Source organism: Trifolium pratense, linkage group LG4, assembly GCF_020283565.1.
Source record: "Trifolium pratense cultivar HEN17-A07 linkage group LG4, ARS_RC_1.1, whole genome shotgun sequence".
Lineage (NCBI taxonomy): Eukaryota > Viridiplantae > Streptophyta > Magnoliopsida > Fabales > Fabaceae > Trifolium > Trifolium pratense.
The window spans coordinates 25,327,095-25,387,633 of record NC_060062.1 but is presented as its reverse complement, the minus strand read 5'-3'; the positions used below and the strand labels follow the sequence as shown (position 1 = coordinate 25,387,633).

Here is a 60,539-nt window from a genome sequence, read left to right as displayed (position 1 = left end):
AATCAATTAGACCAGAACAGAAAAAGTATAGAAGAAGAGCCAAAACAGAAGCCAAGGGCTAAGGGCTTAAACCTTCATCATTCAAGTATAGAAGGAAACAGTTGGTTTTAAGCCTTCGTCTCAGTTTCTACAATATGTAGATTCAAGTCATTCTATTTTAAGCTTTCAATATTTACTCAACGGTTCATGATACAGTCACTCCATAGCTTTTAGCTTTTAGCTTTTTGCTTTGATCTAGTGCTAGAAATTTAACTTCAGCATCTTCTCCATAATATTTACAATCTCTTTTTTACTAGATTTAAATACAACTTTATAAGAGCAGAACCAAAGGACACCAAATTATATGTCGTCGCAATTATACAAGCAACAATACAATTAAAAATGAATGCATCAGTACACCCCAAAGAATAAAAAGGCTTCTCTACATTCAATGATTCAATACCATCCATCCAAGTAAAGAATGATTAAAAAGTTTACACTACAATGACTAGGTCTAGGATCAATGATCGATGGCACAAAGATACGATTGCAAAATTTTCACATAACGAGCATCATTTGATCTTAAGGGTCATTGTTTTGAATGAAGTATTCACACATTACAATATCATCTAGTTCAATGGCTCAAATATATCATCCCATAATTTTCATACCCAATAGCTATTGAACTTAAGCGTCACAAGACAACAGTTAACCATATGATTAAAGATTCACATTGCAATATCATCTCATTCCAGGACATCATTAATGGCTTAAAGATGCCATTTCAAATTGTGTGAATACACAGTGAATATAAATTATATTTCATGGTCATTGAGGCTACATTTCCACATATTTTGATAAACTATTCACATATTATAATAGCGTCTAGGTTCAGGGCAACCAATGTCTGAAACATATCATCCAACAATTTGCAAAGTAAATAGCCATTGAACTTGAGGGTATCGAGACAACATTTAACCATCTCATAATTTAAAGGTCATCAAAGTAACATATTACCATCCCATCATTTATGTAGCCAATAGATATTGGACTTGAGGGTTATCGAGGCAACATTTAACAATTTAAGGGTATCGAGCCAACATTTAACCATCTCAGAATTTATATAGCCAAGACAAAAATCAGACTTAAGGGCCATCGAGAAAACATTTAATCATCTCAAAATATAAGAGTCATCCAGGCAACATATAATCATCTCAGAGTTTATATAACCAATAGCATAGAAATTGAACTTAAGGGTCATCGGGACAACATTTAACCATCTCAAAAGTTAAGAGTCATTGAAGCAATCATCTCGGAATTTTTATAGTTCAATAGAAATAAGACTTAAAAATCATCGATGCAACATTTAACCATCTCGGAATTTAAGGATCATCAATGCAACATATAATCATCTCATACTTTATATAGCTAATAGAAATTGGACTTTAGAGTCATCACGACAACATTTAACCATCTCTCATAATATTTATATAGGCAAGGGTCATCAAGGCCACATTTAACATCTCAAAATGTAAGGTTCTTCAGGGAAACATTTAACCATATTTGAAATAGCAAATAGAATTTGAACTTAAGGGTCATCAAGACAACATTTAACCATCTCAGAATTTATATAGCCAATAGAAATTGGATTAAGGGTCATCGATGCAACGTTTAACCATCTCATAATTTAAGAGTCATCAAGATGGACAACGTATAATCATCTCAGAATTTATATAGCCAATAACAATTGGACTTGAGGGTCATCAAGGCAACATTTAAGCATTGGACTTAAGGGTCATCGACAACATTTAACCATCTCAAAAATGTATATAACCAATAGAAATTGGACTCAAGGATTATCGAGACAACGTTTAACGTATCATAATTTAAGAGTCATCAAGGCAACATATAATGATCTTAGAAAGGGTCATCTAGACAACATTTAAGCATTGACTTGAGGGTCATCCAGGCAACATTTAACCATTTCATAATATAAGAGTCGTCAAGGCCGCATATGATATCTCAGAAATGATCATCGATAAAACATTTAAGCATTGTATTTAACCATCCCAATTTTCATTATGAACAAATAATTCACATTGCAATTGCATTTAGTTCCGGGTCATCAATAACTCAAAATACCATCTCAAAAAATTCACATAATGAATAATAACTGGACTTAAGAATCATTGAACTGACATTTAACCACCTCAGTCCGAATTTACACCATACAGATACAAAAGTTTTCAGATATTATGGCTTTAGTCAACAAAGAATAAAATATACCCAGATATTATGAATAGATATTCATAATAACTCACCCAAACAATTTTACAATATGAATATTTAAAGAATTCATATTTCAGTTTCCAAAGAATTGTCAAATTCATCTCATCCACCAATATGGTAATCCCAACAATATTGGTACCAAACTGAGTCTTGAGACACAGAACATTTCCTTAATTAAAGGTTTCTCTTTTTTCTAGCAGAAAATTGAATTTTCTTGAATAAGAATGAAAAAAAATGAGCAATCCCAACAACGTACAGTATCAATCATAAACCAATACATTTGAATGAAAAAATTCCAAAATTATTGTAGCAAACAAAAATCTATCTTTTCAAAATATTTGCGCCAAACAGGGTCTCATGGTCTTGGGACACAGCACATTTGCTCAATTAAGGACCTTTTGTTTTTATAAGATTGAATAATAAGGTTTTTTTAGCAGAAGATTGAATGTTCTTGAATTATCAAGAATGGAGATTTCAGTATCCGGTATCAATTGTAAACCAAATGTTGGAATGAAAACTCAGAAATTACTGTAGCAAACGAGAATCATAGCACGTTTGATGAATGATACCATCGATTCCTCCCATATATGTTGTAAAGAGTACACGACATTAGGGCTTTCTCGTGTGTGTTCCACAACAGTCTCGTTGTCCTGCATGATATGTCAAACAAAGATTGCAAACAAAAGGGATCATACTCAGAGGTTTCGAGAATAGGTGTTTCTTTTTCTTATTGTTAACGACAATGTGTGTTTCTTTGTTATATTGTTGTTCTTGAAGAAAAGAAAAAAGAATGAAACAAATTCAAGCCAACAGATAGCGAAAATTTACCTTAGCTATAGATCACCAGAGAATCCCATCTTATCAAGTAAAAGTAATCTACAAGCAACAAATTGCACATTGTACACCGAAACTCAAATATATTAATGTTGTGTAAGATCATATAAACATTTAACTAATAGGATATCAATTGCAAAAAAAAAAAAAGATATGCAGACAATTTTGACATTGTGGTTTAAAAGAATTAGCATACAAACACCCACCAAATTTAAGTCATTGATCGCACTGTCGCACACCGTTTTTTCCACCGATGAATCCTTCATTTTATCATAAGTCTGCAATCAAAAACATTGTAAGATACTGCCAAGATACTTCTCCCCTTTGTGATCCTACTGAGAATTTGATACTGCGCAAATACAGGTTGTAGGACCAATATACTGTGACTCCATAGAACCTGATTGATAAACTAAGGGGACACATAGATATTAAGTCTCATGATTTATGACGATATCCCCCACTGTTTAGCTGCGCGAGAATTTCTTTAGCCTCAACTCTTTCTAGAGATCAGGATTTTAAAATTCCATGGCTTGTCCTGAAAAAGATTACTATTTTTACCTTATAGAGAATCATGTCTCTTTGATTTCACCATATCATGTTCTTCTCTCTCTAAACTTTTGCCATAATGTATTGCTTAAGCAGTTGAATATAATAGAAAAGCTTTCAGAATTCACTTAGGGCCACCGATGTGACAATTAAGAAATCTTGGTCTGAATTTACACCACGAATACCAAATTACAGTGTGGTACTTCCTGATAGAATTAAATATAGGAGGACATAGGCATGAATGTGCACCTCCGCTGTCTAGGACCCGTCAAGAAACCTCTTAGACTGGAAAATAAAACGTATATACTTAACTGAGTATAGACTAATAATAACAAAACAGCAGCCTAGCTCATCTATTAATCCAGGATACAAAAATGACAGCTGCAAAATTTAGCAAGTATCCATGTGATTATACCATATAAATCAAACTAATTCAGCCAAATCGTATGATCTATTATTCCCGCATATAAAAATGGCATACCATCAGCCAAGTAGCACCATGTACTGTCACTCCATAGAACCATATTGATTAACCAAGAGGACACATAGTGACTGAACTTTCAGCTTTTCGCAAGCTCTTTTTTACTTGATTTAAATGCAACTTTATCATATCCCCATCAAATAGTCCAAATCGTTAAAAACCATTGTGTCTACCAACCCTCCCGTTCTATCATGTGATAAATAAGGATAAACCAGAAGATTGAACTCATGATCAATCACCTCATCAATGGCTTGAAACTAAAGACTAAAATCAGAAGCCATAGTAGCAATTATGGCTTGTGATGAGGGTTCTACTTTTACTTTATTTGGAGCTGACCATAACATTTATCATGAAGGCTAAGTTAGCATCCATATAGCTCTTCTAATTCAAGCCCAACACAAACCTAAGAATCATATCATGGACAAAACTTAATATTTAGTCATCAAAGAATAAAATATACCCAGATATTATGAATAGAAATTCATATTAACTCACCCAAACAATTTAACAATATGAATATTTAAAGAATTCATATTTCGGTTTCCAAAGAATTGTCAAATTCATCTCATCCATTACAGAGAATAAAAAAATGGGTATCAAGTATCAATCATTTCGTAAACCAATATGGGTAATCACAACAATATTGGTACCAAACTGAATTTTGTTGAATAAGAATGAAAAAAATGGGTAATCCCAACAAGGTATCAATCATAAACCAATACATTGGAATGAAAAAATTCCAAAATTACTGTGGCAAACAAAAATCTGTCTTTTCAAAATATTTGCGCCAAACAGGGTCTCGTGGTCAAGGGACATAGCACATTTGCTCAATTAAGGACCTTTTGTTTTTTTAAGATTGAATAATAAGGGTTTTTTTAGCAGAAGATTGAATGTTCTTGAATTATCAAGAATGAAAATTTCAGTATCCAGTATCAATTGTAAACCAAATGTTGGAATGAAAATCCAGAAATTACCGTAGCAAACGAGAATCATAGCACCTTTGATGAATGATACCATCGATTCCTCCCATATATGTTGTAAAGAGTACACGACATTAGGGCTTACTCGTGTGTTCCACAACAGTCTCATTGTCCTAGATGATCAATTCATCAATTGCACTTTGGTACCCACTTGTAAGAGCTCACATGTATTCGGTTACTAAATCCAAGACTTGTATTTACAATTATCAACACAAATATACTGGAGAAAATAGGATAAGCACTGACAATGTAAATTAATTTTACACTATCCTCTAATAACAACTATGTATTCCATCAAATCACCCCACAGAACATATCCATTAAACTCAATATATTGCTATGTGATTGTTATACAAACACCCACCAAATTTAAGCCATTGATCGCACACCGTTTTTTCCACCGATGAATCCCTTATTTTATGATAGGTCTGCAGTCAAAAACATTGTAAGATACTGCCAAGATACTTCTCCCCTTTGTGATCCTACTGAGAATTTGATACTGTGCAAATACATATCACCAATATACTGTCACACCATAGAACCAGATTGATAAACTAAGGGGACACATAGATATTGTTTGTACTTCAGAATCATGAGGCTAAACTTTACCATCTCATTTATACTTTGTGAATAAAGAACTCACATTGCAATTGCATCTAGTTCCGGGATCATCAATGAATAACTCTTAATAATAACCTCAAAGTAGTGAATAACTCTTTCCCTTTCTGCAATGACAGTTCTTTGTGACTAGAACAATAGAAAACAGAATGTTGGCACACTTCTTATAGGTGTCTACTTTTAGAATTAATGGTAGAAGTATGCTCGACAAGATGTTTACTGAGACTGTATGTTTGCTCGACAATATTTTTCCATCAACCATGTCTACGGTTCTACAATCATAGTAGCCAATATTATGCCACTTTATACGATTCGTGACAAATAGAGAAATGCACAGTGAATATACACTATGATGAATAGAATAACACATTAAAATACATACCAGTGATTCCGAATATTCCTCAAACCAGTAGTGCCCAGCATGAACTCCACTGCTGTGAGAACAAAAACACTGCAAATAGAATTAGTGGTGCTTCCTGATATAATTAAATATAGGAGGACTTAGGCATGAGTGTGCACCTCCACTCTGTCTAGGACCCATCAAGAAACCTCTTAGGCTGGAATATAAATACTTGACGGAGTATAGAAGAATAAAAACAAAACAGCAGCCAAGCCCATCTATTAATTAATCCAAGATATAAAAATGATTGGCTGCAAAATTTAACAAGAATTATCCATGTGATTATACCATATAAATCAAACTAATTCAGCCAAATCATATGATCTATTATTCCCGCATATAAAAATGACATACCATCAGCCAAATAGCACCCTGTACTGTCACTCCATAAAACCATATTGATTAACCAAGAGGACACATAGTTACTGAACTTTCAGCTTTTTGTGCTGATCTAGTGCCATAATATTTGCAAGCTCTTTTTTACTTGATATAAATGCAACTTTATCAAATTCCCATCAAATAGTCTAAATCGTTAAAAACCATAGTGTCTACCAACCCTCCCTTTCTATCATGTGATAAATAAGGATAAACCAGAAGATTGAACTCATGATTAGTCACCTCATCAATGGCTTGAAACTAAAGACTAAAATCACAAGCCATAGTAGCTATTATGGCTTGTGACGAGGGTTCTACTTTCACTTTATATGGAGCTGACCATAACTTTTATCATGAAGGCTAAGTTAGCATCCATATAGCTCTTCTAATTCAAGCCCAACACACACCTAAGAATCATATCATGGACAAAGCCTTATGAGCAAAGTTGCTAGTGATTCTATTCAGCTCAAGTAACATTTTGGATAATCAAGGCTCAATCATACCATCTCAATTTTAGATTACAAATAATTGTCATATTATAGCTGCAAATGAATGAAAAGGCTGAAACTTGTATTAATTTTGCATTATGAATTGCATTTCATCAAGGCACATGCCATCCCAAGAATTACATTTTGAATAGATATTGAACTTGAGGGTCATGGAGGTTACACTTTCCATCTCATTTATACTTCGTGAATAAAGAATTCACATTGCGATAGCATCTAAATCCAGGACCATCAATGACTCAAACATACCCTCTGTGAAGAAAAACACAAGCATTTTTGTGCAACTTAATTCACCTGCTCATAGTTATAGCTCATTATACCAAAATTAAACTTAATTTTGTATATAGATGCAATTAAATCACATTATTTATAATGATGATCCCCAATTTTTTAGTTGCATAGTACTTTCTTTAACCTCAATTATTTCAAGAGATCAAAATTTTCAAATTCCAGGACTCATCTTAAAAAGGTTTTTTTTTTGGCTTTTGGAGTAAACCATTTTACTCTGCAAAGAATCATATATCTTTGCTTTCACCATATCATACTCTGCACTTTTTGCACTTTACCATGTAGTACTGATTAAGCAGTTAGATAGAACAAAAAAATCAGTCACTAATACACAATTTGAATTAAAGGAAAGTGCATGCATAGAACTACTTTTTCCTTAGCAGTAGTAAATTGACTTTATGTACTTGGCCAGTTTCCACACGCACAAGGAAAAGGGAAATGGAAAATCATAGGATATTGTTAAACCAAAAAAGAGCAGAACCAAGGGACACCAAATTATATGCCGTCGCAATTATACAAGCAACACACCAATTACAAACTTATGCATCAGTGCACTCCAAAGAATCAAAGGCTTCTCTGCATTCCCTTCATTCAATGACTCAATATCATCCATCCAAATAAAGAACGATTAAAAAGTTTACACTACAAATGCTAGGTTCAGGGTCAACGATCAATGGCACAACGATACCATCTCAAAATTCACATAACGAATATCAATTGGTCTTAAGGGTCATCGAGCCGACATTTAGCCATATCAATTATATGTTTTGAATAAAGTATTACACATTAATAAATCATCTAAGTCAACGGCTCAAACATATCATCCCACAATTTTCATAGCCAATAGCTATTGAATTATCGGAGAACAAATAGCCAATAGCTATTGAACTTAATGGTCACGGCAGCATTTAACCATCCTGAATTTACATAGTTGCCAATAACAATTGGGCTTAACGGTCATCGAGACAACATAATCGAGGCAACATTTAACCACGTACTGAGGCATCATTATATAGTCAATATCAATTGGACTTAATCAAGGCAACATTTAACCACATACTGAGGCAATATTAATAATCAATATCAATTGGACTTAAGGGTCATTAAGGCAACATATACCATCTCAAATTTATATAGCCAATAGTCAAATAGACTTTAAGGTCGTCGAGGCAACATATATCCAACACAGAAATTATATAGTCAATAACAATTGGACTTAATTGAGGCAACATTTAACCACATATTGAGGCAACATTTAACCACATATTGAGGCAACATTATATAGTCAATATCAAAAGTAGACTTGAGGGTCATCAAGGCAACCTATAACCATCTCAAATATTATTTAGCCAATAGTCAACTGGATTTAAGGGTCATCGATGCAACATATATCCATCACAGAATTTATATAACCAATAGCAATTGGATTTAATCGATGCAACATTTAACTTCATATTGAGTCAACATTATATAGTCAATATCAATTGAACTAAGGGTCATCAAAGCAACATATAACATCTCAAGATTTATATAAGCAATAGTTAATTGGACTTAAGGGTATGGAGGCAACAGTTAACCATCATTTATATAGCCAACAATTAGAATTAAGGATGAAAAATTTAACCTTCTCATAATTTATATAGGGTCACTAGGTAGCATTTATCCATCCCAATTTGCAATAGTATCTAATTCGAAGATCATCAATAACTTAAAGATACCATTTCAAAAACTCCAATTATGAATAATAATTGGACTTAAGGGTCATCAAAGCGACGTTTAACCATTTTGGTCCGACTTTCCATCATACAAAAACTTTCAAAAAGCTAGCACACTTAGCAATTGGAAGATTGCATTTGGTTCATAAAGAATAAAATATACCTCCCCACATATTATGAATAGAAATTTAAGTGTCCTGTAAAAATCGTAAACCACTATGGGTTTTTTTTTCAACTAGAAGATTAAATGTTCTTGAATAATCAAGAATGAAAAAATGGGTATCCAAACAAGGTATCAATCGGTATAAATCAGTATGTTGCGATAAAAAATAAATCCAAAATATTGTAGCAAACTAAAAAAATTGTCTTTTCACTATATTAGTGCCAAAAAGGGTCTTGGGACCAATCACATTTTTCTCAAGCAGAAGATTGAATGTTGTTGAACAATAAAAAAAAAATGAGAAAAATGGGTAATTGACCAACATTCATATGAAAAATCATATGAAAATTTTTTCTTTCGTAACATTGGTGTCAAATATTAGGGTTTTGGGACATAACATGTTTCCTCAATTAAAGTGTTCTGTTATTTTGTGCAGAAGATTGAATGTTTTTGAATTATGAAGAATGTAAAAAAAGGGTACCTTTTTGATGCAGAAAATTGAATGTTGTTTCTGTGACATGTGTTTGCTTTGTGTTCCAATCCGCCGCAACTCTTTTCGTCGCATCCCTAGAAGAGCGTGGAAACTAAGATGCATAAATGAAAAGTAACCTAATGATAGAAAGCGTGTACTTATAAGGCTATTTCATGGGCTTTTTTTGTTTTAATGGGCCAACGGCATCGGCCCAGTACTCAGTTAATCATTAATTAAAGCTTTTTTTTTGTTACAAGCCTTTTAATTTTTTTTAATTAATTATCCTTAATAACTACATTACTTTTTTTTGGTCAATACATTAATTATCCTTAAATATAAAGAAAAATGCTAAATAGTGTCATAGGGGCACTTGTTAAATGTTAAGGATTTAAATTTCGAAAGTTTTTTTTGGATATGGTGCAATCAACACAACAAAAATCTAAATTTTGATAAATAAAAAAAAATACACAATTTTTCTTTTACTATTACTATTTTTTTTTGGGGCACTAGTTAGCAAGACCTATATACACACCAATATAAAATCTCATATTTCTAAACAAAACCTTATTATTTTTAACTAGCGGGCCAGACAAGCACGTTCCGCGCCTGCCTGTGTCTAACTTATGTCAAAAAAAAATATGCCTTATTCTATTGTGAGTTTGTTAATAAAATATTTTTGTTGCTACTAAAAAAAATCAAGAGTATTGTTGGTATTATTGTTAAGTGTTATTTCAAATTATAGTAAAGGGCAAAATTGACCAAAGAAAAAGTCAGCACAAACTCCCCTTTATTATTACTAGCGGGCCAGGCAGGCGCGTTCCGCGCCTGCCTGTGTCTAACTTATGTACCCAAAAAAAAGATACGCTTTATGTTATGGTGAGTTTGTTAATAAAAGTTTTTTGTTGCTACTAAAAAAAGCAAGGGTAATGTTGATATTATGAAAATTCTACCCCAAAACTCATGTATTCTTTTTATATATTATAGTATAGAATAGATATAGATGAAAAAACCATAAAAAAAAAAAGAGAGGAAGTTAAGGGCAATTATGAAATAATTAAAAAACCATAAAGGAAGTTAAGGGCAAAATGGACAAAAAAAAAATCCAGCCCATACTCCCTTATCCCCTTTATATATTGTTATAGATATAGTATAGAATAGATATAGATGAAAAAACCATAAAAAAAAAGAGAGGAAGTTAAGGGCAATTATGGAATAATTAAAAAACCATAAAGGAAGTTAAGGGCAAAATGGACCAAAAAAATCCAGCTCAAACTCCCTTATCCCCTTTATATATTGTTATAGATTATGGGAATAACAAAAATCCATACCAAAAACTTGTATCCTATTTATAATAAGTATAACCGTGAGCGGGAGGGGTATTAATGGGAATAACAAAAATCCATACCAAAAACTTGTATCCTATTTATAATAAGTATAACCGTGAGCGGTGTAACCACCCTAACCCAATATTCAATTTATCTTAATAAAAGAATGCTTTTTCAAAACTACGCAGCGGATAAAAATATAACTTTCAAGACTCGGAGTCAAAATGAATTAAAAAAAAATATTGGTTCAAGGTGTTACATTCTTCATTGAAAATTAGTAATCATCACTTATACAAGATTCTTTTATAAAAGATACACCTTTAATTTAAATAAATAAAACAACAAATAAAGACTCTATGAACCCTTCCCCGTGTCACAATCAGAGCGGAGCTTTCACCAACAACTCGAACACCAACAAATATACAACCTGAGAACCTGAACCCCCAACGGTTCAGCACAAACACAAAACAGAGGGTTAGATAACACAATTATTATCAGTGACTGAATATAACGCATACCAGACACTAAATAAAATAAAAGCAACTGAGTAAATTCAACTCAGACATCTCATATACATATTGAACAAATACAGGCATGTATCGGACATACTCAGACATGTATCAGACATAAGCAAACATGTATAAGACATACTTAAACATATTCTTTTATCAATTACTCATCACATTTGAGAAGTAAAAACTCTCGAACAAATAAATCAAATATACAATGTCAAGTACCATTTAATTAACAATTAAGAACGTCACATAATTCCTAATGCATTCTAATGTCACATAGATATGATGTCACCTAGACATATCTATATGTATGTGGTACCAATTCATCATAATCTTGGATAACTTAACCCAAGTGTTTTAGATCATCGTCTCTAAAACATTCTAGATCATCGTCTCTAGAATAACAGTAAACTAGATCATCGTCTCTAGGATACTCATCAATATACACAACTTATGAATGCATGAAATGTGCATATACCAAACATATGGTTTTATCTCAACTATAACATCAACCTAATATGGATAATATAATCCAAATATTCTAAATCATCGTCTTTAGAATAATTCTACTCATGATAAATCATCATTTATCATCATCAATAAATCAACATATTCATTTACAAGTCACTAAAGCCACACATCATCAAGGGTTCACCAATTCCAATTAATTAAGCATACGAAAGTTAATTTAAACTAAAGTAATGCCTAAATATAAGCAATATCATTATCCAAGCATAATCTCAGAAAACGAACTCCGTAATTGGAATATACACGAAAATTTTTTTAAAATGAAGTCTAGGTACATAAACCGTCAAAAAGGTCAAAAGTCAACAAAAGGGGTTGCGCCGGCTAGCCACAACTTAGCATCGTCTACTGTTCATCCTGCAGAATTTTGCAGGTTCGACCTGCTCACTGTATGAGTCGTAATTTGAGTTACGAGCATCTGATTGGGACGCGTAAACATGCGTTGGAAAGCTAAGGAAAATATCTACAACTTTCATGTTTACGACAAGAACCAATTCAGATTTAAAAGGGATCAAAATATACGTTTTCTCTTCAGACTTTTATAAAATGACAGTTTTTTTTTTTACATTATATACTTCAATCTTTGATTTTTCCAAAAATACAAGTTAAATCCCATTAAACCTAAAGTTTCCCCTAATCATCACTTATGATATTTGAACTTTAACAAACATTATTCCAACAATAATTCAACACCAAACATACAAGATTCATTCATCAAAATTCATAGTAATCACATAAAAACACTTATTTCATGGATTTAAGCTCAAAACCACAACTTACCAAAAACAACTCAAATACCATCATCTAACATCAAAGTAAGTATTTTCCCAAGAAAAATCATCCAATAATCATGAACAAACATATAGATTTATGTATCAACACATAAAACTCATAAATAAACATATTCCCAAATCCCACATACAAACCCCCAAATTGAGATGATGAGAGTTTGGGCTAGAGAAAAGGATTTTCTCTCCTCTCATGAATTCATCTCCAATAATTATGTTACTATCCCTCTTACCTTAACAATTTGTTGGAAACTTTGGTCCTTCCTCTTCAATTCTCAAGCTTGTTCTTCCTCTCTTGGTTTTGCTCCTTCTCTAGCTCTTGTTCTTTCTCTGACCCTTTCTCTAGCTCTTATCTATTCTTTTTGTTTTATAATGGTTTCTAGTTTAGAAGTTTAGAGTTACTTAATACCTAGGTTTTCTATCTTTTTCCATTCAGCACCCCCCACTATACTCATCCCACCCCCTTAACTTAATCTAACTCAATAATTATATCACTTCTAACTTAATTTATAATTCTCAACTAATTAATATCTGATTATGACTATTATGCCCTCATAAATAAAATAAACACAAACAATCACATAAATAAAATAATAAATAAATAAATATCAATAATCGAATAATTAAATAAATACTAATAATCGAAATGGGATGTTACAACTCTCCCCCACTTAAAAGAATTTTCGCCCTCGAAAATTATCTAAGTGAAACAAATCCAAATACTACTCCTTCATCCGATTCTCAGAACATAAACACCAAAAACTCCACACACTACAAAGTTTGACAAAACTAGTTTATTCCAATCAACATGATTCCGTCTACTATCAACAAGAGATTAAGGACGGCCAGTTCCTCAATTTGCCAATAAATAGCCAATAATCATAATGATTGCATAAACCAACTTTACCAAACTACAATAGTGTTTTCCTAAGCACGAAATATCCGAAAAGTAACACTCTACAACAAGTACCACTCATTCATTTCACTTCGAAAAGATCTCATCCCTGTTGATAACTTCACAAGTTTCCACAAGTTCCTTCTTTTTCCTTTTAATCTCTTAGTTCCTTTTAATCTGAATATGTCCATATTCAATTCTTATTCAAACCATAGTCTTAAGTTATTCATTGCCTCTATATTGTTAGACTGTCCACGATTACAATATCCGAAATCTTTTATTTTCTCATCACATACTACACTTATGCTAATCATTTCTTCATTACAACAAGTACAATGAATTCAATCTTACTAATCTGCACCGACTTTTTCATACTCAACCTTTTCCGATAAACATTTACTTAACTCGCTCTTATCTCCTAATACTCCAAAGTACTCTCTGGTATTCATTCCAAGTAACGTTTTCCATCCTTTAGATATACGCACACCCACTATTTCATACCACGTGTGAGATAATCCTTTTCACGAATATGCAACTTTACATATGCCACATTTTCTATGTACACCTCCCTTACTTGTTTTTAACACGCCCTTCCAACGATTAACTTTCTTATTACATTCTTCCGTTAATGACACTTATACTTAACCTCATCTTACCTTCCAAAATGTTTTTTTTTTTAAAAAAAAAAAAATCTTGAGCACACACACAACAACCGCAATTCCAAATCATGAATCGGATAACTTCTTCCATGAATCCCCTACTCCCTCGACGCATAAGCCACAACCTGATCATTTGTAGAAGGACACCATTCAACTTATTTTAGTAAACTTTCAATACCTCCGACGGTAACTAGCTAATTCCCGAAAAATTCTAATCTCAATAACCGACTTAGGATTTTCTATTGCACCACGACATCCACTTTTATCTTATGATAACTTGATCTCCAATCTCTCATACTTAACTTAGAAGCACTGATCAACTAATCTATAAACTTGTCTAATGCTATTCTCATCCAATCGCCGAGAATCAACACACCACTCCATATTGTCATCATTCTTCTTACTCAACAATAATGACGCTCTCCACAATAAAACAATCGATCTGACCAACTTCTTCAACGGTCCTCCAGCTGCCCTTCTAGTTCATCCAACTCTGAAACGGACATCACTAACGCCTGAACACTCTCCTTCGGACATCTCTATCTATCTTATTTTCCTACACTCAAACATCTCAGAGGAATATTATCTTCTCCCCCACTTATTTCAAACCCACCTACAACTCCAATTGGAATTCTCAACTCTCATACCTAATTGTAGACTTCTACGGTTCTCTAACTAGCTCTCACAAAAGAAACTAGTATCGACAGCGTTTACACACATGTCGAATACAATGGATAAACTACGAAATACAAAACATGAACATGTACATTAAATTGCACAAAAGCAAAACATAGCATTTCACATAGACATTCAAGAAACATATATCTTCTCTAAATCTCAAAATTGAGAATCGAATCAGTACAAGAAAAGATAAATATTTCACAGCAATGAATTTTAAAAATTCAACAATTCATATTCACATAAGCATAGAATATATCTATCTTAACATGATAACTAACATGACAAAATAAAATAGTCAACTTGTGCAACACATTTATCAAATTCATCTTATAGAAAATAACATTATTTATTCACTATAACTTACAAATAACTAAAACAACAAGTCAACTAGCAATAATCTATCACATATCATGTAAATGAAAACATATGCCAAACATATCATAGAATTCATTTACTCTAAAGAAAACAATTAGATTTTTAACAAGATTCACATCATCAAGAACTAATACTAGTTCTAAAATTATTTTATGTAATAAAGAACTACACAAAAGATACTCATATATACATACATAAGAATTCACATAAACTCTACCACAAATAGTTAATTTAACTATTAATTTCACTAGCATATTCAAGGTCATATTTGATTCTAGATAGTAAAATAAATTTCAACATCCTACACAAGTTCAATTAATACCAAAACAATTACCAACTTCATATCTAGTTTACTCACAATAAATACAAGAAGATAAGAAATCTCATATTCAAGCAACTAGAGCAAAATATCATTTATCATTCAAGTATTAACAAGTTATCACATAAACTATCATCATTTTAGTATTCAATCATGAAGTAAGAATTATAAATTCTAAAGTCAATACCAATTAAAAACACAAGTCTCATGAATCAAATAAAACAACATGCTAACAAAAGAACTACCAACAAAATTCATGAAACTAGTTACACATTCGCAAAACAATTAAATAGTGACTAATGTGCAAGTGTAACTACAAAAATTAATTCACAAAAAATCATAATAGTTACACAAACACGACTGACAACAAGCTCACTCGGTCTGACTGCACAGACCTACTCTGACTGACACATAACTCACACAGTCCGAAGACAACGGGGCTCTGATACCAACTTTGTAACCACCCTAACCCAATATTCAATTTATCTTAATAAAAGAATGCTTTTTCAAAACTACGCAGCGGATAAAAATATAACTTTCAAGACTCGGAGTCAAAATGAATTAAAAAAAAATATTGGTTCAAGGTGTTACATTCTTCATTGAAAATTAGTAATCATCACTTATACAAGATTCTTTTATAAAAGATACACCTTTAATTTAAATAAATAAAACAACAAATAAAGACTCTATGAACCCTTCCCCGTGTCACAATCAGAGCGGAGCTTTCACCAACAACTCGAACACCAACAAATATACAACCTGAGAACCTGAACCCCCAACGGTTCAGCACAAACACAAAACAGAGGGTTAGATAACACAATTATTATCAGTGACTGAATATAACGCATACCAGACACTAAATAAAATAAAAGCAACTGAGTAAATTCAACTCAGACATCTCATATACATATTGAACAAATACAGGCATGTATCGGACATACTCAGACATGTATCAGACATAAGCAAACATGTATAAGACATACTTAAACATATTCTTTTATCAATTACTCATCACATTTGAGAAGTAAAAACTCTCGAACAAATAAATCAAATATACAATGTCAAGTACCATTTAATTAACAATTAAGAACGTCACATAATTCCTAATGCATTCTAATGTCACATAGATATGATGTCACCTAGACATATCTATATGTATGTGGTACCAATTCATCATAATCTTGGATAACTTAACCCAAGTGTTTTAGATCATCGTCTCTAAAACATTCTAGATCATCGTCTCTAGAATAACAGTAAACTAGATCATCGTCTCTAGGATACTCATCAATATACACAACTTATGAATGCATGAAATGTGCATATACCAAACATATGGTTTTATCTCAACTATAACATCAACCTAATATGGATAATATAATCCAAATATTCTAAATCATCGTCTTTAGAATAATTCTACTCATGATAAATCATCATTTATCATCATCAATAAATCAACATATTCATTTACAAGTCACTAAAGCCACACATCATCAAGGGTTCACCAATTCCAATTAATTAAGCATACGAAAGTTAATTTAAACTAAAGTAATGCCTAAATATAAGCAATATCATTATCCAAGCATAATCTCAGAAAACGAACTCCGTAATTGGAATATACACGAAAATTTTTTTAAAATGAAGTCTAGGTACATAAACCGTCAAAAAGGTCAAAAGTCAACAAAAGGGGTTGCGCCGGCTAGCCACAACTTAGCATCGTCTACTGTTCATCCTGCAGAATTTTGCAGGTTCGACCTGCTCACTGTATGAGTCGTAATTTGAGTTACGAGCATCTGATTGGGACGCGTAAACATGCGTTGGAAAGCTAAGGAAAATATCTACAACTTTCATGTTTACGACAAGAACCAATTCAGATTTAAAAGGGATCAAAATATACGTTTTCTCTTCAGACTTTTATAAAATGACAGTTTTTTTTTTTACATTATATACTTCAATCTTTGATTTTTCCAAAAATACAAGTTAAATCCCATTAAACCTAAAGTTTCCCCTAATCATCACTTATGATATTTGAACTTTAACAAACATTATTCCAACAATAATTCAACACCAAACATACAAGATTCATTCATCAAAATTCATAGTAATCACATAAAAACACTTATTTCATGGATTTAAGCTCAAAACCACAACTTACCAAAAACAACTCAAATACCATCATCTAACATCAAAGTAAGTATTTTCCCAAGAAAAATCATCCAATAATCATGAACAAACATATAGATTTATGTATCAACACATAAAACTCATAAATAAACATATTCCCAAATCCCACATACAAACCCCCAAATTGAGATGATGAGAGTTTGGGCTAGAGAAAAGGATTTTCTCTCCTCTCATGAATTCATCTCCAATAATTATGTTACTATCCCTCTTACCTTAACAATTTGTTGGAAACTTTGGTCCTTCCTCTTCAATTCTCAAGCTTGTTCTTCCTCTCTTGGTTTTGCTCCTTCTCTAGCTCTTGTTCTTTCTCTGACCCTTTCTCTAGCTCTTATCTATTCTTTTTGTTTTATAATGGTTTCTAGTTTAGAAGTTTAGAGTTACTTAATACCTAGGTTTTCTATCTTTTTCCATTCAGCACCCCCCACTATACTCATCCCACCCCCTTAACTTAATCTAACTCAATAATTATATCACTTCTAACTTAATTTATAATTCTCAACTAATTAATATCTGATTATGACTATTATGCCCTCATAAATAAAATAAACACAAACAATCACATAAATAAAATAATAAATAAATAAATATCAATAATCGAATAATTAAATAAATACTAATAATCGAAATGGGATGTTACAACTCTCCCCCACTTAAAAGAATTTTCGCCCTCGAAAATTATCTAAGTGAAACAAATCCAAATACTACTCCTTCATCCGATTCTCAGAACATAAACACCAAAAACTCCACACACTACAAAGTTTGACAAAACTAGTTTATTCCAATCAACATGATTCCGTCTACTATCAACAAGAGATTAAGGACGGCCAGTTCCTCAATTTGCCAATAAATAGCCAATAATCATAATGATTGCATAAACCAACTTTACCAAACTACAATAGTGTTTTCCTAAGCACGAAATATCCGAAAAGTAACACTCTACAACAAGTACCACTCATTCATTTCACTTCGAAAAGATCTCATCCCTGTTGATAACTTCACAAGTTTCCACAAGTTCCTTCTTTTTCCTTTTAATCTCTTAGTTCCTTTTAATCTGAATATGTCCATATTCAATTCTTATTCAAACCATAGTCTTAAGTTATTCATTGCCTCTATATTGTTAGACTGTCCACGATTACAATATCCGAAATCTTTTATTTTCTCATCACATACTACACTTATGCTAATCATTTCTTCATTACAACAAGTACAATGAATTCAATCTTACTAATCTGCACCGACTTTTTCATACTCAACCTTTTCCGATAAACATTTACTTAACTCGCTCTTATCTCCTAATACTCCAAAGTACTCTCTGGTATTCATTCCAAGTAACGTTTTCCATCCTTTAGATATACGCACACCCACTATTTCATACCACGTGTGAGATAATCCTTTTCACGAATATGCAACTTTACATATGCCACATTTTCTATGTACACCTCCCTTACTTGTTTTTAACACGCCCTTCCAACGATTAACTTTCTTATTACATTCTTCCGTTAATGACACTTATACTTAACCTCATCTTACCTTCCAAAATGTTTTTTTTTTTAAAAAAAAAAAAATCTTGAGCACACACACAACAACCGCAATTCCAAATCATGAATCGGATAACTTCTTCCATGAATCCCCTACTCCCTCGACGCATAAGCCACAACCTGATCATTTGTAGAAGGACACCATTCAACTTATTTTAGTAAACTTTCAATACCTCCGACGGTAACTAGCTAATTCCCGAAAAATTCTAATCTCAATAACCGACTTAGGATTTTCTATTGCACCACGACATCCACTTTTATCTTATGATAACTTGATCTCCAATCTCTCATACTTAACTTAGAAGCACTGATCAACTAATCTATAAACTTGTCTAATGCTATTCTCATCCAATCGCCGAGAATCAACACACCACTCCATATTGTCATCATTCTTCTTACTCAACAATAATGACGCTCTCCACAATAAAACAATCGATCTGACCAACTTCTTCAACGGTCCTCCAGCTGCCCTTCTAGTTCATCCAACTCTGAAACGGACATCACTAACGCCTGAACACTCTCCTTCGGACATCTCTATCTATCTTATTTTCCTACACTCAAACATCTCAGAGGAATATTATCTTCTCCCCCACTTATTTCAAACCCACCTACAACTCCAATTGGAATTCTCAACTCTCATACCTAATTGTAGACTTCTACGGTTCTCTAACTAGCTCTCACAAAAGAAACTAGTATCGACAGCGTTTACACACATGTCGAATACAATGGATAAACTACGAAATACAAAACATGAACATGTACATTAAATTGCACAAAAGCAAAACATAGCATTTCACATAGACATTCAAGAAACATATATCTTCTCTAAATCTCAAAATTGAGAATCGAATCAGTACAAGAAAAGATAAATATTTCACAGCAATGAATTTTAAAAATTCAACAATTCATATTCACATAAGCATAGAATATATCTATCTTAACATGATAACTAACATGACAAAATAAAATAGTCAACTTGTGCAACACATTTATCAAATTCATCTTATAGAAAATAACATTATTTATTCACTATAACTTACAAATAACTAAAACAACAAGTCAACTAGCAATAATCTATCACATATCATGTAAATGAAAACATATGCCAAACATATCATAGAATTCATTTACTCTAAAGAAAACAATTAGATTTTTAACAAGATTCACATCATCAAGAACTAATACTAGTTCTAAAATTATTTTATGTAATAAAGAACTACACAAAAGATACTCATATATACATACATAAGAATTCACATAAACTCTACCACAAATAGTTAATTTAACTATTAATTTCACTAGCATATTCAAGGTCATATTTGATTCTAGATAGTAAAATAAATTTCAACATCCTACACAAGTTCAATTAATACCAAAACAATTACCAACTTCATATCTAGTTTACTCACAATAAATACAAGAAGATAAGAAATCTCATATTCAAGCAACTAGAGCAAAATATCATTTATCATTCAAGTATTAACAAGTTATCACATAAACTATCATCATTTTAGTATTCAATCATGAAGTAAGAATTATAAATTCTAAAGTCAATACCAATTAAAAACACAAGTCTCATGAATCAAATAAAACAACATGCTAACAAAAGAACTACCAACAAAATTCATGAAACTAGTTACACATTCGCAAAACAATTAAATAGTGACTAATGTGCAAGTGTAACTACAAAAATTAATTCACAAAAAATCATAATAGTTACACAAACACGACTGACAACAAGCTCACTCGGTCTGACTGCACAGACCTACTCTGACTGACACATAACTCACACAGTCCGAAGACAACGGGGCTCTGATACCAACTTTGTAACCACCCTAACCCAATATTCAATTTATCTTAATAAAAGAATGCTTTTTCAAAACTACGCAGCGGATAAAAATATAACTTTCAAGACTCGGAGTCAAAATGAATTAAAAAAAAATATTGGTTCAAGGTGTTACATTCTTCATTGAAAATTAGTAATCATCACTTATACAAGATTCTTTTATAAAAGATACACCTTTAATTTAAATAAATAAAACAACAAATAAAGACTCTATGAACCCTTCCCCGTGTCACAATCAGAGCGGAGCTTTCACCAACAACTCGAACACCAACAAATATACAACCTGAGAACCTGAACCCCCAACGGTTCAGCACAAACACAAAACAGAGGGTTAGATAACACAATTATTATCAGTGACTGAATATAACGCATACCAGACACTAAATAAAATAAAAGCAACTGAGTAAATTCAACTCAGACATCTCATATACATATTGAACAAATACAGGCATGTATCGGACATACTCAGACATGTATCAGACATAAGCAAACATGTATAAGACATACTTAAACATATTCTTTTATCAATTACTCATCACATTTGAGAAGTAAAAACTCTCGAACAAATAAATCAAATATACAATGTCAAGTACCATTTAATTAACAATTAAGAACGTCACATAATTCCTAATGCATTCTAATGTCACATAGATATGATGTCACCTAGACATATCTATATGTATGTGGTACCAATTCATCATAATCTTGGATAACTTAACCCAAGTGTTTTAGATCATCGTCTCTAAAACATTCTAGATCATCGTCTCTAGAATAACAGTAAACTAGATCATCGTCTCTAGGATACTCATCAATATACACAACTTATGAATGCATGAAATGTGCATATACCAAACATATGGTTTTATCTCAACTATAACATCAACCTAATATGGATAATATAATCCAAATATTCTAAATCATCGTCTTTAGAATAATTCTACTCATGATAAATCATCATTTATCATCATCAATAAATCAACATATTCATTTACAAGTCACTAAAGCCACACATCATCAAGGGTTCACCAATTCCAATTAATTAAGCATACGAAAGTTAATTTAAACTAAAGTAATGCCTAAATATAAGCAATATCATTATCCAAGCATAATCTCAGAAAACGAACTCCGTAATTGGAATATACACGAAAATTTTTTTAAAATGAAGTCTAGGTACATAAACCGTCAAAAAGGTCAAAAGTCAACAAAAGGGGTTGCGCCGGCTAGCCACAACTTAGCATCGTCTACTGTTCATCCTGCAGAATTTTGCAGGTTCGACCTGCTCACTGTATGAGTCGTAATTTGAGTTACGAGCATCTGATTGGGACGCGTAAACATGCGTTGGAAAGCTAAGGAAAATATCTACAACTTTCATGTTTACGACAAGAACCAATTCAGATTTAAAAGGGATCAAAATATACGTTTTCTCTTCAGACTTTTATAAAATGACAGTTTTTTTTTTTACATTATATACTTCAATCTTTGATTTTTCCAAAAATACAAGTTAAATCCCATTAAACCTAAAGTTTCCCCTAATCATCACTTATGATATTTGAACTTTAACAAACATTATTCCAACAATAATTCAACACCAAACATACAAGATTCATTCATCAAAATTCATAGTAATCACATAAAAACACTTATTTCATGGATTTAAGCTCAAAATCACAACTTACCAAAAACAACTCAAATACCACCATCTAACATCAAAGTAAGTATTTTCCCAAGAAAAATCATCCAATAATCATGAACAAACATATAGATTTATGTATCAACACATAAAACTCATAAATAAACATATTCCCAAATCCCACATACAAACCCCCAAATTGAGATGATGAGAGTTTGGGCTAGAGAAAAGGATTTTCTCTCCTCTCATGAATTCATCTCCAATAATTATGTTACTATCCCTCTTACCTTAACAATTTGTTGGAAACTTTGGTCCTTCCTCTTCAATTCTCAAGCTTGTTCTTCCTCTCTTGGTTTTGCTCCTTCTCTAGCTCTTGTTCTTTCTCTGACCCTTTCTCTAGCTCTTATCTATTCTTTTTGTTTTATAATGGTTTCTAGTTTAGAAGTTTAGAGTTACTTAATACCTAGGTTTTCTATCTTTTTCCATTCAGCACCCCCCACTATACTCATCCCACCCCCTTAACTTAATCTAACTCAATAATTATATCACTTCTAACTTAATTTATAATTCTCAACTAATTAATATCTGATTATGACTATTATGCCCTCATAAATAAAATAAACACAAACAATCACATAAATAAAATAATAAATAAATAAATATCAATAATCGAATAATTAAATAAATACTAATAATCGAAATGGGATGTTACAACTCTCCCCCACTTAAAAGAATTTTCGCCCTCGAAAATTATCTAAGTGAAACAAATCCAAATACTACTCCTTCATCCGATTCTCAGAACATAAACACCAAAAACTCCACACACTACAAAGTTTGACAAAACTAGTTTATTCCAATCAACATGATTCCGTCTACTATCAACAAGAGATTAAGGACGGCCAGTTCCTCAATTTGCCAATAAATAGCCAATAATCATAATGATTGCATAAACCAACTTTACCAAACTACAATAGTGTTTTCCTAAGCACGAAATATCCGAAAAGTAACACTCTACAACAAGTACCACTCATTCATTTCACTTCGAAAAGATCTCATCCCTGTTGATAACTTCACAAGTTTCCACAAGTTCCTTCTTTTTCCTTTTAATCTCTTAGTTCCTTTTAATCTGAATATGTCCATATTCAATTCTTATTCAAACCATAGTCTTAAGTTATTCATTGCCTCTATATTGTTAGACTGTCCACGATTACAATATCCGAAATCTTTTATTTTCTCATCACATACTACACTTATGCTAATCATTTCTTCATTACAACAAGTACAATGAATTCAATCTTACTAATCTGCACCGACTTTTTCATACTCAACCTTTTCCGATAAACATTTACTTAACTCGCTCTTATCTCCTAATACTCCAAAGTACTCTCTGGTATTCATTCCAAGTAACGTTTTCCATCCTTTAGATATACGCACACCCACTATTTCATACCACGTGTGAGATAATCCTTTTCACGAATATGCAACTTTACATATGCCACATTTTCTATGTACACCTCCCTTACTTGTTTTTAACACGCCCTTCCAACGATTAACTTTCTTATTACATTCTTCCGTTAATGACACTTATACTTAACCTCATCTTACCTTCCAAAATGTTTTTTTTTTAAAAAAAAAAAAAATCTTGAGCACACACACAACAACCGCAATTCCAAATCATGAATCGGATAACTTCTTCCATGAATCCCCTACTCCCTCGACGCATAAGCCACAACCTGATCATTTGTAGAAGGACACCATTCAACTTATTTTAGTAAACTTTCAATACCTCCGACGGTAACTAGCTAATTCCCGAAAAATTCTAATCTCAATAACCGACTTAGGATTTTCTATTGCACCACGACATCCACTTTTATCTTATGATAACTTGATCTCCAATCTCTCATACTTAACTTAGAAGCACTGATCAACTAATCTATAAACTTGTCTAATGCTATTCTCATCCAATCGCCGAGAATCAACACACCACTCCATATTGTCATCATTCTTCTTACTCAACAATAATGACGCTCTCCACAATAAAACAATCGATCTGACCAACTTCTTCAACGGTCCTCCAGCTGCCCTTCTAGTTCATCCAACTCTGAAACGGACATCACTAACGCCTGAACACTCTCCTTCGGACATCTCTATCTATCTTATTTTCCTACACTCAAACATCTCAGAGGAATATTATCTTCTCCCCCACTTATTTCAAACCCACCTACAACTCCAATTGGAATTCTCAACTCTCATACCTAATTGTAGACTTCTACGGTTCTCTAACTAGCTCTCACAAAAGAAACTAGTATCGACAGCGTTTACACACATGTCGAATACAATGGATAAACTACGAAATACAAAACATGAACATGTACATTAAATTGCACAAAAGCAAAACATAGCATTTCACATAGACATTCAAGAAACATATATCTTCTCTAAATCTCAAAATTGAGAATCGAATCAGTACAAGAAAAGATAAATATTTCACAGCAATGAATTTTAAAAATTCAACAATTCATATTCACATAAGCATAGAATATATCTATCTTAACATGATAACTAACATGACAAAATAAAATAGTCAACTTGTGCAACACATTTATCAAATTCATCTTATAGAAAATAACATTATTTATTCACTATAACTTACAAATAACTAAAACAACAAGTCAACTAGCAATAATCTATCACATATCATGTAAATGAAAACATATGCCAAACATATCATAGAATTCATTTACTCTAAAGAAAACAATTAGATTTTTAACAAGATTCACATCATCAAGAACTAATACTAGTTCTAAAATTATTTTATGTAATAAAGAACTACACAAAAGATACTCATATATACATACATAAGAATTCACATAAACTCTACCACAAATAGTTAATTTAACTATTAATTTCACTAGCATATTCAAGGTCATATTTGATTCTAGATAGTAAAATAAATTTCAACATCCTACACAAGTTCAATTAATACCAAAACAATTACCAACTTCATATCTAGTTTACTCACAATAAATACAAGAAGATAAGAAATCTCATATTCAAGCAACTAGAGCAAAATATCATTTATCATTCAAGTATTAACAAGTTATCACATAAACTATCATCATTTTAGTATTCAATCATGAAGTAAGAATTATAAATTCTAAAGTCAATACCAATTAAAAACACAAGTCTCATGAATCAAATAAAACAACATGCTAACAAAAGAACTACCAACAAAATTCATGAAACTAGTTACACATTCGCAAAACAATTAAATAGTGACTAATGTGCAAGTGTAACTACAAAAATTAATTCACAAAAAATCATAATAGTTACACAAACACGACTGACAACAAGCTCACTCGGTCTGACTGCACAGACCTACTCTGACTGACACATAACTCACACAGTCCGAAGACAACGGGGCTCTGATACCAACTTTGTAACCACCCTAACCCAATATTCAATTTATCTTAATAAAAGAATGCTTTTTCAAAACTACGCAGCGGATAAAAATATAACTTTCAAGACTCGGAGTCAAAATGAATTAAAAAAAAATATTGGTTCAAGGTGTTACATTCTTCATTGAAAATTAGTAATCATCACTTATACAAGATTCTTTTATAAAAGATACACCTTTAATTTAAATAAATAAAACAACAAATAAAGACTCTATGAACCCTTCCCCGTGTCACAATCAGAGCGGAGCTTTCACCAACAACTCGAACACCAACAAATATACAACCTGAGAACCTGAACCCCCAACGGTTCAGCACAAACACAAAACAGAGGGTTAGATAACACAATTATTATCAGTGACTGAATATAACGCATACCAGACACTAAATAAAATAAAAGCAACTGAGTAAATTCAACTCAGACATCTCATATACATATTGAACAAATACAGGCATGTATCGGACATACTCAGACATGTATCAGACATAAGCAAACATGTATAAGACATACTTAAACATATTCTTTTATCAATTACTCATCACATTTGAGAAGTAAAAACTCTCGAACAAATAAATCAAATATACAATGTCAAGTACCATTTAATTAACAATTAAGAACGTCACATAATTCCTAATGCATTCTAATGTCACATAGATATGATGTCACCTAGACATATCTATATGTATGTGGTACCAATTCATCATAATCTTGGATAACTTAACCCAAGTGTTTTAGATCATCGTCTCTAAAACATTCTAGATCATCGTCTCTAGAATAACAGTAAACTAGATCATCGTCTCTAGGATACTCATCAATATACACAACTTATGAATGCATGAAATGTGCATATACCAAACATATGGTTTTATCTCAACTATAACATCAACCTAATATGGATAATATAATCCAAATATTCTAAATCATCGTCTTTAGAATAATTCTACTCATGATAAATCATCATTTATCATCATCAATAAATCAACATATTCATTTACAAGTCACTAAAGCCACACATCATCAAGGGTTCACCAATTCCAATTAATTAAGCATACGAAAGTTAATTTAAACTAAAGTAATGCCCAAATATAAGCAATATCATTATCCAAGCATAATCTCAGAAAACGAACTCCGTAATTGGAATATACACGAAAAATTTTTTAAAATGAAGTCTAGGTACATAAACCGTCAAAAAGGTCAAAAGTCAACAAAAGGGGTTGCGCCGGCTAGCCACAACTTAGCATCGTCTACTGTTCATCCTGCAGAATTTTGCAGGTTCGACCTGCTCACTGTATGAGTCGTAATTTGAGTTACGAGCATCTGATTGGGACGCGTAAACATGCGTTGGAAAGCTAAGGAAAATATCTACAACTTTCATGTTTACGACAAGAACCAATTCAGATTTAAAAGGGATCAAAATATACGTTTTCTCTTCAGACTTTTATAAAATGACAGTTTTTTTTTTTACATTATATACTTCAATCTTTGATTTTTCCAAAAATACAAGTTAAATCCCATTAAACCTAAAGTTTCCCCTAATCATCACTTATGATATTTGAACTTTAACAAACATTATTCCAACAATAATTCAACACCAAACATACAAGATTCATTCATCAAAATTCATAGTAATCACATAAAAACACTTATTTCATGGATTTAAGCTCAAAATCACAACTTACCAAAAACAACTCAAATACCATCATCTAACATCAAAGTAAGTATTTTCCCAAGAAAAATCATCCAATAATCATGAACAAACATATAGATTTATGTATCAACACATAAAACTCATAAATAAACATATTCCCAAATCCCACATACAAACCCCCAAATTGAGATGATGAGAGTTTGGGCTAGAGAAAAGGATTTTCTCTCCTCTCATAAATTCATCTCCAATAATTATGTTACTATCCCTCTTACCTTAACAATTTGTTGGAAACTTTGGTCCTTCCTCTTCAATTCTCAAGCTTGTTCTTCCTCTCTTGGTTTTGTTCCTTCTCTAGCTCTTGTTCTTTCTCTGACCCTTTCTCTAGCTCTTATCTATTCTTTTTGTTTTATAATGGTTTCTAGTTTAGAAGTTTAGAGTTACTTAATACCTAGGTTTTCTATCTTTTTCCATTCAGCACCCCCCACTCTACTCATCCCACCCCCTTAACTTAATCTAACTCAATAATTATATCACTTCTAACTTAATTTATAATTCTCAACTAATTAATATCTGATTATGACTATTATGCCCTCATAAATAAAATAAACACAAACAATCACATAAATAAAATTAATAATAAATAAATAAATATCAATAATCGAATAATTAAATAAATACTAATAATCGAAATGGGATGTTACAAGCGGCAGGGGTATTAATGGGAATAACAAAAATCCATACCAAAAACTTGTATCCTATTTATAATAAGTATAGATAACAAAAATTCATACCAAAAACTTGTATCCTATTTATAATAAGTATAACCGTGAGCGGCAGGGGTATTAATGGGAATAACAAAAATCCATACCAAAAACTTGTATCCTATTTATAATAAGTATAACCGTGAGCGGCAGGGGTATTAATGGGAATAACAAAAATCCATACCAAAAACTTGTATCCTATTTATAATAAGTATATAGATTATGGGAATAACAAAAATCCATACCAAAAACTTGTATCCTATTTATAATAAGTATAACCGTGAGCGGGAGGGGTATTAATGGGAATAACAAAAATCCATACCAAAAACTTGTATCCTATTTATAATAAGTATAACCGTGAGCGGCAGGGGTATTAATGGGAATAACAAAAATCCATACCAAAAACTTGTATCCTATTTATAATAAGTATAACCGTGAGCGGCAGGGGTATTAATGGGAATAACAAAAATCCATACCAAAAACTTGTATCCTATTTATAATAAGTATAGATTATTATATTTAGTTTTGAAGGGTAATGTTGTCATTAAGAAAAGTCAACACCATATATGAGAGGGTAAATGTGGAAATAATAAAAATTCACACCAAATTGGAATATCCCATTTATATTATGTATAGATATTTAGTTTTGAAGGGTAGGGTTGGGAATAGGCCAGGCGGCCTACAGGGGCCTTCGGCCTGGCCTATATAAGCCTGGCCTGGCCTGGCCTGGTTATTAAAAATGCCAGGCTTAGGCTTTGAAAACGGCCTGTTTACATAAATAGGCCAGGCTTAGGCTTCTAAAAAGGCCTACGAAGCCTGATAGGCCGGCCTGTTTATAATAATTATTATTTATATAATATTATTATTTATATCTTATAAAAAAAATATTATTTATATAAATATTATTAGCTTTTAATTATTGCGACTTTTCGTAATCGTATTTGTTATTTGATTAGTTTTTAATTATTGTGTTAATCATATTATTAGCTTTTTCTTAATGTTGTAGAAATTATAAAAATTTAAATGTGAACTTTTTAAGGCCTGTTTAGCCTATTTAAAAAAACTATATATAGAAGTTTTAATGTAACACAGGCTTTTAAACATGCTACAAGGCCAGGCCAGGCTTTTAAAAGGCTCAGGCCAGGCCAAAAAAAATATCATTTGATAGGCCATAGGCCAGGCTTAGGCCTGAAAAAAAATCGTAGGCCAGGCTCAGGCCTGTCAAGGCCTGGCCTGGCCTGGCCTGTTCCCAACCCTATTGAAGGGTAATGTTGTCATTAAGAAAAGTCAACACCATATATGAGAGGGTAAATGTGGAAATAATAAAAATCCACACCAAATTGGAATATCCCTTTTATATTATGTATAGATATAGATATAGATATAGATTAAGATTAAAGATAATTATGTTACAATATAATTTAAAAATTATCAATCATTTAATTATATGTGATTTTTTTTTTTTTTTGGTTTTTCACTACTAGTTGAATCTGGTTCGGAGTAAGTTCTTGCATCAAGTGGTTTCATTCTCCTCCGATCGCAGTTGGAGGATCGAACCGCGGTCTTCCCTGCCAAGTTCAACATCAATCACCATTGAACCAACTAACGATTGGTTAATACTAAGTAACTATTATTTTTCATTTATAAAAATATTTTAAATGTGTCTTCTTTCACTGGTATTACTAGTTTAACATAACAATGATATCTATAAGTTCTATTTCAACAGGCAAAACTGTCAAAATTATTAGGCCGGACGTCGTTACTCGGGTTTGAATCCGGAATCTTACAATTATATATGAGTTTAATTTAAGTGAATTATTCCTTCATCTAAGAAAAAAAAAAAACAATGATATCTATAAAAAAAAAATCTTTGTGATTTTGCCATAGTTTTCCATTTAAAGTTGTATATCAAGTGTGGTAATAACAATGATAATGCAAATTAAATTAGGCACGTACGTAACGGCAACAGTTCGATGAATGATGATGGAAATATGGAAGTGCTGCCTAACGATTTATTACTCTACTCCTTTATAAAAACCGCCAAAGTAGGAATACAATAAATGTAGAAATAAACTTTTAGATTTTGTATATTTAATTTAACATTTTATACAAGTGTAATTATCAAATATATAAACGAGGGTCTTAAAATTAAGACAAAATCAAATATAATCTATTAATCTCTTTCTGATGGTTACTGCTCCAATATTGGAGTTTTTTTTTTCTTTTTTCATTCTACTAATTTCCTCACGCGCCCTACGAAAATTTACCAAAATACATTTATTCTCTACTTTTTTATATTCATTTTCAGTGTAAAACTTTAAATTCTTGTGAGTAATAGCACTTTTTGTCAAATATTTTAGATTAGTGTGGCTTATGAAAGCAACCAATACCATTTATGTCTACCGTGAAGCAAATAAAATGGCAAATGCCTTAGCCAAGTGAAATACTCCCTCCGTCCCAAATTATAAGAGAAAATAAAAAAATCACACTTATTAAGAAAAAGTAAAACATGAGAATTTGAAGTATGTTTTTGTGGGTTTTCCTTGGAATAAGTTGCATAGGAAGATGTAAAAACAATTTTTATTGGTTGTTGTTTATTGAGAAAATGAGAGAGAGAAGAAATTAAATGCAATTTGCATTTAATTTTATGAAAATAAGGAAAAAAACATTTTTGAAAATGATTTTTTCTCTTATAATTTGGGACAAAAAAAATGGGTTTTTTTCCCTTATAATTTGGGACGGAGGGAGTATAAATTAAGATACATCAACTCATTATTTTGATATTGTTTCCTAATTTTAGTACTCGTTTTTCTCTAGCCGATAGAGGTTAGTTTGCTTTTACTTTGTCATATCATGCTAATATAACTAAATTGTGAGAAAGGTTAAGTCAAACATATTTTTTAATATTATATGCAATGTACGTTTTTTATAATTTATCTTCTTTAAAAATTAATTTAATTCTGTACAAAAAAAAAATTAATTTAATTCAATCATTTTTATTAGTATACTTTCTTATATTAACATTTTAAAAATAATTAACAATACGATATAAAATTTGTCTGGATAAGGTATAGACATTGATACTTGCAATGGTTGGACCTATTTTTATATGGAGATGAATGATTAAATGAAAAATAATTCATCTTTGGTCATTGGTCAATGATCGCTAATTTGTTAGCATGTGGACACCCAAAGCCGACACAGGATTGAAAAATATTCTATACATCGATGCTGTGGGACAACTCACGAGTATCACGTTGGCTTTTAAATAATTAAATTAATCAATCATCTTATATAGGAGCGGTTAACTTTAATTTTTTGAATTACTACCCAAGAAAATTTAAACTAATTGAAGAACTGGTAATATGTTTAGGGTTGGATATCTCTTTGATCGAAAATGGCTAATAATTGGTTACTCTTCTTGTTCAAAAAATTTGCTACTCTTCCTTTTAAGAATTATATGATCTTGTTTTTTAAATATTAAAAAATAGGTGATTGAATTGTGTTAAGTTAACTCAAAACACCTGTTTTTATTGTATATCATATCTTCAGAGAAGATAATAGTTGTCCAGATAATATTGTTTCTTTTGGACTACGGAGTAATGATTTTGTTTGGTGGGATTCAGTCTATCTTGTATTTTCGGTTTATTTAACTGTAATAAAATAGGGTTTCATGATCATCGTTTATGTTGATATATTTAAGGGTTAATTATGTTGTTTGCTCTACATTCTTTTTTTCTTCAGCATGATCTTATCCCTTTAAGTTTTTCTTACAAATTTTTAACAAGACAGATGTTGTTTATACCCTCAAGTGTATTGCAGTCCTCCGATCTTTATAATTTCTCTTACTTTACTTTTTATTCATTTTTAAAAAGGCATTTGACGTTTAGATTTTTAACCTAAAAGCATTTGAAATGATTAAATATAATAAAAATAACCAAAAATATTTTTGGATTTTTTTTTTATAGTTTTTATAATAAAATTTTTTATGGATATTTAGGACCTACGTACATACTATGAGATTATGTGACATTCCAAGTTCAGATTTCTATTTCGCTTGGTAGCTGGTTGTTGTGTATTTTTTTTGTAGTTGGTTAGTTAAGTAATTTTCTATGGTAGTTTGTTGGTTGGTTAAGTGATTTTCTTTATTTTGAAAGTTTTTAATTGAACAGAAGATTTTATGGTTTAGTTTTTAAAATGCTTTTGTAGTAAATGGTCCTACACTTACTATAAACATGACAAATTACTTACATAAGTATCATTAAGCAAAAAATTAGAGACTACAAAGAGTGTTATTTTATGATAAAATAGATTTTTAAACATCTAGGAATATGATTGTCAAAAAAAAAAATCTAGGAATATAATGATTTTTTTTTTTGAAAGAGGAATATGATGATATTTTAAAATGTTGTATGTATGTTTCCTTCATATTTTAAAATGAGAGATATATTAAATTAGGGATGGCAATTTGACCCATACCCAGAGGGTACCAGCAAAAATTACCCACAACGGGTAGGGTAAAAACCCGCATTTTGGGTACGGGCACGGGTATGGGTAATTACCCGCAAAAATGAACGGGTATGGGTGCGGGTACGGGTACCTTAGTACCCACCCCGCCCCATACCCGCATAATATATATTTATTTATTTTATTTATATTATTATATTATAATATATGTAAATCAATTTAAAACAATACAACTCTACTAAACTATTACATATTTTTAATAAAAATGTTTATTTATAACATAATATAAAAATAATGTGAATATTTAACATAAATATGAACTTTAACATAAGGTTAGTAATAATTTTTTTTATAATTTTCATTGGTCAATATTAAAATCTTTGAAATTTTTTTAATTCTATTAAAATTATATGATATTTTATAATTGATCAATTTATTTTTAGTAAAAATGCGGGTAACTGGTACGGGTATGAGGACCTAGGTACCCATAGGGTATGGGGACGGGGGCAAATGTTGTTACCCACGCGGGTATGAGGATGGGTACGGGTATTTTTTCAATCCGCGGGTATGGAAATGGGTACTATAGTACCCTACCCATTGCCATCCACGTATTAAATATGTTTATTTCATTTTTAACACCATCAAATATATCATTTGTATCTATATGACCATAATCATTCAATAATTTGTAGCACATGCTTAGTTATATGCTTAGTTATTTATAGGGCGTCAAAACTCATTTTTTACTGAATTGATTTTGTAAAAATAATTTAGTTAAAAGTTGATCTTTAATTTACTGAATGATCATGATCGGTGACGCACAGTGGTTCTGAAGAGAATGCACATACAAGTTAATCTAAAACGCTCAAGTCAGCATTTGTGTGAAGTGAAAGATTTGAAAGAGTAAGAATATAATACAAAATACATGACCTTATGTATGAGAAGGATATATAATCTCAAACGTGGAGTCAAGATCATCAATGTGAGGGTAAATCATGACGCATCGACGTTGATGGTTGTCGAAATAACGACTGAATAATCATGATAATTAGTGGCTCATAATCATTTGAGGCCATATACGATGGCTCACCTGACACACCCTATAGGGTCGGGCCTAAATACACACTTAAATAAATGGGGTGATAATTCACGTCAAGTCTCAGAGAGGTGGATTTCTATAATAAACACAAGGTGAAGCGGTCGTTTACTTCAATGGTAAAGTTGTAATCTTGTTCAACTTCAAGTGTTTTTCAATGGACCATTCAAGAGCTATATCAGTACGTACACGGTCACTTATTGTTGCAACCAACGTTAGTACTGGTGGTATGGTAGTAGTACTAGTACTATCTTGCTTGCATAGTGTATTTTAATTTTATTTTATTTTATTTTTTGTTTTGAAGAGGAATTTTTTTTCTGAAGACAATGTTTTGAAGAGGATGGTGTGTGTGTATATATATATATATATATATATATATATATATGTTGCTTACTTGCTTAGCAATTTATCATTAGCTTTATAAAAAAATAAAATTAATATTAAGCATTAATTTCACTCAAGGAAATATTGTGAAATAAACAAAAAAAATAAAATAAAAAATTAAGCCGTAAAGGTTTTGTATCCTACAAGTTATATGTTGGTGGAAACTTCGTATCTATATATTGTAAAAAAAGTATAAATAACAAAAATTTAAATTTAGATTGTGTGGATAAATTAATTTACTAGGAGAGATCAAATTAATTACGACGATGCTGAGTTCCATAAGTGTAAATCAGTTAGTCGCTATTATGGACATTATGAGCGATCGAAGTTCGAGCTCTGAATTTTTCACTTTTCTTTTCCACATTATGAGTCTAGCCATTAAATTACTTAGCACAAAAATAAAATGTGTACCGACATACAACTCAATAATTTTTATCAGATACTATTATAAAAAAAATACTAATATATATCAAATACTTGTACTATAAAATTCAAATTTAATTTTGTTGACGAACTTGAATATTAGCTGAGTAAAAATGCTAAATTATCGTCCCAGTGAGCATAACTCAATTGGCAGGGACATTGGAAATTATTGCAAGGACCGAAGTTCGAACCCTGATTCTCCCACTTTTCACCTTTAAAAGGTGGAATTCTAACTACTAGACTACTTGACAAAAAAAATTGTCAAATTCCACATTGATGGAAAAACAATCATAAAAATATTTGGAAAGAAGCAAAAAATAAACAAAAGCAACTCATAATAAAAAATATTTTTTTTTGTTACAATAGAATCAGAGAGGATCGAACCTATGACCTCCATCATACTACTAAACCCCTCACCACTATACTAAACCTAATGGTTTAATATATTAGTCAATCTATAATTTGAAAAAATGATAAGCAAAATATCGTACAAAATTATATCTACCAAAAAAAAGTCTTACAAAATTATATTTCATGTTTTAAAACTACATCCTTTAATTTCAATCAAAATAGAATTCAGTGAGTTAAAGATTTCCTTAAGAAAATTGCAATTGCAATTATTTAAAAAATATTAATCAAACAAGTTATGGTTTTATATAAGTTTTAAAATACGTTTGAAAAAAAGATAAAATAACCAAACAAGTATTTTCATTCTTTTCATCTCTAAAACAATTTTTAAAAATAAACCATCAGGTTTGATCTAGTGGTGAGGGATTAGGATAGTATCCATAAAGTCCTAAGTTTAATTCTCATTGGCAACATTGTAAACAAAAAAAATTAAAAATAGGATTACCAAACAGTTTTAGAAAATCAAAAAACAAAACACAATCAAACAAGCCCTAAGTGGTTTATGAAATCACTTTTTGTTATCAAATAAGACTAAGATAACTGAAGAAGCCAAGCTGCTCTGCTAGGGTTTTCCCTAAGGTGAACAATTGGGTTCTTCTAAGCTATTATGGCCGACTTCATCTTTTAATTTAAGCAGCACTCGATGCATGTGGTGATGTGGTGGCCGATGGTTGCAATCCATTGGTTTGAAGGATTATGAATTATTCATGAGAGATTGGAAAGTTGCTTGATTCAAGGGTTTTAAATGCCCTTGTTTCATGCTTCAAAAAAAAATGCCCTTGTTTCAAGCAAGAATAATGGTTTTGCATTATTATAAATTGGTATTACACCTATACCAATGGGATGGGAGGAGATCTTGTCCAATGTAGTTTTTCTCTAGTGGCATCACAACTACTCATTTCATTTTTGTAGTGTACTGTTTATATCTACAATAAATATTGGATGGCTGAGATTTACATTGGATCGTCTCCATTAAAACATTCCCTATAGACGATCCAGACCGTCTTTTAATTATGGTAATCGATGGTAATTATTTTGGTGGAGGTATTATGCATAAATAATCCTTGGGAATTTACAAGATCTTCAAGTCAAATTCATGTTCGGATTTGGTATTTGGACTTATGGTCAGAAATGGTTGTGATTGCTTGCTGCTACTTCTAGCAAGTTGTTGGTCGGTGAATTTGTTTTCGTGTTGGTGGTAGGTTCATTCACCATTATCAAACTTTCACGAGTTGCTTTGGTTGACATTCTTATTCTACTCTAATTTTCAATATTTGTTGAGATCTAAAGATTTTGAAGTTTCGGGTTTACCTCCTATTCAATAAGGTTGTTTCATATATGTATCAATTCATTGATTTCGAACTATTTATTATAGTCTCGTCATTGTCCTTTTTTATGTTGGACAACTTGGCTCAAAAGAGTTGTTAATGCTTAATTACATTAGTTAAACGTAGTAGTTATGAAATAGTTAGATAAACTAAATAATGAAATAATTGGTAACAAAAAAAAATTAATGAAATAATTTCCTTTTTTGATAAAGGAAAAACATTTCTTAGAAAAAGTTGATAGATATTTTCTTCATATTCTACTTAGAAAAAGTTGATAAATCTTGACCCAAAAGAAGAAAAGAAAAGTTGATAAATATTTTCTTCATATTCTAAAGTGATAAATAATTTATTTAAAATAAAAAAATGTCAAAGTGACACTTTATAAGGAGAAAATACTAATAAATATCCCATATAAAAGTTAAGGTGGAAAATTAATGTGATTCCAAATTTTCCATTTTTGTAACAGTAAATTTGATAAAATTGATTAGAGAGTAATTTTATAGGACCCACCACCTAACCTTTCACACTCTTTAGAGAGACTCTAAACACAAATAGTATAAAATCAAGTCTTTGGCTCACTTCACATTATCTATCATCATCACTGCCAGCAACAACCGCAACAACAACATTAAACTCATCAAATAGTACATAGTTTATGTTTCTTTAGAATTCACAAAACAGAACCAAATCTAAACTAAACCAAACCAAAAACAATCATCATCATCATCATCGTCATGTCAAAACAAACATATAGTGTATGTTTATGTTGGCGTAGAAGATTCAAATTAGCTTTATCAGAAGCACCACAAGAGATCAAGACCCTTTTCAACAATTACTCAGAAAATGATCTCATGACAGCTACAAACCTTAAAAGATTCTTAATTGAAGTTCAAAAACAAGAACAAGCTACTGAAGAAGAAGCACAAGCTATCATTGATAGTTTCAAACATTTTCATAGAAGGGGTGCTGGACTTAATCTTGAAACTTTTTTCAAGTTTTTGTTTAGTGATAATAATCATCCTCTTTCACCTTCAATTGGGGTAAGTTAAAAATAATAAAAATCAGATTTTTAATTTTTTTACTGTTTTTTTTTTTTGACCCATGTTGTTTTTTTAGTCAACTTAATCTGGATTTGGTTAATTTTCAATTGGGTTGTTCTTAGTGGATTTTGTTACTAGATTAAGTACCTTGTTTATTGACTTTCATTTTCTCACTGTTTTTGTCTTTTATTCACAATTTTGGCAAAAATGATAAATACTAATATTTGCATAAACATGTACCACATAGTAATTCAGGTCAATTTCATGTGAATTTTGATGTTAATTTAGATTCATATTCATGCTATTTGCTAAGTCTATACTTTAGACTCTTAGTCCTCTTAAAAACAATATGTAATTGTAGAGTTGTAGTCATTCATTGTATTTTGTTTATGAAATTGCATTTTAGATTTTTTGTTTTTATTTTATTTTATGAAGTTAAACATTTATCTTGTGAATTTCATTATAGGACAATACCCTTTATTATTGGATATACCATAGTTCTAAATTGTGGTCCACATCCACAATTGTGACTGCAATATAAAGAATTTGGATGTCTCTACAACAACATCGCAATCACAATTGTGACTGCATTTGCCTGCCTTTTACCATAATATCAAAGTTTGCAGCGTAGTTGCAACCGCACTTTAGAACTATGGCATTACATTGGCTTGATGATATGTCCTTAGTGCCTTAATTCTGTATAATTCACCCTCCAATGTAATCTCTTGTATAATTGTACTTGTTTTCTTGTTCTGATCTGTGTTTTTTGTTTTACGTCAGGTGCACCATGACATGACATTACCCTTGTCTCATTATTTCATATATACTGGTCACAATTCCTATCTAACCGGAAATCAGCTGAGCAGCGACTGCAGTGACGTTCCAATCGTGAATGCGTTGAAGAGAGGTGTGAGAGTAATTGAGTTGGACTTATGGCCTAATGCATCAAAGGATGACGTCGATGTTCTTCATGGGAGGTGAGCGTTCGAGTTGAAAAATGTTGACATTTATACTTTAATCGCCTTTTATGATACCATATCAGTATATCATTTTCGAGTATTAAAAAATTAATTGGCAATCATGATTGTTGAACAGGTTATATATAAATGATACTATATAAGTATATCATTTTTACATTGCAAATTAGTGTATGTTGTTTCTCGAAAATTTGAAATATATACTCACGTTTTTTTTTTTTATATAGGACATTGACTACACCTGTAGAGCTCATTAGATGTTTGAGGTCTATTAAGGAACATGCCTTTGTCGCATCCGAATATCCGGTTGTAATAACCCTAGAAGACCATCTTACTCCAGATCTTCAGGCTAAAGTGGCTGAGGTTAGTTAACTGAACTTGTATTGGGATTCAAAATACTTCTTTGTTTGATCAAGCAACTTAATTATGCGCTTATAGCATAAGTGCTTATGTCTGCGCTTATGCATAAACTATTTCTACAACAAAAGATAACATAAAGTTCAAGCTGCTTTCATATAAGCAATAAGCTGTTTTTATAACCTATCTGGAGAACTTATGGAACAAGCTACAAACTGCTTATGGACATAATAACTCACAATTCACAAGTGCTTATGCTACTGGATAAGTTCAAATAACTCAATTCAAACGGGCTCTTACATTCATATAATTGACAATTCTGTTCAAATTTTTAGATGGTTACTCAAACATTTGGAGAGATACTATTTACTCCTGGCTCGGAAAACTTGAAGGAATTTCCTTCTCCCGAATCACTAAAGAAGAGGATTATTATATCAACTAAACCACCTAAGGAGTACCTTGAGGTAAAAGAAGTAAAGGAAAAAGAGGATGATTCACTGCAAGGAAAGGCTTCGGGCGACGATGAAGCTTGGGGGAAGGAGATCGCGAGCTTCAAATGTGGCTCGTTATCCGATTACAAGGTCTGTAACAAAATTAATTGCGCTACAATTAATTTTGTCAGGGAGATTTGTTAACTGATTTTCTGGTTTGCCATCTTTAGGGAAACAACTTGGATAAAGATATTCACGACGAGGAAGATCTTTCCGAATCAGACAAGTCACATCATAATGTAGCTCCGGAATATAAAGGTTTAATTGCCATTCATGCTGGGAAGTCGAAAGGAGGAATAGAGGCATGGTTCAAAGTAGATCCGGATAAAGCCAAGCGTATAAGTTTAAGTGAGCAACAACTTGAAAAGGCTGTTATAACTCATGGAAAAGAAATTGTCAGGTATTGTTAAACCTCTATCTTAGAACATTCTTAATGTGTTAACATCAGTATGATTTGGCATCATGTCCGACTTGAAAAGGTTTTGGTTGTTGCTGTTGAATAAGTTTATGTCTTGTGTGTGCGTGCATGTGTTTGAATAACTTTGTATTAGCTGATTGTTGCCTTGCTATAGGTTTACTCAGCGGAATATTCTGAGGGTGTTTCCAAAAGGTACTCGCATTGACTCGTCAAATTATAACCCGTTAATTGGTTGGATGCACGGTGCTCAAATGGTTGCATTCAACATGCAGGTTTCTATTTCTTCCCCTTCTATTTTTCTTCAAGCTACCAATAGAAAAAAAATGTAAGCTAACTAGATAGAATGCATTTCAGGAAACACCGAAAACAATATTTTGAGATTTTTAGAATTTTTAAAATATCCACTCTATTTTTAAAATGCATTTCTAAAAACTTTCGGAATGCTTTCTGTTATTATATTTTATCAATAGAAAAGGATACTGAAAACACTTAAAAGTATTCTAAAAACTTTCACACTTCTTTCATGTCATAAAATATATTGCTGATTATGATATTGCTTGATCTAAGTTAGTTTTCGTTGTGGTTGGTTCCATTGTAGGGATATGGGAGATCACTTTGGTTGATGCATGGAATGTTTAGAGCCAATGGAGGGTGTGGTTATGTTAAAAAACCAGATTTTCTCTTAAAAACTGATCCAAATAACGAGGTTTTTGATCCTAGAGCTAAGTTACCTGTGAAAACTACCTTGAAGGTAAGAGTTTTCATCAATCAACTACCTCATCCAAGTTTCTTTAATTTAATATTAAGATAGTAAGATATACTTTTTTTTTTTTTTGAAATTATAGTAAGATATACTTGTTCTTAGGTGACTGTGTTTATGGGAGAAGGCTGGTATTACGATTTCAAGCATACACACTTTGATCAATATTCACCTCCGGACTTCTATGCAAGAGTAAGTCAAAATTATCTACTAGGGTGTGTTTGGACTTTGGATTAACTTATTTGAGTTTATGTACCGACATAAGCCGTGACGAGACTATTTGAGAGAAATTATGAAAACAGCTTATGACATGTCCATAAGCTGTTTTCATCTTATTTCCAATAAGTTCTCCAGGATAGCTTATAACTTATGTGAAAACAGTTTCACTTTTTTTTATCTGTTGTTATAGAAAGAGCTTATACATAACGTTTTAATATTTCACTGCCTCATTTGAAATTAATTTGATAATTTATATACAGGTGGGGATTGCTGGTGTCCCTAGTGATAGTATAATGAAAAAAACAAAGGCAATAGAGGATAATTGGTTGCCTACATGGAATGAGACATTTGAGTTCCCGCTTACCGTTCCGGAACTAGCCCTACTTCGTATAGAAGTTCACGAGTATGACATGTCTGAGAAAGATGACTTTGGTGGCCAAACATGCCTTCCTCTTTTGGAGTTAAGAAGCGGCGTTCGAGCAGTTTCACTTCATAGCCAGAAAGGCGATAAATACAATTCTGTCAAGCTTCTTATGCGCTTCGAATTTCTTTGATTATGTTATCATGCTTCTGTTCTACAATATTTGTACTATGTACAGTCATTAAGATTTGTTGGTAAGAGTTTGTTTGTTGCAGATGGATGGAATCATGAATAATGGTTTAAGAAATAAATTGTGTAGTGTATTTGTTTTGTTTGAGAAGGTGTTTATGTTGCAAGTTTGTAAGGCTTAATGGAAATGTGTTTTTTGATTGACAATAACTCATCTTGGCAAATTTTGGATTTTGGTATTATTCTTGTAATTTTAAAAGCATGGTGTTTGTGTTATAATTTCATGATCTTTCAATCCTTAATGTATGACCTTTATAGTTTTGTTTGATGTTGATTCACTCCGAATTTATATTTGTTGGGTTTTATGTGTGAGTAGTTAAGTTTCACACCGACAATGAATAGAAAGAATGTTAGATTTATAAGAGAGTTGATTGATGACCTAATAATCTAACTTCTTAAGGTTTTTGGCAGAGAAATAATGTCTCTCTTATGGTTCTGGAGCATTTGATTTTTTGTTTCTTCCGCACTTCCTCGTACTCTCGACAATATTCATTTATCCTCTTAATTTGTTATGTATACAAAAAGAGAATCTAAGCAAGAAGTTGAAAATAACCAAATTTGAGGAATTTAAGGGACACATGGCATGTGATCCATAAATGACCTCAACTTCATTGGCAAGGAAGGGTGTTCATAATTTGATTTTGATGAGTATTCTCTTAACTTCTCATGATGAGTTGTATCATTGAAGATGTTCTTGCTCGTTTCATGCGCTTATCTACTACAGTGATGGATCAACCATTGCACAATTCTTCATTCCTGCCTTCTTTGTTAGAGAGATTTAAATTTTCATCTAAAATATTTTTAGTTTTTTATTAAATCTAAAATATTGTTAGACACAAGAAAATACACACATAGGATCCATCTTTAGAGTCTGGGTAATAAGTGCCCTTATGATATTACTACTATTCGATTCTTTGTTCATGCGTGTGGAGAAAATTTGGTTAAGAGAAGAGAACCTATATGTTCTCTGATAGAGATTAGTCATTGCTAACGACGGTAGAAACTTCACACAAATATCATGGTAACCCGAAAGTTGTGATAAGATCAAATTATTAAAAAAAAATGTGTAGAAACAATTTTAATGATTTATATTAAAAATAAGAGTAAATTTATAATGTTATACAAGTAAGAAATATAAGTACGGATGTCAATTTGCATCTGTTAATGGAGTTCTCGTAGGTGTAATATCCCAGAAAATAATTATTATATAAGTTTAGGAAAATAATTTATTAGATTATTATGTATGTTGCATAAACATGTTTTTAGGAAAATAATTATTATATAAGTTTAGTGAATGCAATCAAAATATGACTTTATATGTTAAATTTTGCTTCTTCATTAGAATTCAAATATTGAGTGATTTTGGAGATATGTAGTAGTAATACTTTGTGTTGATAAGAAGACATGGTTATTCATATCAAATATATGACCCGTGCGAACGCACAGGCAAGGCGTCTAGTCACATCAGCATGTGTAGTTAAAATACTCAAATTTTAGTATAAGTTAAATTAAAATGGTAGAATGTCATAGAATGAGCTGTTGAGCTTTACTGTAATTGATTAGGAACAATGCTGGGCAGAATGTCTAGGCCCTCTGTTTTTACAGTCGTTAGATTTTGTGGGTTTTAGGCTTGTAAGGGCATTGTAAGTGTTAATCTAATTTCCCTATTTATAATTAGTTTTTGCAATTCTTGGACTATATGAAATGTGACTAAATTATTAATCATAGTTGTAGAGTAATTAGATAAATAGAATAATGCTTATAGACAAGCATTAGTTCCTTAAATTTTGTATTTAAAAGATAAAATAGTGTTAACTCACAAATTGGAACCAACAAAAAAGAGAAAGAAAATTTATTTTAGTTATGCAAATTGTTTTAAAACTATATTTTTGATGCATTATTGGGAATACAAAGTTACCGTTCGCCACCACGAAGAGATAAGGTGATATCCGTTCGCCACAACAAAGAGATAATGTGGTATCCGTTCGCCACAACGAAGAGATAATGTTTTGTCATTTTAAAAATAGGGAAAATAATGTTTTGTCATTTTAAAAATTTTGAACATGCTAGTTATACTATTATAAAAAATTGTATAAGAAGATTTTGGAGAAAATATTACCTTAAAGTGATAATAAGAAAACATAAAATATAGGAAAATGATGTTTAGACGGGAACTGGTTTCTACAAAGTTTAAGGAGAATCACATGTTATTTTATAAGTTTCCGAGAAAATCGCAGTCTCTTGAAAAACATATTACATCTCATACTCCAATTTCCTAATTTTAATTTTCCATGTTAATCAATCTCCTTTTTATAAGTTTTACCACTATTCTTGTCGCATCACCACCAATACCTAAGTTATTGTCGGAGGAGCTATCGGTAAGAGCAAATTGTATCCCATGAAAAAACATTCACATGAGAGAATAGAAACGGTGGTTGTGATGTGTTGAAGACGACTTAAATAGTGTTATTTGAAGACACTATGTTTTATTGGCATGAGTCAATGACAACAAATTCCCACTATGTTTTAAATAGTGTTATTTGAAGACACTATGTTTTATTGATGACACAAATTCGCACTATATAGCAATGTTGTTAAATATATACTAAAAAGTGATTTTGAATCTTATGATATCTTGTTCCTCCAGTGAAACATTAAATGAGTAATAAATACGATATATATAGAGGATGTTTTATCATTTAAATATAATATATATCATATTATTACTACGATGTGTGCAAGGTTGTTAAAATCTTGTTTTAAATTGTAAATTCTATGGATTTTATGTTTTTAGATATTACTTTCATGTTAAATCGGAGCTAAAATTATTTTGAGTAAAATCGATAGTCAAAATGGATTTACACGATTTAACTCTCTATCAAATCAGTAAAATCATTTAAATTCGCATGTTTTCACTAACGATTCAAAAAAAAATTTAATCAATTCAAAAGTTCAATTTTATCATATTAATAATAAATATAATATCATTTTTAGAGACACACTTAATTTTTTATAATAGTATATATTAATAATTATAAGAGTGACAATTATTTACACTTGTGATTATTTTTTATAATAGCATATATTTGTTCTTTTTTATAAACAAAAAATTATGGTACAATAATTGATTATCTGGTCTTATAGACCAAATACATCAATTATTCAATGATATTAATAAGAGAATTTTTGCTTATAAAAAAGAACGAAGGAACCAAAGGAGTACATTAAGAGTTAGACATATATAGTGCTTGTGTGTTTCCAACAATGTCTCCTCTTATTTTTATGTATGTGTGCGGAAAAAAAAACAATACAAAAATAATAGATGAAAATAAGTGAGAAACAAAACAAATAAGTAATTATATTTTGATAAAAAAATTGCAGATAATGTCGTCTGACCTAGCAATTATTTATGTGTTAGTTGAGCTATGATTTGAGGACATTTAAATATATTTGTGGATATTTAAATATAATAAATAATTTGATAAATAATAGATACATTAAAAAAAAGATATCAGGGTTTCGTGAAAAAAAAAATAGGGGTTAAGATATTCTTAAAAAAAAATAATAGGGGTTAAGATATACAATTACTATGTAGTTCAATCATATATACTACATCCGTCCCTAAATATAAGACTCTTTTGAGAAAAACACGGAGATTAAGAAAATTGATTGTAGTATTAAATTTGTTGATAATTGGTAGAATGGCTTAATTTTTTTTTTTTTTGTGTATTTATTAGAGATTGTAGAAAAAGATGCACTATAATTAGGGGTATAAGTTGGTATAAAAATATTTAATGCCCTTGGAAATTTGAAAGGGGTATTATAAAAATCTCAAAATGGTCTTATTATTAGGGACGGATGTAGTAATATTTAATTTCACATGACATGCATGATTCAAAGAGTCATATTTAATACGTGAAAAAAGAGATAGATATTATTTCTTTACAAGATATATTGATGGACATATAATTGAGTTATTTTACAATAAAATGCATGATTATAGTCATATTTACCTAACGGGAATGAGAGAAATTAAATCAATTAAGTATGAATTATCTAATATTTAAAATTAAGAATATATTGATGTTATTATATTTTCTTTAATTATTACCAATAAATCATAACACTTAAATTTTTAAGTTAAAAATAAAATTATTAATTTCAGATTACGTTCAAAATAAAATAAATTAAAATATATATTATATATGTTTATTTTTATTTTTATTTTTATATAAAGTAAACTCTACGAGTTTACCAGTTGAAGCTACTTACGTTTCAATTTCACTTAGCCAAAACGAGTTGACATAAAAACTAGATTCTAATAACTTTGGATGTGTGTACTGAAAATATGATGAAATAAAATAATATTATCTTGTTTGTTATCGTATGCGCAACAAACACACAATATGATAAATATGTTTATCATGCGTGTTAATATCTTATTTTATCATCTATTTCTAAATAATACCATGTTTGTATCCTTTGACAATGAAGGATATAAAATTTGCAACGTGGTTAAAACTAATAAGGATAAATTAGTAAATTTGATGGTAATTGATTTTAATATATTAGATAGAAGTAGACAACATCGATCATATAATCGAGTTTTTAAATTAAGGTTTGGTCTAGTGCTAAGGAATTTAGTCATGGGCAGATCTATATTGTGGCATAGTATTGCTACAGCTACACCAAAAATTGGGGACCAAAAATTGTTAAAATTTTATATATGGCCTAAAAACGATACTCGAGATATTTATAGGGACCAAAAACTTATTTTAGCCACACCATTATGTAATGTCTGGATCCGCCCCTGAATTTAGGTAGTATGTTAGAGGCCATGAGTTCGATCCTCATGATCAGCTTCATAGTAAACAAACAAAAATCCTTAAATGAAAATTCAGTTTGAAGAAGGAAAAAAAAGTACTAATCTTGGACAGTCTTATATAACTTGGCGTCATACTCTCTTAGTCCTTAACTATAAGACTCTATTAGAAGATGTGTTTGTCTCAAAATATAAAACTCTTTACAAATTTCTAAATACATTTATTATTTTTTTTACAAAATATATCTATTATTAATAGTACCAATTTGTATTGAAATATGACGTGTCAACATTAAATATCCATGGGAGGATCTATAGCCTCGGCACCGATAAAAAACTGAAATTTTTAAGGGTTAATTTAGAGCAACAAATATGAATAGACACAACTTATACAAAGATCTAGATCCTCTCAATCAACTCTCTCATGTTGCTCGTTCTCCGTCATAACAATGGTTCATTAGTTCATTTGTGTTTTTTCTCTCATTTCAACAAATAAGATAGCAGAAAATTCAATTCCATTATACTATAGTAACTTGAATACTAGAATTGATTAGTAAATAAAACTAGACTATTAAACAATACTTGTACTCCAATTGGAATGTTAATCCTTTAGTAGGCATTCTAAGTATCTAAGAGATCTTTGTTGTATTGTAAGGATTTGAGTACTTCTTATTAATACAAATTTTTTATTTTATATAAAAAAAAAAAGACTATTAAACAATAGATTACTAACTTTTTGTAATATTCGTAAAAATGTGAAACCTTCTTATAAATAGGAAAATTAGGAGTCCCTAAACTTTTCCTCTTGGTCATTTTTTTTTTCTTTTCATTTCTCTTGTGAAGAATTGGCTAGTTTCTTCCTATAAGGCTATAAGCTTCCGAATTCCAATCCAACCATAAATAGACAAATTAGGGGTGGCATTGGATGACCTTCCATTAATAATTACATAAAGAAAATTTCTCTCCGCCACGTATCTTTGCTCCCCCATGAATTTCTGTTTTTACTTTGAATAAAAATTTCGAAACGAATTTTTTTTTACCTTGAATACAAACTTCGAAACGTGATTTTCAAATTTTTCCCAAATGTGAACTAGAAAAACTTCGGAAAATATGTTCCGAAATTTTTACTTAAGGGCAAAATTGAATTTTCGGAGAGAAGAAAAGATATCTAAAGGGGAGAGAATTTTTCTTACATAAATAAATAAGACACACTCATCATAATAATAATAAGGGCCCTAGGCCTAGAGAATTACTTTTGTCATCCTATCGGTTACTCGCGCGCCGTACTAATTTTTAATAAGGGCAAAATTGAATTTTATGTCTTGTTGATTTTGAGCCAATTTGAGAGTGTTTCATCTTTGATAAACTAATATATTCATATGTGCAACTGTAAAAACTAATTTTTAAAAATATCAAAAATTTATTTAGGAAGTTAATATTTTTTTTAACATATATTTTCTCATAGGCATTGGCCTGTGTCGAACCATGAACCAAATGAGGATGTTCCATCATTAGATTGGGAAATAGAAAATCTTATTAAGTTACTACTTCTTTCCCCAAAAGAACAAATTATCTCACATTAAAATTCTCTGGATTTGGTTAGATTTTACCTACCTAAAAAGAAATTAAGTACACAAAATGCGTACTCAAACCCTATGATGGTCATTACTCATGACCCCATATCTAAAATGATGTGTGGATAGAAAGGCTATTTGGCACTAACTAATCCATTTCTTGTACCTATCATAGAAGTAAACACCGTCTTTCAAATAATAGAAAAAATAACTAAACATGTCAATTTTTTAATGATGGGGTGATATAGAAAGGTGACAAAGAAGTTAAAAAAGTTTTAATTAAAATTATGGTGTTTGTTGGCTCAAGCTCAACTACTCAAATAAATAACAACATAGAAGGTGCACTTGCATGGTCTTCTCATGCTCTAAAAGTTAATCTTTGTTCACACTCTTACCAGCTTCTTCTTTCACACACCTCCCAAATTTATATATGTATTCTCTTCATTAACAAAAACATGAAGCCATCAACAATAATCGATCTCAACCGTTGATTTGAGATTTAACTGTTAATATTACACATTTGCTAAATGGACTGGGCAATGGGCTTAAGTGAATATCCGGTGAGCCCAATTAAAGTAAAAAGGACGATAAGCCCAAAATCAAGTAAACCCTAAAATACCCAATAGGCGATTAGAGCTAGGGCGCGACCTGCATCTCTAGGGCAACGCCAAAAAGGGTGGACTCTGTGTTACTGAAAAAATCTTCTCCTTCCTTGTATCAACCGCTACCTTGAGAAGAAAGAAATAAACTTCTCGCAACTGCCATAGCTTGGAGATCAAGGTTCTCATCCCTATTTTCACGCCATACCACCGAAGAAGATGCTAAGGGCCGGATTTTTAGGAACCCTTGCTTGGAGAAGAAGACTAGAAGCTCTATAAATAGTTCCATATTCTCATTTTGTAAAGGGATCGAATTCTGACTTATTAAACTCCCAGGGTTGTTGGGATTGAACTGAGTGTAATCACACCATTTGATCAATAATACAAACCCCCTTGTTTTTTACCAGAACATTTTGGCGCCCACCGTGGGGCTGCGGTAAAATCATTTGATCCCAGCCTATCACAGCAACTAGACGAAAAATCAAACATCTTCACATGGCTGGAGAACACGAAAACCACGACAACTCTAACGTTAACACCCTGCAAGCCGCCGTCGTAGAGATTCGGCGCTTACAAACTCAAATTGCGGCCATCGAAGCCGAAAGAACTAATGAAAAAGAAAGAGCGAAATTGATTTTGGAGGAGGAGGAGGGAGAGGGCGTCATGGACGTACAACCCTTAGCACAACACTTGTGGGATGCCCAAGTAGTGGAAACAATCAAGGTTCCTCACCTTCCTACCTTCGACGGAAAGACGGATCCAAGGGAGCACTTGATGGCAATTGGGACACAAACTGCCATAATCAACGCTCCGGAGCATCTAAAATGTAAATTACTGGCCGGCACTTTCAAAGATGTCGCCCTGCGTTGGTACATGAACCTTCCAAGAAACTCAATCGAGAGTTATGCTGACTTTCATAAAAAATTCATTCACCAGTTCGCTGGATCGAAACACGTGAAAGTCACATCAACCAGTCTTTTCTCCATCCGCCAAAACCATGGCGAGTCATTACGTAACTTCCTCGCCAGATTTAGCGAAGCCACCATCAAAGTCTCAAATCCAAATCAGGAGATGTTCGTGGCAGCCTTCCACAATGGGCTAAGAGCGGGACATTTCAACGAGTCCTTAGCCCAAAAGCCAGCCTCGTCAATGCAAGAGGTGAACAAGAGGGCGGAGTGTTATATAAAGGGCGAAGAAAGTAACGCCGAGAAAAGGCAAAGAGATGTTAAGGAGAAGGAATACGTGGGCCGTGCCACTAGAGCGCCCGAACACCCACGACCAAAATCGGGAGGCCACCAAGGGGATCCATGGCAGAGGCACCATGGGAAGCCCTACCGCCAACCGCCCAGAAGAGAATTCAGGAATCATCCCGCCAATGAAGACCTCACGCCATTAAACGCCTCAAAGGTTTACGTTTTAAATGAGATTCTGGCCACTGGTTTGGCAAACCTCCCCCCAAGGAGAACCAGTAACATTCCCATGGGGCTGGACGATAACGCCTGGTGCGCATATCACAGGTGTAGAGGTCACTCCACGGAGAAATGCTTCCGCTTAAGAGATTTAATCGAAGAACTAATCAAAAGCGGACACCTTCGCAAATTTATTGACGACGCCGCCCAAGGGCGGGTTGTCGTGCCAAAAGTCCCCCGGCAGGAGCCACGAGACCCTCCTGGGCCAAGCAGAGAGCCTCCCAAGGGGAGAATCTCCGTGAATACAATAGCGGGAGGATTCTCAGGTGGGGGCGAATCAAGCTCAACAAGAAAAAGGTATGTACGCCGAGCCATCTCGGAGATATACCTCGTAAGTCAGCCTCAGCCATTAGACGTACCAGACTTGGCATTCACGGCAAAGGACGGTTTGGAGGTAGCACCCCATGACGATGATCCTTTAGTGATACAAGTCCAAATTTTGAACTGTGATGTAAAAAGAGTACTGATAGATTCGGGAAGTTCAGCGGACATCATGTACTGGGAAGCTTTCAAGGCCATGCAATTAGCAGAAGAGCAATTGCAACCATACTCCGGAACCCTGGTTGGGTTCTCTGGCGAACAAGTGGACGTAATGGGTTACGCCTCTCTTCTTACCACGTTTGGAGAAGGCAGCAACGCCAAAACTATCAAGGTTCGATATCTGGTAGTTAAAACTCCTTTTACCTCCTATAATATTATTATAGGAAGGCCCGCCTTTAACGCATTAGGGGCGGCCATGTCCACTTTGTACCTAGCAATAAAATACCCCCTCGAGAATGGGGGAGTAGGAACAGTACGGGGCGATCAGATTCTCGCCAAGAAGTGCTACGAGTCCAGCTTAAAAATACGACACCGAACTTCCGGCGCAAGCGGGAAATTCGAAAGGAGACAAGCCGCAATTCCAGGCGGCATAAACATGATAGAGAGCGCAGATATGGATCCAAGAGAGGAATTCCAAGATCGAAGGGTAAGCCCTATAGAAGACCTAGAGCAGGTTCAAATTGGCGATTACCCTCACCAGACAACTAGCTTGGGAACAGCGTTGCCCAGCGAGGAGAGGAGACGAATCATCAAAATCTTGAAGGATAACGCTGACCTATTCGCATGGAAACCTTCAGATATGCCAGGGATTGACGAAGGGGTGATAACACATAAACTCTCAATATCACCCAGCACGAAACCAGTTTCCCAAAGAAAAAGGAAGGTGGGAGAAGAAAGGCGAGTCGCTATAGCAGAGGAAGTAGAGAAACTAAAGGAAGCAGGATTCATCGAAGAAATAAAATATCCCTCATGGTTGGCAAATGTCGTCATGGTGAAAAAGGCCAACGGGAAGTGGAGAATGTGCGTGGACTTCACAGACTTAAACAAGGCGTGTCCCAAAGACCCATATCCCCTACCTAACATAGACAGGTTAATTGATGGCGCCTCGGGATGTAAGATGCTGAGTTTTATGGACGCCTACTCCGGATACAATCAAATAAAGATGAACCCCTCCGACGCCCGCCATACAGCCTTTATGTCGAATACCTGCAACTACTTTTACAACGTCATGCCTTTTGGACTGAAGAATGCGGGAGCAACATACCAAAGGTTGATGGACAGGGTTTTTGCTGAGCAAATAGGGAAGAATTTAGAGGTATATATCGACGACATGGTAGTAAAAACTTCTGAGGGAAGTCGCCATGATGATGATCTGTTGGACATCATGGGATCAGTAAGAAAGTACAACATGAGACTAAACCCAGCAAAGTGTTCCTTTGGGGTACAAGCCGGAAAATTCTTAGGGTTTATGCTCACCAGCAGAGGAATAGAGGCTAACCCCGAAAAATGCCAAGCCATCATAGACATGAGGAGCCCTACATCCGTGAAAGAGGTACAGACCTTGACAGGCAGAATAGCCGCACTATCCAGATTCCTATCACGTGCGGGCGAAAAGGGTTTCCACTTCTTCGCATCTCTTAGGAAAAATGAGAGATTTTCCTGGACGCCAGAATGCGAAGAAGCCTTCAAACAACTAAAAGAGTTCCTGGCATCACCGCCCATCTTGACACGCCCATTACCAGGTAACACCCTTTACCTATATCTCGCAGTCTCGGATAGAGCTTTGAGTTCAGCTCTAGTTCAAGAAATAGAGGGCGAAGAAAAACCTATATATTTTGTAAGTAGAACCTTAAGGGGAGCAGAAACTAGGTATCAAAGAATAGAGAGGTTATCTCTCGCGGTAGTTGTCACAGCCAGAAAGTTAAGGCAGTATTTTCAAAGCCACCAGGTAGTTGTTAAAACAGATTACCCTATCAAGAACGTCCTCCGAAAGCCAGACTTGGCAGGAAGGATGGTGGCGTGGTCCGTGGAATTATCGGAATTTGACATCACCTTCTCACCTAGAGGGGCCATTAAGTCACAAAGACTAGCTGATTTTGTATTGGAGATGTCTACTCCGCCAACAACAGAGAAAACGGCGTTTTGGACACTCTCAGTTGACGGGGCCTCCAATGTGCGAGGAAGTGGAGCCGGAATAGTACTGGAAGGACCGGATGGCGTGATGATAGAACAATCACTACGTTTCGCCTTCAAAGCTAGCAACAACCAAGCGGAATACGAGGCTTTGATAGCAGGAATGAAGTTGGCAAGCGATATGGAGGTAAAAGAGCTAAAGGCCATGAGTGATTCCCAACTGGTAACCAACCAAGTATCAGGGAAGTTTCAAACGAAGGAGCCGCAGCTAATCAAATACGTGGAGAAGGTGCAAAACCTAGCTAAGCATTTCGATTCCTTCGAATTAGTTTACGTTCCCCGCGAACAAAACATGAGAGCAGATCTATTGTCAAAGCTGGCGAGCACCAAAAAACCAGGAAGTCATAGAACCGTTATCCAAGAAACCATAAAAACTCCCAGCATCAACGGGGAAGAGGTAATGATGGTAATAGAAGAAGAAGACTGGAGATCGCCCATTATCCGGTACCTCCAAAAGGATGAGCTACCGAAAGAAAGGGAAAAGGCTTTTAAACTGAGGAAAATGGCGGCATGGTATTCAATGGTAGGAAATAAGCTATATAAAAGAGGATTCGCGTCCCCCCTCCTTTTATGCGTCAGTACTGAAGAAGCCAAGCGCATCATGAATGAAGTACACGAAGGATCATGTGGTAGTCATATCGGTTCAAGAGCATTAGCAGGAAAGATATTGAGAGCAGGATTTTATTGGCCAGATATACATGATGATACCGCCATGTATGTAAGAAACTGTGACAAATGCCAAAGACACGCCAACCTGCATCACGTTCCGGGGGAGCCACTGAAGTCAGTATTATCCCCTTGGCCCTTTTTTATGTGGGGTGTAGATATCGTTGGTCCATTTCCGGTTGGCTATAAACAAGCGCGATGGATCATCGTCGCCGTAGACTACTTTACAAAATGGATTGAAGCAGAGCCGGTATCCAGCATCTCGGCGGAACAGGTAAAAATCTTTTATTGGAAGAAAATCATCTGCAGATTTGGATTGCCCAAATACATCGTATCCGACAACGGTACACAGTTCGCCAGCGAAAAGGTCGTTGAATTCTGTCGAAGCAAAGGAATCAAAAACACCTTTATATCAGTGGAACATCCACAAGCTAACGGACAAGCAGAGTCAGCAAATAAGGTGATACTAAGAGCCTTAAAAAGAAGGCTAGATAGTAAAGGCGAAGCTTGGGTAGCCCACATTTCACCCATCCTCTGGTCGTATCACACCACTCCCCAATCCTCGACAGGAGAAGCGCCATTTACAATGGTCTATGGTTCGGACGCGATGATCCCGGTGGAAATAAATCCTCCTAGTTGGCGCAGAGAAACCACGACACAAGAAGAGAACGACAGAGCTCTGGAAGAGAACCTAGACATGATCGAGGAAAGAAGAGAAAGAGCACATTTCAGGGAATTCGCCATAAAGCAAAGAGCCGCTAGGCGTTATAATACGAGAGTCAAACAAAGGAGTTTTCAAGAAGGCGACCTGGTGCTGAAAAGACCTATGGGAAAAGATAAAGGAGGAAAGTTCGCAGCAAACTGGGAAGGCCCCTTTCGGGTGCAAGAAGCTTTCGAAGGAGGAGCTTATCGCCTAGAGACCATGGAAGGAAAAGTCCTCCCAAGGACATGGAACGTAGCAAACCTAAAGTTCTACTATAGCTAATCCCGGAGCATCACTTTATCGGTGGAAGAATAAGTAAAACCATTCTCTTCTTTTAGCAATATTTTTAAATGATGTATAAGAACCATTTTCATAAATGAATAAAAAACAATGAGACACTCTTTTCCCCTGTTTCAACGGGGGTTTTTATCGAGGCTCATTGAATTTCAAAATTCTAATAGTTTATATCTTCCTACATATCCCAAAATATTTGCATCAATAAAGGTCAACCTGATTAAGTTGCGGGCTCTGAACCAACAAAAATGGTTATCTCAAACTTGAGCTCTGAATCTTTGCTTAAAGATCAACTCAGATGTGAGCGCTGAACCAAAAACAAGGGTTACAGTGCCTTGGCGTCACCTACGAGTTGGGTACGTCAGAAAAAAAAAAAATATTATTAAACAAGGGTTACAGTGCCTTGGCGTCACCTACGAGTTGGGTACGTCAGAAAAAAAATTTTATTAAACAAGGGTTACAGTGCCTTGGCGTCACCTACGAGTTGGGTACGTCAGAAAAAAAAAAAAATATTATTAAACAAGGGTTACAGTGCCTTGGCGTCACCTACGAGTTGGGTACGTCAGAAAAAAAATTTTATTAAACAAGGGTTACAGTGCCTTGGCGTCACCTACGAGTTGGGTACGTCAGAAAAAAAAAAAATATTATCAAACAAGGGTTACAGTGCCTTGGCGTCACCTACGAGTTGGGTACGTCAGAAAAAAAAAAAATTTTATTAAACAAGGGTTACAGTGCCTTGGCGTCACCTACGAGTTGGGTACGTCAGAAAAAAAAAAAATATTATCAAACAAGGGTTACAGTGCCTTGGCGTCACCTACGAGTTGGGTACGTCAGAAAAAAAAAAAATATTATTAAACAAGGGTTACAGTGCCTTGGCGTTACCTGTAAGTCTTACGAGTTGGGTACGCCAGAAAAAGATACAGCAAAGAAAGGCGAGATTATCAATACCGCCAGAAGAAGCTTATACACAACCAAAGCAAGGCGATTCATTATAACGCCAAAAGACAACAGGTATAAAGTTATTTTTATTGATTTACAATTATTATAGAAAGTAGAAGATGTCACAGGTGCAAGGACGAAGTTTCCTAGACAAAGACGACAGAAGGCGTTACCTCACAACGTAATGCAAAAATAATTCGTAAAGTTATGAAAAGAAGAAATCAGGCAAATAAAGAACTTTATAAAGGACCCAGCCAAGGGGCAAAATTGTTCAAAGCCACAAAAGGGCATACAAAATAATTACAAAAAGCCACAAAAGGGCAGAAACAAGATCATTACAAAGAGATCATTCATTGAGGAGGAACATAGGGAACGAGCTTGCCATCAACAATTTGATTCATTGCATCAGCTTCGCCAAGGCGCTTAGCATCGAGATCCGGGAAAAGAAGCTTGACCTGTTCTATAGCAAAAGAAAAGCCCTCGTCATATTGGTTGGCGGCATAGAGCTGAAGCTCTGTGACATCACTCTCCAATCTAACTTTCTCATCAGCTAAGGTCCCAATAGACTGTACCGCTTCATCCTTCTCCTTGGATAGTTTAGAGAGTTTCTCAGCCTGGGCAGCAGCATTCTCCTTGAGCTTAGACTCCGAGGCGGCATAGCTTTCTTTAACTTTAGACAGCTTCTCTTCATACTCTTTCTTCAGTCTCTCTGTCTCGCCCTCCCTTTCTTCCTTCAACTTTTTAATATCATCCTCCAGCTTCGCTTTGGTTTCAGAATACCTCTTCTCAATATCAGCGAGGTTATCATCAACCATCTTCACCTTCTGCCTCGCCTCCATAACCTCTTGCTCCTGGCGGTTTGTCAACAGATAATTGAGAAGAGTACCCTTGACTTCATACTCTAAGGCTTTCTTCCTCAGGTCTTCCGTCGAAGTGTTGGTGAAGCGAGTCATGTCACCCACCATGGTTACTCCTCTCTCAATGAACTCCAGAGGATCGAAGGAGCTCCAGGAAAGGGGCGCAGCGGTTTCAGCATCTTGAGAAGGAGGCTGAGAAGAACTGGAAGCCGCACCTTTGCCCTTGTCGGCACCCCCAGCATTTTGAATAGTTTTCTCTGTCTTTTGTTTTTTGGGAGGAGGAGGAGCAGCACCCCCGTTTCCCTCCGCTTCAGCAGCTGTCTTTCCAGGGATCTCAACACGGATCCGCCCTTCATGCTTCTTCTTGCTCCGCCCTTCCTTCATAGCAGCTTCCTCCACTTGCAGCTTTTTCAGGGGATCAGTCACCTCGACAACAGGGTTGGCTCTTTGCTGGCGAGCTTTAGCCAAGAATGCCAGTCTCTCCTCATTAGAAATAGTCCTCATTCTCTCTGTAAAAGTAAAAAGAGGCAAAGAAATACAAGTTAATAACGAGGCGAGATCAGCATTAAACAAATAAAAGATACAAATTTATCACTTACGCAGATATTCTTCCAAGGCGCCACTATTACCCTCACATCTAAGAACGTCAGAGGTATCCATAAGGGCATAGGAATCAAGGAAGTTGACGGTCTCTTGCTCAAAGTCGCTCAGAGCCTCAAAGACGGCTCCCTTGATAAGCCTAGGGTTTTTGGTCCAATAGAAAGGAAATAAAGGATCCTCAACCTCATCATACATCAGGTCAGGAAATTTCTCATCATGGCGAACCCGAAGGAAAGAATCTTTGAAGTTTTTGAAATTGGAGGCATATAAGCTTAGGAGACGACGGTTGGGTTGACTACTAAGGGAAACCAGAGATCGAGGTTTTAGGTTCTTTATCTGGTAAAAAGAGAAGAAAACACCAACAGAAGGGTCTAGGTTAAAACCCGAACACATTACCTCGAAAGCTTTTATAAAGGCCCAACTATTAGGATGAAGTTGGGTGGGGGCGACATTAAGAACCCTCAACATCTCAGCCTCGAAAGAGGTGAAAGGCAACCAAATATTGAGGGGCTGGATCACGCCAGTATAAAGATAGAAATAATCTGGCGGGGTAGCATTCTGGAGAAACACGAACTCGCCCTCCCTGACGGGCTCGGTTATAATCAAATCTTCACGAAGAAGGGAATCAGAGAGTTTGACAGCTTTCCTAAAGCTCCTCACCATCTCCACACTAGTATACTTTGAAGAAACTTCCATGGTGACTGGAGCGTAGTCGGCAACCACCAGGTCTCGGCAGGGGTTCTTCCGCTTTCCTGTGAAAGAGGAAGGGGAGATTATGACGCAATCACTGTCATTACTACTATCACTATCACTACTACTACTCCCAACATCAAAACCCCATAATTCCGAATAAAACCCCCGGCTATTAAGAACGCCGTTAGCCCTAGTATAGTGGGCTTGAACTTGTTGCGCCCACTCGAGATAACTAGGAGAAGAAATAGGAACTCTCCCACCATCATCCTCATCTAACTCCCTCAAAATAACCATTTGTTCTAAACCTAATTAAAAAATTAGGGTTCCCACTCAAGACAGACAAAATCGGCCAAAAAGGAGTAAGGTATGAAAGAAAGAATACCTCAAAGGAGTTGACAAAGCTCGAGGAAAGAAACTGGAAGCGTCCTAATCGTTGAACAAAGGCTTGCTGAAGAATCGAAGAAGGATATGCGAAAAAGAGTGCGGATTTGCGAGAAGAAACAAGCAAAGGGAAGGAAACAGAGGTAGTATTTAAAGAGAAAAACCTTTTCGGTTGTTCGAAGTCCAGAAGTTGAAGCAAGAGGTAACGCACGCGTCGTCGGATTAAATACGTGTCAAAGCGCGTATCTCGAGAATAAACCTTAGAAGATTTATCGTCAGATAATTAAACACGACGCCTATAGGCGGGGAAAGTGGCGCCATTCTTTGAAGTTTGATTCGCCTTAGGGGCGCGACAAAGATATCCAAAACAACGCCAAACGAGAAAAGGCCAAAAATCAAGGGGAAGCAAGACATAAAATAAAGCAAAGACAAGACATAAAGTAATGCATTCTACTCAAAGTAAGAAAGAAAATCTTTATTATTAGCAGAAAATGGAAAGTACAACGAGGAAAAACCAAGAATACATGGAGAAATCCTAAAATCCTATCAATCAGACTCCGAATCCTTTGGCACAGGCTCAGGGAAAATCATCTTGGGTTCCACGGTGACCCGGGACCCCTCTTCTTCGCTGGACGAGGAAGCACGAAGCTCAGGAGGAACGTAGGTCTCCAGAAACGAAACGTAATCCTCATCACCACTACCAGAATCGGAGGTATCCGAAGAAAGAACGATAACCTCCACCTTTTTGACATCCTTAGACCTTCGGGAGCGAGTGGAATTAGAGGTTGAAACCTCAACTCTTTTCTTCCTCCGCTGAGGCGGAGTACTTCTGGCAACAGGTTTTTTCGCATTGTTATTTTCCATAATAAAGATTCAAAACAAGTTGAGGAAATATGAGAATAACAGTTGATATTTATAGCCAATCTTGCCCAACCCTAACATCGTTATTAACGGTCGTAATTAATGCTTGGACAGTCGCAACTACTTTGGTTTGACTATCTTGAGAACCGTTATTGTTTATCTTTCCAAGGAGTCAATGTTTGACCCGTTTAAGTTAGTGGAGATTTTAGAGGAAGGCGGTACTAGAAAGGACAGAAGAGCAACACATAAGTAAAGGAAATTGCTTAAGCATTCAAGTTCGTACAAAAGAAATACAACGGAAGCAAAGAAACAGAATAAAAATAACAAAGACCCCAAAAATCCGGAAGCAAATTACAAATACTAGAAAGAAAAGCACAAAACGGAAAGATGAGCAAACAAAAGGCTTCATGGCATGGTAGAACTCCCCAATTCACCAGCATCGGCAACGGCGATACGGTGCATTTCCTCCAATGCCCGTTTCACCCTCTTCGCCTTCACCATATTCTCGTCAATGGGCTTCAGATCCTCCCTCAGCTCGTTCTGCTTGTCTAAAAGGTCCATCAAAGAATGGCGCCTTGAAATCAGCTTAGCAACATCGTCCCTAATCTCGCCTTGGAGAGCCCTCTTCCTCTTCACGAGCGGCTTCATCTCCTTGTTCAGCAGCGCCAAACGATCATCCACTCTACGCTCCTCGTTGAAGCATATCCCTAGGATTTCCTCCTGCACACCCATGGTCTCTTTCGTGATCTCTATCTGGCTGTCGACAGCTTCGGTAACTTCGGCATGGCATTCTTTGACATTCTCCACAGCAATCACAAAGGATGCACTATCCTTCAACTCTTTCTCTAGACGCAGCACACTGTCAAGAAAACGCTTCTCCTCCTTGGTCAGCCTCCAGCAATAATCGTTCAGCTCTTTGACAAATTCCGAGAATTCACCAAAATCATCCATTAAGTCCTCCGTACTCAGGGTCAACATACGGCGGAGCCGCTTGATGACGGGGGAAGCAGGGGATTGTCCACATTCAAAGGGAAGGCTTTTAGGAGACATACTGCAGAAGGAAAACTTTTAAGAGAGCAGGTGAGAATGTGACAAGTTAGTTCTATCAAATGCTCCATTTTATAGAGAAAATATCCCATCGTGGTATCGGCGAGTGGAGAAGCGGTTGATAGATATGGTTTAGGAGCACAAGAACGTGTGCCAGAAAGTGGGAGGAACGTGATGAAGTTCTTCCCGCGCTACAGGTTTTAGAGGGAAAATTCGAATCCTACTCAAGCACTTCATTCCTTTGGACCTCGTGCTTGGGGGGCTGTGGACTGGGCAATGGGCTTAAGTGAATATCCGGTGAGCCCAATTAAAGTAAAAAGGACGATAAGCCCAAAATCAAGTAAACCCTAAAATACCCAATAGGCGATTAGAGCTAGGGCGCGACCTGCATCTCTAGGGCAACGCCAAAAAGGGTGGACTCTGTGTTACTGAAAAAATCTTCTCCTTCCTTGTATCAACCGCTACCTTGAGAAGAAAGAAATAAACTTCTCGCAACTGCCATAGCTTGGAGATCAAGGTTCTCATCCCTATTTTCACGCCATACCACCGAAGAAGATGCTAAGGGCCGGATTTTTAGGAACCCTTGCTTGGAGAAGAAGACTAGAAGCTCTATAAATAGTTCCATATTCTCATTTTGTAAAGGGATCGAATTCTGACTTATTAAACTCCCAGGGTTGTTGGGATTGAACTGAGTGTAATCACACCATTTGATCAATAATACAAACCCCCTTGTTTTTTACCAGAACACTAAAAATCA

The 60,539-nt window shown here is 33.8% G+C and overlaps 2 protein-coding genes and 1 long non-coding RNA gene across 3 annotated transcripts; 2 read left to right on the top strand and 1 right to left on the bottom strand.

Annotated features, from left to right (window-relative positions):
- Window positions 1–11,210: 11,210 nt before the first annotated feature.
- Window positions 11,211–28,585, bottom strand: LOC123920945. The gene is made up of 5 exons (XR_006813831.1): window positions 28,297–28,585; window positions 23,208–26,670; window positions 18,119–21,581; window positions 13,030–16,492; window positions 11,211–11,403 (listed from the first exon to the last, which is right to left on the bottom strand). It is a non-coding gene; the product is annotated as an uncharacterized LOC123920945 (long non-coding RNA).
- Window positions 28,586–37,406: 8,821 nt separating this feature from the next.
- On the top strand, window positions 37,407–41,942 carry LOC123924138 (phosphoinositide phospholipase C 2-like). The gene is made up of 9 exons (XM_045976915.1): window positions 37,407–37,931; window positions 38,712–38,908; window positions 39,136–39,271; window positions 39,601–39,846; window positions 39,927–40,156; window positions 40,329–40,446; window positions 40,773–40,925; window positions 41,040–41,126; window positions 41,414–41,942. Exons 1-9 carry the CDS (start codon window positions 37,626–37,628, stop codon window positions 41,705–41,707), a joined length of 1,767 nt encoding a protein of 588 aa, XP_045832871.1. The 5' UTR covers window positions 37,407–37,625; the 3' UTR covers window positions 41,708–41,942.
- An 8,295-nt stretch (window positions 41,943–50,237) lies between these two features.
- On the top strand, window positions 50,238–55,539 carry LOC123922359. Its single transcript, XM_045975082.1, has 2 exons — window positions 50,238–51,194; window positions 55,453–55,539. The coding sequence occupies exons 1-2, from the start codon at window positions 50,238–50,240 to the stop codon at window positions 55,537–55,539; spliced, it is 1,044 nt and encodes a 347-aa protein (XP_045831038.1).
- The last annotated feature ends 5,000 nt before the right edge of the window (window positions 55,540–60,539 follow it).

Bases quoted from the DNA above. Each gene is read 5' to 3' on its own strand.
- LOC123924138 (XM_045976915.1), top strand. From the start codon at position 37,626: ATGTCAAAACAAACATATAGTGTATGTTTATGTTGGCGTAGAAGATTC. The intron at 40,447-40,772 runs GTTTCTATTTCT...GTTCCATTGTAG, and splicing joins TGGTTGCATTCAACATGCAG to GGATATGGGAGATCACTTTG. The intron at 40,926-41,039 runs GTAAGAGTTTTC...ACTTGTTCTTAG, and splicing joins CTGTGAAAACTACCTTGAAG to GTGACTGTGTTTATGGGAGA.
- LOC123922359 (XM_045975082.1), top strand. From the start codon at position 50,238: ATGGGGCTGGACGATAACGCCTGGTGCGCATATCACAGGTGTAGAGGT. The intron at 51,195-55,452 runs GTAAGCCCTATA...CAATTATTATAG, and splicing joins AGGAATTCCAAGATCGAAGG to AAAGTAGAAGATGTCACAGG.